The sequence below is a fragment of the Struthio camelus genome, chromosome 3 (assembly GCF_040807025.1).
Source record: "Struthio camelus isolate bStrCam1 chromosome 3, bStrCam1.hap1, whole genome shotgun sequence".
Classification (NCBI taxonomy): domain Eukaryota; kingdom Metazoa; phylum Chordata; class Aves; order Struthioniformes; family Struthionidae; genus Struthio; species Struthio camelus.
This window is the reverse complement of record NC_090944.1, coordinates 17,636,471-17,708,559: the sequence shown is the minus strand read 5'-3', so window position 1 is coordinate 17,708,559 and position 72,089 is coordinate 17,636,471. Positions and strand designations below refer to the sequence as shown.

The 72,089-nt window shown below is 38.1% G+C and overlaps 1 protein-coding gene across 1 annotated transcript; it reads right to left on the bottom strand.

Annotated features, from left to right (window-relative positions):
• Window positions 1-17,165: 17,165 nt before the first annotated feature.
• On the bottom strand, window positions 17,166-55,432 carry APOB (apolipoprotein B). The gene is made up of 29 exons (XM_068937068.1): window positions 55,132-55,432; window positions 53,357-53,395; window positions 50,904-51,019; window positions 49,937-50,082; window positions 48,733-48,886; window positions 48,392-48,547; window positions 46,812-46,936; window positions 46,544-46,629; window positions 45,588-45,807; window positions 44,307-44,534; window positions 44,007-44,124; window positions 43,738-43,884; window positions 42,430-42,641; window positions 41,792-42,029; window positions 41,066-41,242; window positions 40,567-40,758; window positions 39,587-39,754; window positions 37,629-37,840; window positions 36,887-37,069; window positions 36,552-36,673; window positions 35,718-35,928; window positions 34,260-34,435; window positions 33,934-34,121; window positions 33,470-33,615; window positions 30,633-31,009; window positions 22,214-29,794; window positions 21,284-21,398; window positions 20,269-20,452; window positions 17,166-19,173 (listed from the first exon to the last, which is right to left on the bottom strand). The coding sequence occupies exons 1-29, from the start codon at window positions 55,187-55,189 to the stop codon at window positions 17,350-17,352; spliced, it is 13,899 nt and encodes a 4,632-aa protein (XP_068793169.1). The 5' UTR covers window positions 55,190-55,432; the 3' UTR covers window positions 17,166-17,349.
• Between the last annotated feature and the right edge of the window lie 16,657 nt (window positions 55,433-72,089).

Here is a 72,089-nt window from a genome sequence, read left to right as displayed (position 1 = left end):
CTTGTTTTGGAAACCATTTTAGGGCCAACGTGAAGGCTCTGCACAAAAATATTTGGTGGGACCACCCACTAAAAGGTGCAGTATATAACTTGCCCTTTGGTTAGTTTGTACAACAACTTTCACACCTGCCCTAGACTCCTTGACCTTTTGAAGAGGGAAAAGTAAATCTGTCTGGAAGTGATGAATCATTTTACGCAGTGAAGGACAGTCCTCATTATCAAGTTATTACTTCATGTTTCTCTTCACCTTATATTCAACACTATAACACTGGGATATGAGCAATAATATAGCAGTAACATGGCAGCTTGCTTCTGGAGATAAACTGATGGCAAGTGCAGGCTCTTCAGAAAGCTACAATGAACTGTCATGTATTCTGCAGCTTACTGAGTGCTCTGCAAATACGCAAAAGCACTCGTTCGTCGTGTGCTGCGTGCACAGTGGGGATGAGCACATGAAACAAATCTCTGATAAGCAGGGAGGTAGAAAGTGCTGTTGAAACTACACACAGAAAAGGATAATGCTCCGGACTGCAAAAGCACTTCCATGCTGTAGGGCACTGGTGCCAAAAGCTCTTGTTCTGGTGGCTCCACTGACTGCTCTGGAGGTTCTTGGAGATGATCCACTTCCAGCCCTCTGTCATCATGCAGCTAGGGATATGCACACGTGTGCAATGAAGCTGACATTGATCTGAGTTTGTGCAGTTGATCCAACCTAACTGGGATGTATTGCTCTTTACGCATATGAACTATACAGCACATGCACCTTCCTACCAGGTAAACCTCTGGCAGTGTCTAGGAAATCCTTGAAAATAGGATGTTGCTGCAATAAAAATTCAGACAGCTCACCTCCCCTGAGCTCTGTAAGTTGCAGGAGTGGGAATCAGAGTGCAAGTAGGATGAACTGCTCTGGCTGGGGCAGCCTGCTTCAGTTGCCCTCTTTATGGGGCCCTGTTAGCCCTTCAGCTGCCATGTGTTGGATACCAGCACTCCCATGATGTGCTATGAGATATGAGACAGCCAGGAAGATGCCAGCTGGGAGTGGATGGATAGTGACAGAGCCATTGGCCTGGTTAACAGCCAATTCCTTGCAAAAATGTCTGGGGAACACTAAGAAAAAAGGGTGCCTGGGGTCAGACACCCGGCAGGACGGGTGAAATAGGATGGACACGGCCTGAGGTCTTGGTGTAGGCATTACTGGAATGCAACCTCTCTAACATGAAAGTAAAAATCAAGTAAAGACAAAAACAAGCAATCACAATACTGGGAATGCTCCCTAGAAGATAAAATTGGCTTTTAGTGGCTGGAAATCTGTTAGCAAGACAGCACTGTTTGGATTGGCGGCTGTTCACAGTATGGATTTTGGTACAATCACTAATCATGTGGTTTTCCTGGTTATGTCTATACTGGCAAATTAAATGGAGCCAGAGCAAAGATGCAGGCATTGGGACTCAATTGTCTCTAACGTTACATTTTTAGAATGTTCTCTGGCATGTTTTTGGCTTTAGTCAATGAGCACTCTCGCAAACAATTTCTGTGGACTATTCTAAAGTTAATGCAGTCTGAGGACCATTCCCAATAAGCAGTTTAGGGCTGTGGTTGTCGTATTTCGGAGTTCAAGGAAGTCTGATAACATTAATGTAGACAGATGGTGTCAGCTGCAGGTCAGTCATTTAGCCCTGGCTAAAGTTCCGGAGATGAGGTGCAACAACTAAGAAAAGGCTGCCTCATAATGTACAATTTTGCCTCTAAACAGCAGCACTGAGCTCAAGTGAATAAAAAAATTTCTGCAGTATTGTAGTATTGTGCAAGTTTTCCTTTAGAGAGAAACACATCGATTGTGACTATGTCACTTTTCTTGCAGCTGCATTTAATTATTGACTTTGAGACCATCCCTGATCTAGCTATGTTCCTGGTTTTAGACAGAAAGTTTGATTAAGATATGATGCAAAGAGGTCTGTAAATGCTTGTTTGTGGAAAATTCCCCTTATTTTTTCAATATCATGAGTTTAGGAGGGAATGGAAAGGTTGGGTTTGCTCAGTGTTTGTGGAGGGAGTATCAGTTGTGGAAAGATATATCTTTCTTCAGTGATAAAGTTATATTTTCTGGAAGAAAACACTTCTCTGCCATTAGGAAAAGTAAAAGCAAAGCACAGATTCGGTAAGCTCCAAAATGAAACAAGTCAGGATGGACAAACTAGATTTCCCAGGTCTTTAGTCACGGGCTTTCTCTTCCCCCACTACCCCTTCACCAGCTTGTTCTGTCTCTCATGGAGGTAACCTTATCTTTGACAGAGACAACTGAGCAGAGAGAGCCTGCCTAGGTTCTAGGAGCAGACAACAATATGCTGATTTCCCTAGAATATGCATTTGGGTGGCAAAAAAATTGCTCAGGAAACTGAAATTAAAAGGATAATATATGCCTTGGACCATATACTGGGTTTCTCAGCTTCTGAGTGGTTTTGAGCCACCTAGTTCATTTTCACCTGTTCATACCTGAGTTTTTGACCTCTAAAATTAAGCTCTATGTCTCTCCTTCATAAAGTGTCTTGATATGGACTGAAGAAAACGTTACGTGAGAATGACGTACATCATTTTTTATTATAGGGTGTCACATGATCAGAAATCATGTGGTCAAGCGAGTCTATCTGTTAGATAACTTATGAAGATTTAATTCTAGCCATTGATTATGTTGACAAGCTAAGGACTTCCCTTTTCCAAATGGGTAAGGAAACATACACTCTAGTTGCTCAGGTTCATTGCAGTAATTTCTGTATATTTCGCTGGAAAGTGCTTTCTCCCAGCCAGGTTTCCCATGATACCAATATGGAGTGTACACTATAGTCTTTCCATGCTTCCTCCAGAGCTTAATATATCCTTTGCAGCACTTTCAGCTTTAAATAAAGTGTATGACTTAAAGTCTCTAGAATAAAATGAATCACTGGACAATATTTATAGGGTCACCTCATAACGACTATTGAGCATAACATAACCCTGTTTCTTGGAACATATATAGGAAAAAAATTATATTTAAAGTTTTTCTTGTTCAGCCAAGCCAACACTGCTCTGAATGGATTTACTGACAACATATTAAAAATAATCACTGTCAAAACAACTGGGAAGAAAATTTTTGAAAATGGTAGAATCTTCCTGCTCCTGGAACTTGTATACAGGAAGGATAGGGAGCCATCACTAGCTTGTGGCTTTTCTACAAAAGGTGAATTTTTTCATATATAAAGAACTGAGATCTGCTTAGGGATGAGCAATAAGAATGAACTGGACAGATGTTAACAGAACGTGTTGTACGTTGATGTTCCAGAAAAACATGCTGTATTTGGAAAGAAAGAAAGAAAGCAGGTGTTAAAGAAAAGAAGAAGTCAACAACTTAAAGGGAGAAAGTTTTGCTTTGGGCTTGTTCGGTAGATTCTCAGATTTCCACATTTACTGCCCTTAAGTTAGAAGCCCCTCCGTCTTCTTCTTGAGAAAGATAAAAACACTGGACTGTAGAACCAGCAGTGTTGTAAAAGCAGTGGTCAAACCAATCTTTGAGTAAAACATTTTTTCTGTGTTATTTTGATTGTTTGGCAAACTTTGAGGATTTGAGGATGACTTGAGGATGAATTTTCTTTTTTGTAATTGTATGTGATTTTTAGGGCCATCAAGAGCTCCCTTGAGTCCTGAGAAGACTTAATCCTAGTATTCCCTCCCTCAGTACTTCTAGTATTCAGGCTGAGAAGGACGAATTTTAATAGCCACAAAATTTTCCAGTGCTCACGACTGTCCATGGCATGCAATCCAAACTGTCCCTCTCCCACCCTACATCTGACTCAAAGCTCCCAGTTCTGTTAATTGCTGGCAAGGAGAAACATGGACATGCCACTGGCTGGGGCACAGAGAATGAGAAACATGCTGGGGGCGGGAGAGGATGTGGGGACCCATTGCCATTTTTGCCTGGGCAACAGCTGCAGTTACAGTAGGGACTATGGTGAATATGACCTTGTGTGTTACTAAAGAGCTACAGTAGCAGGCTGAAATGTCTGACTGGTGTCTGAGTAGGACTGTGCATGCACAGCCTACCTGGGGAACACATTTTTGGAGGTCTTTAAGAATAACTCTGCATGTAGGACTGTTGAAGAAAAGACCTTGCTTTTCTCAAAGTGTGGTGCAAGACGTCTGTCTTTGGCATATGTTTGTGGGACCACAACTACAGCCATTACTGAATTCTACCAAGACTGGACAGGTTAAAAGCACCCAAACATTACTTCACATCAGAGTAGTGACCTTAGAGGACTGTCAACTGGACAAAATCAAAGCCGGGGCAACAAATATAGTAAGTGTCATGCTTCAAAAGCCCAACTTGTTCCTCTTCTGGTATTCAGGCTCTCTTTACACCGTTGCACATTCCAAATGTGCATTCCAGACTGCTCAAGTTCTGCAAGTATGCTTGGCTTGACCAAACGTGGGGGGTTTTATTCCAAGTAGAGATGTATTCATTTGCAGTCATCAAAAAATGTATATTTATGGAGGAAAGCTTGGGCGCAGCATGCCAACACACCGATTAGGAGTGTGTGTAGTAAAGAGGTACTGTCAGGCTGCATATGTTTTAAATATCTAAATGCAGAGACCAAATTATTTAAGGACAGCAAATAGATTAGCGACACACTCAGAAAATTACTGGTACATCTATCCTAGTACATTAAACAGTGTCAAGGCATGGGCACAGGCACTGGAACTTATTTGTCTACACTATTCAATTGTCAGAACAGTCATTGGAGTGGTTTTGGCCCAGATCAACTCGTAATCTCCCAAACAATTCCTAGGTATGGTTTGTGAGTTAGTACGGGCCAGGGATCATTGCCAGTAGGCAACATGCAAGCGGCTGCCCTGTTCTAGAGGTTAAGAGAGTTCGATGTTACGGATGTGATTAGATTGTTCCAGATGGTTTGATGGTCCTGACACTGTTTAGTTTACTAATATACATATAACCTTTATGGTTTTTATACTCGTCCACTTAGGCCTGTGACTTGCATACGTCAAACAAGCAGCTGCGGTGATTTAAGATGTTATTGCACCTGAGATCTTTGTTACTGGCTCTTGCTGGAGGTTGCTGACCCCACTGTATAGCTGCCAAAAGTAACGTGCTTCAAGTGTGTTAGACCAGTGAAGGTCAAGCCATGATGCGAGGTCTGTGCATTTCCTGAATATGGGGAAAAGGCAGGTTTAAGAAAACGCTTCCTCCTCCCAATATATCCATGCGTTCATAAGGCCTTAGCTAAGGCTAGAGCATTCATTGGAGCTGTAGCTATCTCTTTCTTTAGCACAGAATGCTCTTGATGGTGAGTGACCTTTTGGATAATACCCCCTTTCCAAAGCTACTCTTTGGCTTTTATGGACTGCTTTTCTTTTTATCTGTGCTTTTCTGACTATGTATATTCCATTAAGAGTTTTGTACCTTAAAATCTATATAATGCTGATATTTCCCCCATCTGCAGTCATAGGTGCTTTTTGATACAAGTTAGCTTTAAACAGTTCAATGTCTATTCAGTTATGCCAGGCAGATTTATTGCTAAAAGAGCCTTAAGGCTAAGCATACAGAACAATTCCATGGCACACTTAATCCTTTAGGTGCCTAAGTCCAAAATTTAACTATCACAGAGATAAAAAAACCCCAAACCTTCTACTCAGCTGCTGTTTAATGATAGAAGGCATGAGGTCTTAACAGTATGTCAAGTTCTACTGATAACCCCTCAGTATGCGTAATTATTCCTGCTACCAAAAGAATTTAGGTCATCTATGAGTCTAAATTTCATTGGCTTTCAGTAGATTTCTAAGTCACTCCTGACTGGTCTGAATATTTTAGCTAATTTAGGATATTTATTTTAAAACTGTCTTTTTTGTTCAGACTTCTTGCTATAGAAACATACTAGGAACATTCAAAATGTTACAAAAGTAACTTCTCTTTTCTTCACACGTTAACAGCCAGAGGTTGGATGTGCAGACTAAAGTTTGTTCCAGACCGTAAAGCAGAGGAGACTGGCTCTCTCTTTCTAGTTCTCCCACTGACCATTGTGCAAACTTGAACTTGTCCTCTCTATCTCTTTCTCTTCCTGTCTCATTGTCATGCCCAGATAAAGTTTTGGGGCAGGTTTCACAGTCAGGCTGCGGTACAGAAGGAAGCATTTCTGTCTGAAGGCTGAGTTCCGTGTGCCACTTGTAATTGGCCTTTCTAGGGACTGAAAATCTGACAAGTCTCACACATGATGTACGAAACGCACATTTTCAATCTGTACTTAATGCCCCCTTGCCCAGCCTCTCTCCCATGCTTGGCAGCCTTGTGCAACAGGTAGAACTGGTTGATATGTTTGCAGGAGGACTTCTGGGGCTGGGAGAGATACTGCTGGGACAAAGTGCCCTTAGAAACACTATGGAAACAACGTAGTGTCGAAAGCCTTCTCTGTGGGATAAACCTCCACTTTGAGATGTCTAATTTTCAAAGTCGCCTATAGCCCTAGTGTGACAAGGGCTCCTAGCTTAGGCAAGGTGGATGTAAAACACAGAGATCCCCTAGCATTAGAGATATATGGTGGTACTCTAGAAAGGGGAACACAGAGTGGAACAAAGGACATGCTTTGTTTTATTCAGGTATGTATGTATATATATATGTATATGTGTATATATGTGTGTGTGTGTGTGTGTGTGTGTGTGTGTGTGTGTGTGTGTGTGTGTATACATACAAACATACATACATACATACATATGTATACACACACTCACACACACACACACAAAACCTCTTTTAGGAAGGAATGGAAAAAGAAATCGTAAAAAGGGAGGCTTGCCGTAAGATCAGCCTATGAAATCAATTAAATGTGCATCTCCTAGTTGCATCCAACCCAGTTACCTAGCAGAGTAGCAGGGTTACATGCTGGAAAGAAGAGACTTGAACTGTGAAAACAAACGAACAAAAAAAACCCAAACCATAGCATTCAGAAGAACACGCTTGGAGAAAGAATTTTACAATCAGGGGCATGGTCTGACAGTCGCTCACTGCACCTTTTGGCAGCCAGATCAATGGCTTAGTCAAAGGGTAGAAGATGGAAACATTCTCACTGGCTTTGTAACAGAGACTTCAAGGGCAGTGTCTGGAGGGATGTGAAGAGGACACAGCCAGCTTCAAATGCAAAAGATTCCCAAACAGTGGTATGCATATTGCACTTGGGATGCCTGGTGCAGTGCTACAGACACTCCTTGAAAAAGGTGCAGGAATGCAGGAATGCCCTCTTTTTAATGTGTTTTTTTCCCCCTCCCTCAAAGGGCACTGTCTAAAGCAAACTGTTTCATACCCTGATCTTAGAAGATAAGCTCTGAGTTAAAATTAATTGGACATATGCTGCTTGTCTTGCTCAGAGTTTCTTTGCTTTCTTACAGTGCCTGTTCGGTCGGAGAAACATAGAGCAGTAAATGTAATTTAAAAGGCATCCTCAACATTTCCAACATCCTTAGCATCATAGCACATGCCATTCTTGTCCTTCAGTATATGTGGGGAAAGTGTGGTCATCACAGACAGAGTAAAAGGACAGCTGCTGGTTAATGGTTCTGCTAATCACAAGTGCATTCTAATAACAAACAAATTCTACTACTTCTTATTTTAAGCCAAGTTTATGTGTTTATTTTAAGAACACAGACCCAATTGCATAAAGTATTGGTGTTACTCTAGCCAAACAAAACTGTAGACATCTCAGCCCTCCCTTCCCCAGAAGAAAAAAAGATGTCTTATCTGGTTGACTGAAAGAGCAACATTCTTAGATTAATCTCAAAAAGGCATCTAATGAGTAAGAGGAATGCATTACGTCAAAACAAAAGATCACATTTATTGGCCTATCTTTTCTCGAAAACAGTTCTTACATGTGTTCAAGATAAACATGAGCAGCAAAACAGCCAGTCTATGACCATAAAATATCATCTAGGGTCATTTTCTGTGACTTCCAATGTGAGCGGGGAACACACAAGCTTCCTCCACTTATGCTATGCTAAATAGTGTATGAGCACAGGAAGTAGTGAAGCTAGGTTTCACAAAACTTGTGTTGCATGGTAGATTATGAGTTGCATTAGAAGATTTTTGTGTGGCTGGGGCATTCATATGCTTTCCTCTGGGGAATCTATTGCATCAAGTAGGTGTGAACTCACAGTCTTTCACTTTTTTGGGGGGTGATTAGAGGGTCTAGGTCTTATGACAGAATTGAGCAATTCAGGGAGGAAGGACCTCTGCAGACCATCTGATCCAACCCTCTACTCAAAGCAGGACTGACCTGGAAGTTAAATTCAGCTCTGAAGTTAGATCAGGTTCCTCAGGGCCTTATCTGCCTGGGTTCTGAATACCTCTGAGGAGGGAGATTCCACAGTCTGTCCTCTCTATAACCACTGAATATGTAGTAGAAGAGAGCAATAGCGTCTCCCTTTAGTCTTCCCTTCTTAAGACTGAACAGACCAATTTCCTTCTTGTTCGTACACACTGTACTCCAGCCCCCCTCAGCAGTTTGGTGGCTTCTGCTGCCGCCAGTATGGACTCCAGTACATGGACTTTATGGACTCCGAATCTCTCTTGTACCTGGGAGCCCCAGCCTGGACACAGTAAGCAAGATGTGGTCTCACAAATGCCAAACAGAGGGGAAGGATCACTTTGACCTCTAGCCATGACTGCTACCATAGCCCCATGTGCAGCTGGCCTTCCTGGGCAAAAGAGCACACTACTGACTCGTGTTCAACTTCTTGTCTACCAGGACAACACAGATAGGTAGATACATAAAAATTATATACTATATATTGCATACTGCATATTATATGTATATATGTATATCCAAACTTTTAGCTTCCCCAATGGAAAAAGTGTTTCTGAAAAAGTTCTGATGCAACCTCATCCACAGCGAAACAAATGATGCTATCTGCTAACTACATTACGGTGGACATCAGTAATAGCTATGGGAGTACTTAAGTTCAGAAATATAGGCTGGCTGCACACCAGATACAAAGCAGAAGCGGAGACGGGGGTGAAGAAGCAGCTGAGCTTAGCATCAGACTTTCCAGTATATGCTGACTTTCTGGTGTCAATCATTGCAGGCTATGCTCTTCTACTTTAAACACTTTTTGTTGCAAGCATTTTGTTTTTTAATGGGGAAAAGTAATGTAATTTTATTAAATAAATCATCTTCTCCCTGTAATATCTACTAGTTTGCATGCCTTGCTAAACATTAAACCAGATGAAATGGGGCTTAGTTACACACGGTTAAGTGGCATGCTTTTTGTGAACTGTAAATGAGATAACTATTTGTTATTTTTAAAACAAATGTTCACCCGTAAAAAGAAACATCTCTATTAGACAGAAAAGTGACTTCACAAAGGTGCATTATGTGGCAGCCAAAAACTGAAACGGGTGGCAGATTATTTCCAAAGTTAAAAGTTTATGGCGAAACCACGATATAAATTAACTGCTAGCAGCCGTTGAGTCCATTCCTCGGATCATTTATCTGTATGAGAGTGTTATATGTTTGATGCCTGGTATGTATGATGGTTTTGGGGTGGACTGGAGTGTTTCTGAGTGATTTAGCACGTGGAACCTACTCCAAGTTTCTAAAACAATAAACATAATGATGGGAGAGAGAAATCAATACATGTATCTTGATTTCTTGTTGCCTTTATAATGTGTCTACCTACTTCACAGCCTTCAGCACCACTAGAGTTATTAGATTATCTCCAAGTCATGAATTCATTTTATCCTGACAACTCTATTGAAAAGTAGAGAAGTATAATTCCCATTTTTCTGTTGGGAAACTAATGCATGAGATGTAAAATGATGTGACCAAATCGTGCAGTGGATCCAAAGCTGGCCTGAGAACTGAACTCCAATCCAGAATGTTAGCTAATGAAACTAGATCCTGTCTCCGTCTTGGATAATATGTTGTAAGGGTAGTCAGAGATGAGGCATACATTAATAAGATTTGCAAAAACCAGAAAGATGGTGACATTCAATGGAAACCTTAAAAGGAAGGACACAGAGACCCAGACGACACATGGCCACGTGACCACAAAGAAGTCTCTGGCTCCTGAGATCGTCCCCTGCCAGTAAAATATCAGTGCTCATTTTTAAAACAAAAGTATACTTCTAAGAGGCCTGGAAAACTTTCATTTCAAATCTTTTGGAGGAGGAACTGGCAAATGTTGAATCAGATCAACCATATCATTTCAAAATACTGTACATCAAATTCATCAGGTTATTTGAGCTAAACGAGGAGAAAAAAATTAAGTCAAGCTGTTTCACTGTAACGTTTTTTAAATGAAACCTTCTGGTTTTTTGTTTAAACAAAAATTGAAGCTTTAGATGATGAACTTGGTGGAATGCCACTGAGGAAGCTACTGAACTATTGGGAGCTGAGTGGGGAGACTTACCTCAGCTATCTGTTGACAGTCATGTTTGGAAGACTTGGCTCGCTCCATGTGCTGAAACAAAGGGGATGACCTAAGGACTAAGGATTAGCTTTAGGCTTCTAACTTGACATTAATGAGCACTCTGCGTGTGTGTGTGTGTTTGCATGGATGTATACAGATACAGACAGATGTGTCTGAGAGAGACACAAGGTGGGGTTTGTACTGCTGTAATACATTTGATTTCACAGCTCTCTTTAGATGGACTTTGTGTGAGGGATGCATGTTCTTTCAATTTGGCTGATTTTCTGTTCTTCAACCTTAAAATGAGACATTTTTGCATAACTTTCCATATTGTTTGTAAGTAGTCATAAGCCAGTCATTACCACACAGCAAAACAAAAACTTCTTAAAGAAACAAATATAATGAAAGCAGAAAAAGAACATTTTAGACAGACAAACAGCCTGTTAACAATGTGAAAAGTCTGGAGTGTCACAGAACACAAGTGTGGTAGGTGTTTGGGAGGTTTTTTTTTTTGTTATTAATGACTCTTTGAGAACATTCAAAGGTAGTGATCCGGAAGTAAATTAGATGCAGGAAAGCATAATTAACACCTGTTTTCAACCTCAGAGACAGGAATACTAGGTGACCCCTTTTTTTCCTTTTTTACAACGAGTGTGTGAAGTGAAGGGCACAGTGAGCATGCATCTGAAGAGTGGGAATTTTTGGGCTAAATGTAGAAGCTTGATTCAGTTGCCTAAACATAAGGGTCTAATAGCATCCTTTTACTGGCTATGGGTTTTAACTGCCTTTCAGGCTGGCTGCCAGCTGAAAACTTGAGTATTAAAGGCTTCAAAAGATAAAAATGAAATGGCATTTCGGAGTCACTGGTGAGTTCCGTGGTGGGGGGCATGCTTAGGAGCCTAGTGACAAAAAAGCATATTAGCAGAGAGAAAAAAAGCAGGGCTGGGGACTAGGAGGTTTCACAGAGGGTGCAGTTTATCTGGTTTCACTGAAACCATTCCTTTCCACTGGAGAAAAGGAGGGAGAACATTGATAAGACACTGAACTAGGCAATGGATGAGTGATATCTGCAGAGAGGTTTTTTTGGATATCTGCCTTCCCATTGTTTGAGCAGGACAATTAGCTCAAAATCTGAAGCCTAGTGATTGTACTGTTCAATTAATCATGATCTTATATGCCCAAGACATTTTAACCCTATGATATGGAGGGATATTACAGGTGATATCTGTTTCCTGTATCTTACAGTTAAGATTTTGAGAGTATAATATCCAATGTGAGTCAGTTCTTTTCTCTAATGTATCTCCTATTGATGGACATAACAGGGAGCTCAGGGGATGGAAGGACTTCTGGAAGTTCCAGCACAGAAAACTTTTTTACCCTAAAATGGCTGATAGAGCTATAATTACCAGTGCAACAGAGCAATGGTATAGTTGAATAGAAGGACATCTGTGCAACGCTTTCTACAGAAAGTAGTTCAGAATAAAAACTCAAACACTCAAGCTTGTTAGAAATAGAGTCCTATAATCATGGTAAATACTGGAAAAAGGTACTACTGCAAAATAACTAGTAGGTATATGGAAAGATGCAGTACCGAGTAGGAAGATTTCAATTGCTAGAATGGTTCAGGGGCATACATACAGGATACTTGCAAAGTGAGAATATAATAGGTAAAGATTTGAAGATACAGTTGCAGGGAATGATAGCAGTAACCATGAATAATTTGTCTGATATCATCACTTACACTACTCGATTGATTTTTCAAGCTTATCCTGTAGGTATACATCCAGTATGACAGGAGTGACTGGTTATGGACACACCTACGTATCCAAATACCTGGCAAGTCTGACATACTTTATGGAAGGTGAAGACAATGGCAGGCCTGGCCCTACCATGTTGCAGATATATTCTCACTAGTAAGAGAAACATTGAGGTGATCCCTCTTGCTTCATATGTGAGATCGGACAAAAGAAAAGGTTTTCAGTGCTGTATGTTAAAGCGTGGCTGAAACTACCTGGAATCACAAATTCTGGTAGGCCTCTATCCCAGAAATAGTAAAGAAAAAATTAAGGAGCATCTCTGCAAAAGTTGATCCAGGTTGATACAAGCAAGTATCACGGGCACTGACAGTCAAAGGAAATGATGTATCACGCCAAAGAAAAATATTGTCTAGCTCTCAGATGATATAGCCCAAGAACTGTGCAGATTCCTAGAAGTTTTGTGTGTTTTACAAAGATGAAGCTATTCTCTAGAGTGAAGACTGTTTGAATAGAAACATGGTGGAAGATCCATTAGAATAGCTTACTATCAGTCGAAAAACAGAAGTTCAAGCCTCCTTGGACACGTGAGCTGAAAGCCACCTCCATTTAACTTATCCATAACTGGGTAGCAGGTTGTATGAACTGGAGAAATAAGGCTGAATGGACATGGTCCTGTTTGCCTTAATCATACTGTTTCAATAGCTTGGTATTGAAATGTGCTTTAATCATACTAGTTCAATAGTCTTCCGAAGTTCTGACAGTCCTTTGACTTGCTTGTTCAGTGGTGAGTATAAAGGTTTCGTCAGGAATATACTCCTATGTGTATGTGTGTTGCTGGGTGAGGGCAAACAGTGGTATGCTAGTGACAGAAACCATTCAGATTGGTGGTAGCATTTGAATTTGGTACTGGGGCCTATGGCTCACAGCTGCAATTAGAATGACAATGCATTTATACACAGTGATATGGTACAACTTCTCTTTCTTTCTATAACTATATACTAGAATTATGATTAAATCAGTTTCTCATAACCCATGTACCAAAGGCTAAGTATAGTGTTAAGTATGGTGCCCTAAAGGCATGCCACTTTACTCACAGAGAAACACAGAATAATTCAGGTTGGAAGGGACCTTAGGCAGTGTCTTGTCCCACTTTCTGCCCAGAGCAGGGACAGCCTTCAACTCAGACCAGGTTGCTCAGGGCTTTGCCCAGTCAGGTCTTGCAGACCTCTAACATGCTTTCACAGGCTGTTGTTCTACAGGAACCCAGTTTCATTCAGTGCCTCGGATGGATAGTGAAATGAGGGAAGGGTGGTGAGAGGAATGATACTTCTATATTTGAGGCATAGGACCAGAACACAGGATCCTTGGCTCTGACACACTTTCTCTGTGATCCTAAGTAAACTGGATAACAGTATGTATGTATAAAGCAGCTCCAGTTAATGCTGCACAGACAACCTTAGTTCATACTGCGCAGGCAACCTGCATTCTGTTATTTCTTAAATTTGCTAGGGATCAGTTTTCCAGTCTGTATTTTTTTTTTTATAATAATATATCTTTTTGTCCTCTAGGATCCCAAAGTGCTTCTCAAGTTATGCATATAACTGGCCAAAGCCTGCTCCTATTGAGGCCAATACACATTTTGCCATTGATTTCATTTGGGCTAGGATTTGGCTGTGTAGAAATACAAGCAATTCTGTATGTCCGTAGGCCTTTAATAAATTCTGGTTTCCCACCTAAGCAATAAATCTGCCAGCAGGAGAGGAGTAAAAACTTTGGTGTCACTTACTGAACAACTAAAAGTTTCAATTTAAACTTCATAAGATATCAGTAGGCATAGTGACAGTTGCTGTACAAATTTCAATAGCATAATTTAGAGCTGGGAGAAGGATAACACACTATATGGTGTGTGTGGGTGTGAGTGTGTATGTATAATCCATGTGCACACAGCAACTGCATACATACATTTTTAAATCCCTTAACAGAAGGTCAGCTCTAGTTAGTTGCATCATCTAAAATTCTGGAACTTTTTTGCTGTCCTACGTTTGCAAAAGTTTTTCATTTAGGAACACACACGTTTGTTGTCAATGTTATTTCTACAGTCACTTAGCTGAGAGCAGGGCATATTGTTCTCTGAATTTCTTGTTAAAATATTTCACTTAATTAAACTTTTACAACCAGTTCTGCTCTATGTCTGATACTTGCTGTAAATTACAAAGAAAAGCCCCTCTGGCATTTATGAGAATTCAGACGATGAAGACTATAGAAAAAAAAATGAAACAATGTCATTGAGTCCCAGATAGCTGCTCATTCCCCGTTATCTCCCACACAATTCAATTTAATGAAATATATTATTTCTTATTCGATAAACTAGACTGAAAAAGAGGCCAAAACCGAACTACCAATATTTTAAATAATTATGTTGCTGAAGTTTCACAAATGAATTGCAGCATAATTTGACTAACTGTGGTTTAGTCTACATGTCTGTAACACATTACATGGAAAAATTTGGTTAAAATTTGGTAGAATCTTAAAGAAAATCAGGAAAAGACATGGAATTTAAAGTTACACTGAGTTGTACGCTTTTGTGGGGCACACATATTGTACATGTGCAAAATATACCCCTTCCTATGTCAAAACATTACAAGATTTTCCAAAGGGTGCTTGAGATGACATCTCTGACGTGGGGATTTAACAGCAGTAAAATTACAGCAAATTTATTTTTTTGAGAGCAATGTTGTGCTTCCAGGCGCTCCCCAAACCAGCTCTGGAATGACTGCAAAATGGCTGTCACATCGATTACATAATTGAGAATTTTAATCCAATTGGCGGCAATGCTGTTACGAGACTTGGAAATTTCCTCTAACCACAGTTTAGTGTGCAAACTATTGTGTTCGCTCTCGGGAAGCTTCACTTTTGCCAAGGAGAGCCAGTATTTATGCTACTTGGCATATTTATTATTCAGTTAACCCATTCCTTCTTCAGAATTTATAACCCTCCCAAGAGTTATGGATGATGGACAGAAAAAAAATAGCCATGAGGGGGAAAACAAAAGAAAACAAAACTTTAAATCTCTTTCTTCTCCCATAACTTTTATAATTTTTTCTATTGTCCTTTGTTTCACAGGGCTATTTGTCACGATGGAGAGAAGCAAGACCCGGACCGTATCTGAGAAATCTGGTTATGTTTAAACATTTGTGAAGTTCATGGAAATGAGCTGTGCAATCTGACATCAAATAAAGATCAGATGAGCCATAGGCTTGAGTCCCCTTGTGAATGAAAGTGAAAGGGCTCTGCAGCCAACGTCTTAATTTACTCAGATACTCAGTAGAACATGTAAAAAGGGATTTTTATATCTCTGGTTCCTGGGCAGGGTGACACATGCAGATTAGTTCTTTCAGAATGAAAAAAAAAAAAAAAACAACAACTTCTTTTTTACAGTTCACAGGGGACTAATCCATCTCTTTATCTGAGAACTATTGCTCTACTGAAAGCCCTGACAACTCTGGATCTAAAGAGAGAACTGATTTTACTGTACTCTCTAAGAGATGCCCACTCCCTCCCAACAGCTAGACAGATGTGGGAATATTACTGTGCTTGACTGATACTGGGTTTTGGGGTTAATTTTGTTTATCAGAAAAAAATCATTCATGGCAGACTTTCTCCAGTAATAATACTATCTGACAATAGGCATGTCAAAGTTGTATAGCCCAACTTGCGCCAAGTTCTTGCTAGAATCAAAACAAGTTTGCTCTGGAATTGGGAGCATTATTGCTGCATAAGCTTAATGTAGCATTGGGGTCTCCTGCTTCCAGGAGCTGAGCCAGTGTCTTTGTATGGTGCCGCTCTGTGCTTGAATAGGTATCTGCTTCCACAAAATTTACTCAGGTATTTGTAAACTGATGCTCCATTGCTTCACATAGCTAGTCATACAGTCATGAGAAGAAAACAGACTCTAAAAGGTCATGTTTGCACACAAACAGATGAGAGGATAATCACTGTTTACCCATTAACGAACAAGCAAAAATCATATTCCAGAGTGAACTGATTGTATCAAAACAGACGGGTACACAAAATTTCTTGTGTTGTTTGTTAAAGAGTTTATTGTAAAAGAGGCAACATTATTTCAGCCTCACCAGGCCTTTTTCAAGGAATATCTATATAGTATTCCAGCAGCTGAAAACAAACGTGAACAGGTCCCCACATTTTACGCTCAAAAGGAGTCCTATTTTGTGAGTGAATTCTGAAATATTATTTAAATTAAGCTTTAAATTTGAGAATTCATTTAAATGAGGTCTAGGCTGTAGCCTAGGGGACTGAGGGGAAAACTCATTTTGACTCCCATCATATTCAATGGTGTCAGTGAACCTTTGACAATTAACTAAACCTGTGATAATTAAAAGTCAGACAATTTGATGTGAAACCAGAAATATCACTGAAAAACAGTTGAGAAAATCCTCTATTTCAGAATCATAAATTAGCCAGGAGGAAACAAAGAGTCCATCTAAAATTCTTGGCACAGTTTTCTGAAAACTGAGGCATGTGTAGATTTTTCAGTTTTTAACAGAACATTGTTATTATTATCTGTAATTTTCCAGGAGTTGTATTTCCATACAGTGATATTCTTTTTCACTTTTTGAGTTATTTCCAGAATTCTTTCTTCTATCTTCATTTTTTGTGCACTTTCTTCTCTTCTTTTTCTCCCAAACTTATCTATGAAGGTACTTCTATCCGGGGAAATAGCTGTGTTTCCAAGTTACTCTTCACCTGGCTTATGAATGTGACCTTTATCTAAAAACCTGCTTATACTGTGTATTCCATAGCTTTGGTGACTATTTACAATATGTATTGCACGTTATTCGCTTGATCCAACAAACAGTGAAATCAATGCAAAGACTTCCCTTGACCTTAACAATTGTTGGATTAAGCTGTACGGTCCAAGTAAAACTACCTGTAATGAATGACACAAAAATGTAATAAAGAATTCATTTATTGGCTTATTAAGCTTATTAAAATAACCTACTGTAGATTATTCAGTTTTCATTTACAAACTCAGATTCAAACAGTATCTACCTGAAGTTCCAATATGTTGATTGCTGTTATCTTTAAATACATTGTGGTACAAACTCATTATTTCTCCTCTTCTCCATGTCCGTTCAGGTCTTCATGTGCTTCTGTATTTTTTCCACAATCTGCTGAAGACTCATTTGCTCAGTGGCAAGTTGTTCATCAATAAATCTTTGCATTTCTTCCCATTTCCTGGAGCCTTGCTCAATGCCTTGCTGAATCAGTGCGCGTGTTAGTTCCACTTTTTTTCTGAGTTCCTCTTTGCTTTTTTGGGGCACTTGATAAATGGACTCCAGATCAAATGGTTTTGGCACATCTATTCTAAGCTCTCCTTGACGAACCGCTATATATGGTTTTACGCTGTTGGCTGTTATTTGCTCCAACCAACGAAGAAGCTCTGAGATATATTGCAGGACTGCAGAGTAATTTTCTATAGTTAGATCAATTAATTTTTTGGCCTCACTAATTAGCTTTTCTTGGGAATGACTAAGTTGCACATAGATCTCCTGAAGTTTTGCTTTGACTTGCCTGTTATGTTCGTCAATTTTCCTTTTAGCAGCTGTAGACCAATATCGGATTTTTTCCTGGGCAGCAGATGAGAGCTCCATGATCTTCTGTTTTCCTTTTCCTTCAGCATCAGTAATAAGGTCGTAATATTCCTGACTGTAGTTTTCCACTACTTCTCTTACTTGGTCTGTCAGGTGTGTAACTGAGTCAGCAAGATCTCCAACATACTTCTGCCAACCCACCAGTGTATCTATTAGATTCTTTAGCCATCCTAGTACTTTGTCTTCCACTTCATAGTATTTAATTGACCATCCAAGTGTAGTTGGATCAAAATATTCCTCCCGCAGTGCCTTTATGTAGAGGAGCAGCTGCTGCAACTTTTCTGAAAGCTCCTGGAATGTCTTCTGGCTAAAAACTTTCAACTGAGAAATGTATTTTTTAACATCTTCAGCCAAAGATCTCAGTTTTTGTGCATAGTCTGAAGCCATGGCGTCTTTGTACAGCTGTTGTGTTTGGACTTTGAGGTCTTCAAAATTTTTGGATTGCAAGCTTCTAATCATGTCTTCTGCCTTCTGGAAAATTTGTTGCACTCTTTGTTTCAGTTGCTTAAGCTTTCCTGCAAAGCCAGCTTCCTGGAGAGTAGCAAATGTCTGCCTGATTTTTTCCTGCAGATGTTTCAACATTTCTTTAATTTGATCAAGTACATTACGGCCTTTGAGGATTATTTCAGAAGAAGGAACTTTGACTTGCAGCTCATTGATAGCTGCAATTAAGGCATCAAAGTACTCCTGAAGTTTTGAAAGGCATAAATCAACAGTTTTCGCCACCTTCTCTGTAGTCATAAGGTATAATTCTTCACCAGTGTACTTTTCAGACAGCCCAGGGACCTGGAATTTTGTAATCTTCAGGAATTCAATGGCTGAGTCAATTAAGTGTTTTATCCTTTTGTGGTATTCTTCTATTATGTCAATTGTAGCATCCAAAAGCTTTGTTTTTATTCTTTGATAGTCAAACTGCTCAGCTTGATCTGCTGCTTTTTGATATAACTGTTTAGCTTTGACCTTCATCTCTTGATACTTGTCAGAGGCCTCACTGGCAGCTGTGCGAAGCTGAGCATCTATTGCATCTATTTGTTTTACAGCGAATGTGTATGCTTTGTCAGCATTATTCTGCATGATATTCTTCATCTTTAAGGTGGCAGCACTGATTTCCAGTCCCATATGCTCCTTATGGTACCGATTAACACAGCTATAGACTGCACTTGTCATTCTAGGTACCTTTTCTTTTAGACCCAAGAGCAAGTCTCTGGCAGCATCCTCTTTCCAGTTGAATTTGATCTGAATCAGGTCAGGTTTCTTGAAGGATATCTCACTTTTTAATATGTCAATGTCCTTTTGAGGGGCAGACTGAAAATATAAAATGGGATAATCAAATTCAGCATTATCTGTAACGCGTGTATTTCAATATTTGTATTTTGCATTCCCTTAATTTTATTATACACTCTGACATATACCCTATGAATCACTTTTGTCTACTTGCATATTTGCTCCCATACTGAAAGGTTATTTTGGAATAAATACTATTGTATCAAGCTGTTTTGTACCTTTTTGAACAGTAGGATCAGTACATAACTTAGTCTGTTCTTTTTTTTTGTTTGAATGCAAAGATTTTTTCCTCCTTTGCATTAAAGGCCTATGATGTCTGATAAGGTACGTGAATTACTTGGGGAAATGACCCTTCCCCTTTCATTCTTGAAATTATTTAATAAGATTTCAATTTAAAAAGCATTTCTTAATATGAGAAATATTACAACATTTAATTTAGTAATCGTTTAAATGAATGAGAATTTAGTGTGAGAGTAATTAAGGTTCCTAAAATTAGAACCTATTTACATACATGAATGTTCCAGTTTTTAATTGTAAACAATGGATTATGAGTTATTCGTGACACCTAAATTAGTATATCATCTTGGAAGGTAAAGCTTTTAATTCTGAAATTATTGCAGCATGCCAATAATAAGAATATCTTCGCCAATAATAAGATTAGCAAATCTAATAAAGGTTTTTCTTATACTGTGCTGTGATATACTAATGGGTCCAAAAAAAGGCAGTTTGTAGATGGTTTGACCTCTTCCAGTGGCTTGATTCCTATAAGGGCCATTTTTATAGTAACTGTAATTATCCTGATGCGTGTATAGTGGCTTATTCAAAACTAGTTTTGTACCGGTTGTTCACTTTCAGTGGGTGTGTTTTCCTTATCATAGGAGAGGGCAAAATTAACTGCATGGAGAAGATGAAATTGCCTCTTCACGGAGATGCTACTTTTAGTACTGACAAGGCCAGTTTAGGAAACAAAAACTGCAATTACTCATAATATACTTTTTCTTTGGACAACAGGTGCTTAAATTATCTCTTAACATAAACATACGTACACTTTGAAAGGGAACCTATCCTCTGCCCATTCCCAACCTTTTTGCTTTTTATTGTTCATATCAGGCTCACCCGAGTTCGGTAGTAAAGTTTTGCGTTGAAAATGTCAGTGTCCATTTCAACGAGATAGCCTAAGGTCCCAGCAGAGGGTGAAGATACTGAGGAGGATATCCTGCTGTCAGTGCCTTTATAACGCACATGAACATCAGTAAATGTTGGGCTGGTGATGTCTAGTGATGCAGTGTTGTCCACAATTCTAAAATAACAACAAATACACAGCTATTAGGATTTGTGCTACCTTTGTGCATTCCTTAAAGAAGTACAAAATGCAATATGCCTAAATACAATACAAGTTGTGATTTTTAACATATATATGTAATCAAACAATGCCTTCGTCATCAAAAGAAAATGTAGGGTTTTACTATCCACATTTCTGAGGATCTAGCCTAACCTATTCAAAACTTCAGGTCACTGCAATTTTCCTTTTTAAAGTAAAATTATATTGAGAGCTGTTGAGAATTTTCATTAAATTAGGTTAACAAAATCAAACCTGCAGCTACACCACTGTCAGCTTTCTATGGACTTCTACAAACTGATCTCCATCTCTTCCACCAACAAAAGCATGGGCAGTAACTTGCATCTGCGTTTGCCCTTACTTTCACTGACTTCTGTCCCTTGGATATGTTAATATGACACTTGTAGACCAAAACAGCCCCTCTCTGTAACCTCTAGTACCAGCATTTCTGAAAAAAAATTATTCCTTAATGGCCTGTGCTGATAGAGAGCTCCAGTGAAAACTATGTTGACGGTCAAATCTAGAATCACTCTGACTATAACATTTTTTGTTTATATCTCATCAGTTTTTTGAAATAAGGCTGCTGAGAAAAGTTTTTCTGAAAATGCTGAGGCTAAATGGTTTTCCAGCCTCCACCTGAGGAGAGAAGAAGTCCCAGCTAATAATGACAGGGTAGCTACATAGGTTCTTGTTAATTACAGCAAAGCACTCTGGGGCATTAGAGTTCAAAGAAACAATATAGCATTTGCAATTTTGTCCATGATAAATGATATTATAATCACAAATCTTTACCTAATTCCCTGAGCAGTAAGATCTTCCTTGTAGTTCACACTCATGTCACGATGTGAAAAGCTGCCAACTGTCTTCATAACAAGCATGCCTCCTTCATATTTGTAGTTTGAAACAACTAGAAAAAAGATTTCAGTTGTGCATATTTACAGAATTTATCAGCAAACAATGTTAAATACATGTCCAGCTTTATGTTAGCTGGCCAGTTATGAGATGTTTCAGTGGTACATAAAATTATGCATCAAGAAACTAGATTCCCATAATGCACAAAATAAAAAGACATAGAAATGTTTGTTCAGTCAGAGTATTTTAGTATTCAGTTTTGCACTACATTTAGAGTAACATGGATATAACGTTTTGCATGCAACCATAAATGGATATTCTGATTTCTTGAGAGTTTATAACTTTAGTCTGACATATACTTTTACCGCAATTCTAAAGTCTAGAACTGAATATCATATGCTGCTGTGGGACTCCTGAGTTTTCTGTGTTCAAATAATTTTCAAAATGAAATATACTTAGCTTATAAGGAAAAAGATGGGTATTTCTTTACCTCCAAACTGAATCTAGTGCCAGTCAGTCTGCTTTCTCTCCCTCACATGTACCATCAGAAGTAATGAGGGAGTATTATGATTTCTGTGCAATTTAAAGAAAGAAATAGGTAGACAGAAAAGGGATTTCTTCCATTTTTTTTAGACTATGCTATTAACTATACATATACCTTGCCATTAACCTTCAGGGTGACTAACTGAGACTCTGATTATAACTTTCAAAATAATGCCATTGATTATAAAAGGAAGTTCAATTTAATGTCTGTGCTAAAGAAAGAAAAGCACCTTCATAAGCAAAGTAAGTCCTAGAAAAAAATTCTGAACAAAACACTATACAGTATTTCTCCTAAAATTTGTGTCATTAGAATTTAAGTTGTCTTACCACTCAAATCATATTCCAGGAACTGTAATGTTGAGCTGCAGGTAGAGTCAAGGGATTGTTGAAAGGAGTCCTTTTTATTTGTTAAGCCTGTTCTCCAGGTGACATTGTACAATGGTGAAGCAACTTTGAAAGATCCAGTTAAGGCACCAAATGATGGAATGTAAATTCCAGCAGGCAAGGATATTTTGAGAGAGGGGATCTCAATTTTCTGTTCAGGAATTGTAATTGTAGGCAGATCAAAATCTGCAATCTTATTAGCTACTTCATCCAGATTTATATGTAGATTGCCAAGCGAAATACTTTTTGGAAGAGTGAATTGAGACACAGTTATTTGGTATTCAGGTACTGTCACCTCAAAATATGGGATTTTATATTCTTCTAATGTAACATAATTAGCTCCTACATTCACTCTGGGGAATCTTAGTCTTGGTAGCATGGGTAAATTCACATCAAATGGCATTGTGTTTAGTGTCTGCGGAATTTTTATGTTGCGCAAGTCCATAGTATATGCTGGGACCTGGAGAGTGGTGAAAGGTACTCTAAATTCTGGAGTGCTGAGAACAGGACTTAAAGGCTTTAGGTTTAACTCAGGAATACTGAAAGAAATGCCATCTGTCAGCTTATTCACAGGTATGGGGATAAAGTAGCCATCTTCACTCTTTGTGTACACCAGGGATGCTGAAGCATTTAAGTACTGTCTTCTGTCAGCGCTGGTAGTGACATCCAACTTCAAGATATCCCATAAGCTCTTCTCAGCAATGGGACACTGTAAGTTTTTGAGGAAGTCTAAGTATCCTTCCAAAGACCCAGAAATATCAAACTTTGCTTTTGATTTTTCATTTGATAATTGCATATCATGACTGAGAGATAATGACTGAATTTGGCCTTCACCCTTCCAGCCAACTTTCTGGTTTTCAGTACTGATTTTCATTAAGGCAACTTGATTAAATGAAGCTGTGTCCAGGAAGGAATTTGGCTGAGTAGCTTGTATCTGAAGGTCTGCTGACACACTCCAGGGAGACAGTTCTAAGGTTGCTTTGCACTTCTGAGTCCCTGTAGTTGTGAAAAGAGGTGTATATCGCGCATAGTTTTTCCCACTGTGCTCCCAGACTGCATAGACACGATGGGTAGATGCTTCAATTGCAAGTATTTCTTTCATTTCATTGTTCCAGAGTCCATCTGCTTTGGAGTTGGCTTCAAGCTTGAGAGTTGACCGAGCTCCATTAGCATTCAGATAGGTGTTTGCTTCATGGTCTACATTTCCAGAAAATGAAACTCCAGTGTAGAATACTCCATCGGTATTCCCCTTTGTTGATGTTTCTACTGATATGTAAGATGTAAGGCTTTCTAAAGTAAGTTTGTGAGCAATTCCTCCCTTAGCACTGGTGCCATATTTAGGACTATTAAAATCATACATTAATTTTAGGCCTGATGAAAGAGTGGGTTTGGATTTAGTATTTCCAGAAAGCTCCTGGCTAAAATTCATTTTTAAAATGGGTGTGTTGATATCTGCGTTTGTTGTCAATGAAGCTTCCATGTTCCTTTTTGTGAGACTAATAGTGCTGTCATGATTTCCTCCTAGAAATTTGTTATTACTCAGGGACAATGCTGTGGCCAGTTTCAAACCCCTTTTTCTTGTCAAACTTGTTGAACCATCTAGCTTAAATTGCAGTGCATCAATGACAGAAGAAGATGAGACACTGAGTCGCCCAGCAATATCTGACTGATTGAACAGTCCAGCATTTGCAGTCAAAGTGATCACACTGGATTTAAACGAGAAGTCATAAGTAATGTTTCCCATGGCAGGAATTAATATGTGATTTGATGGGCTGTTGATTCTGAATCTAGGAAGCTTAAGAGTACGTAGATCCTGTGGGACATGAAGGACTGGAAGCTCCAGAGAAGGTAAGACTAGTGTGTAAGATGGTACTGAAAAGCCAATGAATGGGACAGTGAATCCTGTTGTGCTTATTTCTTTGGGGAGCATGTAACCAAAGGCTGGCATCTCAGCAGTAAAAGGAGAAACCTCAATATTCACAATTGGAATGGTGTATCCTGGAATCCTGAAGACCCGAGGTAGTTTGTTCAGTGATGTCTGTACTTTGTATTTGTCAAATTTTGTTTTGGCTTCGTTATACGATTTTGTGAGAAAATCTAAAGCAGCGTTTCTTCCTTTCTCAAAATGCTTGTTGAAGAAAATGATGTATTTATTAAGTACTTCATGCACTGTTGCCAAAGGAAGTGGGATCAAGTGCCTATCTTTGTTTTTCTCATATTGAGCATTCAAATTTAAATCAAATGATTGTTTTGTAGTCTTCAATAAATCCTTCAGGCCTACCTGTTCCCACAGGGAATAATCTTTTAGCTGAGGAGTTTTGATTCCAGTATACGGAACATGAAACTGAGGAATGCTTAAAGGAATATTTAGGAAGTCAAGGTTGGCATCTCCACTCATTTCAATGTGAGCTTCAATTCGGTCATCATTATTGCCAGCAGACATGTTATGGGAATATCTGTACTGATTGAACCTGCCAGTAGCTTGCCAGCTGACCTGCTGAACAGAGGAACTGAGTGCAAGACCATAGTTATTCAGGAAGTCAATTTTGCCAGTCAGTTTCATTGGGAAGCTTATTTTCACATTTCCATCATTGTTTGTGAATAGACGAATTTCAAAAGGCTGGACCAAGAAGGAAATCTCATTATTCACAGTTCCAGTAATCCGTCCATTGAGCCGAGCTTTGTGAGAGCCCGTTAATTCTACTTTCATGCCTCCAAGCTGTCCTGTGCCTTTTACGTTTAGAACGCTACGTCCCACAGGCTGTGACTCAATTTCAGATTGAATCTGAAATGTTGCATAATTTAGGAAACCACACTCATATCTCATAGCTTGATTGACTTTCAAGTACTTATCATTTATTCTGTTGTCAGCAGAAAATATAATAATGGGGCCCTCAACCCTGAAAGTGGCATGTGAATCATGAGTTCCTTCATCAGAGAAATTAGGGTAAGCCCATTTCCAGTTTCCTTTACCAACGGAGGTAAACGATACGTGTCCTGCTTCTAACTCTGTTGTCATGTTATTGATCAAATCAGCCTGACTGGAGAAGGCAACTTGTGGAATATTTAGTCTGTGGGAATATGTTGTTCCACTCTGCATCCAAATTTTTCTTTTTAGCTTGACTATTAAACTATTCTGTACTTCTATTGAATTTTTTGTTGTATATAAGTTTGTTCTTGTGTCAGCTTTACCTTCTACAGAAGTCCCTAAAAACATCACTTCATTGGTGTGATCAACTTTAAGGAATCTGTGGTTGATCTTCATAGAATTTTTAAGGTTCAGCTGCTTCATCTCAGGGGCTGAGAGACGTGAGTCTGCAATAACACTAAAAATTAGGAAATCTAATTTGGACGTTGCTTGAGCTGAAACAGAGGTCACAAATTCTGGGCTGTTTGCAGAAGTTGTAGTGTTATGAACTTCAGCTTGAGTAGACAGTGTAAAGAATGGAGAGGCAACCCTAAAAGCACCAGACAATTTGCCAAATGTAGGGACTGTTACAGTATGTGGGATACGTGGAAGCTGGAACTCTGGTATCTTCATGTCAGGAATCTGAAGCTCATATAGATTTAGCTTAGGAATGAATAATTCTGGTATTTCAAACTGAGGCATTTGTAGTTCTGAGAAAGAAATGTTAGGAAAAGGCATATCTCTCATCTTCAGATCTTTAAAATACACATCAGTTGCTGGCAGCTGAAATTCACCAGACAGGAGTTGGTCTATTATTCTCACAACCTGAAGTTTAATCTCATACAGGTCAATTGTATAGGAAGGAACTTCAAAGGTATTCAGAATAGTAAATGTTGGGGTAGTAAAAGTCGTTGGGATTTTTATGTCCTTTAGTTTCTTAATATTGATCTCATAGGAGGGGATATGCAGATCAGTGAGTGGGACAATGAAATCTGGTGTTTGAAATGTTGCTTCCCGCAGAGTTCGGAGACTAACCTCAAAGGCTGGTATAGTGACTATAGCAGTTCTGATTTCAGGGACTTTAAATCCTGATTCAACAAACTGGTTTAAAATTTCAGCCCAATTTTTGATATCATACTCTTCAGCCAAAGCAACAATCTTCTTAAAAGCAGTGTTCCACTGTTCAGAAATGTATATGACAACAGAATTGTAGAACTGGCTTATCTTCTGAAGATACCACTGGAATTCCTTGGAAATATCAATTTCAGAAATCCTGTCTCGCAGATCTTCCAGGTCTTCATTTATCTTAGCTTTCAGATTAGCAAATGTTGTTGAGTTTATGAGATCCTTGAACCAGTTAATTATCACAGCAAGCTTGGTGTCCCTGAGTTGTTCTATGTATTTTGAAATCACAGCACTAACATCTCTCATATACTGTTTCAGTGCTTCAGCTTTCTGTGGAAATTCTAGATTTCTGAGCTCCTCATTGATTTTCTGGGTCACTTCTCGGATTTTATTATTTGTGTCATCGACAAACTGGTTATAGTCAAAAGACTTAAGATTTTTTATAAGCATGTCAAGGAATTTGTTGACTTCCTTTATCATCATTTCATAATCAAATGTTTGCACTTTCTTGACAGCATCATCAATAAAAGTAACAATTCTATCAAAGCAGGATTTCACATCAATTTTTTTCAGGTAGGTGATTAGTTTCTGGACAGTTTCTTTTATTTTGTACTGGTTAAGCAGTTCTACCATCCTGTCCATTAAAAAATATACTTGCTTATCAATTTCATATTTTACAATCAGTTTGTGCATGTGACCTCGGAAAGCACTAATCTTCTCAGATACTTCATACTCCTCCATCCAGTTTAGAATAAAGTCTTTGATTTGTTCAATAACTTCATTCAGTTTTTTAATTGGTAATGAACGTTTCAATTTTTCTAAAACTGCTTTAACATCAATCATTTTAATCTGCTGTTTCAAGTTTTCCACACTGCGTCTGACATCTATATTCTGAATTTGAATCTTCAGTTGTTCTAGGTTCTCCTGCATCCAAGCTGTGATCTTGTACTTATCATCTACATTTTTAATCCAAGCCAGAGTGCTGCCTCCAATTTCATTAGGATAATACTGATGAAAAAGAGCCTGTAATTTCTGAATAGTATCAATTACAGTCATTCTTATCTTATACTTGTTATCTAGAGCTGTCACTTTTTCAACTATTTGGTCAAGAAGCTGTGCAATAAGTGCTTTAATGTCATACTGCTCATAATTATCTTTGATATATTGCTCAATCTGTATCAGATAGGCCTGCAGCTGAGACAGTATTTCTTGAATGTTTACCATGGCTTTTTCCAGTGTAATTTGGAGATCATCAGCAGTTATGCTATAGTCCCTTGTGAAAGCAATTAAATTATTTTTCATGCTGCTAACTCTGCCCTTCATATCCAGTTTGTCCATGTAGTCATTAACGTGCTGCGGGAGCTTATCCAAAGTTGTCTTGTATTTTCTAATATGTTGATCTATGTTAATGTTTTTCAGGTAACTTTGTATGGCCTGCAGTGTTGATAAAATGGTGCCTCTGATTTGTTCAAAGTAAACTGGCAAGTGTTCCAAGAATGGCAGGTTGATAACATGCATGTCTTTATTTTTGTCATACTTCACAGAGCCAGAGATACTGAATTCTTGAGGCTCTGACAAACTGCCCCTGAGGCCTAACAGATCAATTAAATTAATTGCTTCAGACGTGAATGGTACTGTGACTGATGAATCCATTACAGAGAGATCTGCTACAGCTCTTCCACTAAGCTCCACACCAGTCTTTTCTGCATTGTTGTAAGCATTGAGATCCTGTGAATACACGTTATTGTTCAGCTGACTTTTCAATTTCCAAGCACTTGACTGCTCTGATGGAGTAAAAAGCATATGAACTTTATTATCAAGCAGTGTAGTGTATCTTTCTCTAGACTTCAAGCTATGACTGGTAGATCCTCTGTAATCATGGGAGAAAGTGAAAGCAAGAGGCTCTGCTTTGAACAGGAATTTGCTGTAAAGGTCTCCAGTGTGTTCACCCATAGCAATCAGCTTCCCATTACCATTGGTATGTACATCAGCAGTGATAGTAAATGGGGCCATGGTGGAACGTACAGCATTGCTGAAACGGAGAGATTTGGAATCACAGTTTGTGTTGATAGTAATTGAGGAAGCAAGTCCTGCCACGTTCAGATTAACTCTATGACTTACTGCTGTACCTTGAACATTTGCAACCGTATCTGTTTTAAAGTTTGCAGCTAGATCAGCATATGTAATGGTGTAGGTATGCCTTATTTCATCTGCTCCATAGGCTCCTCTCACATTGCCACCCAAATTCAGTTTCAGAGGTTCAAGGAGTAATTCTGCTTTGTTGGTAACTTCAGTTCTAGTGTATTTAATATTATTGCTCAGCTTAGCTGTAAGTGATGTAGGCTGCATTTGTAGGTCAAAAACATGCTTGTGGAACTTGTCAAAGCTGAAGCTGTTGTCTAATTTTGAAGTAAATGTTAAGGATAAGCCAGGAATATTCAAGTCATTTGTGTACTCCAGCTTTATTTCTTTGAACGATCCTTGCAAGTTATTTGAAAACTTGAGTCCTTCTGTATTAACTCTGAAGTTTAAAACATGTTTGTTGTCCATACCCAGAACTGTACTCTGATATTCACTTCCCAGTGTTATTTCCATTAAGCTCACTCTTCCACCTAGATTGAATTTTGCATTGTTTTTACCATAGCGTCCAGAAGAGGATAGTGACATGGAGCCTCCAGAAGTATCAAGTTTGGCATTCATTTCACTCTGCATTGTCAGTGGACTAAACTGCACATTTGTGGTTGCACTGCTGGCTACACCATATTGATTAACATTCAGTGATGACTTATGGGCAGCTCGATTCCTTTGATCAGTCATAGAAATATCAGTGTTGAGAACAAGATCCTGGGAATTGACAGAACCTGCAAACAAGGCATAATATTGGGTTTGCTTGTAAGTGGCTTGGTACTCAGAGCGAAGGGCAGCTGTCTTCTTTGACAAAATTAACTCAAGCTTATTGACACCTGCAAGGTGTCGATACCTCCCATTTGTTTCAGATATCATTTTCAGCTGGCTGTTTTCATACCTCAGTGAAGCTGTGTTCTTTAATAGTCCGCTCTGTACATCAGAAACTGAAGTAATGGAAAATGTGCCATCACTGTATCTACCAGATACCTGGTTGGTAGCCTGAAGGTAAGAAGAATCCAACTTCAGATTTGATTTCCCTTCTAGAACTTGCCTCTTTTCATTGTATGAGCTTGATAGAGTGTAAATACTTCTTGCAAAGACAGAAGCCACTTCCAGTTGTCCTTCCATCTTGACATTATTGATATTCACATTATTTGTCTTCTCAGAAACAATATCAGCGGAGAATGAAAGCTGAGGACCCAGAGTACTGGATGCCATAAGTGATACAGTGTAGTTTGCAATTGGACTAGGTTCGTAACTCTTTGTCCTGGCCAGCTTAAATACTGACGTTAAGAGTCTGTGTTTCAGGTGATTTTCATAGGCATAGATAAAGCCATTCCTATTATAAGATGCTTCTCCAGAACCTGAAAGAGGGAAAAAGAGACAAAGATAAATATATACCTTTGTCTTTAAGACCCTCTGATGCCACTAAACTCTTATTTTACTGTTTGAATTGTTATTACTGTTACTATATCATTTTGCTTTAAGGAAGAAAAGTGTTTTGGTAAATCTAGAATATTTCTATTAAAGTTGTTATCATTTTGATCTTTGGGTCTAAACTTTCAAACTATTTTTAAATTAAATCTCTACATTTCTGTATTAAGTATTATTATGTGAGATGATGCAAAATTATGCTGTTATTTAAACTTAATTTAACAAGATGGATTCTCAAGAATGCCCCAACTAAAGCATAATTAACATTCCTTTCTTTAACTGTTGTCTTTATTATGTCTTTATTAACTCCATTTATGGTGTTATACCTCAAAAATACCCATTTTAAGATCTACCTAGTCTGAGTCTGGGATAACTACTTCATAGTTACGGCAGTATATAGCCACATAAATGATAAACAAATATGTATTCATATGTACAGAGAGAAATAAATTGATTTTGAAAACACTTGACTTGTCAGGTACACAACTGTGTACAGGATTAGGCCTGAAAAACCTTCTCCTCAGTAGAGAATATCTTGGAAAATATGGACCTTAAAAGTCTTTATGGAGTCATTTGATTTTTTGTCTTTAGTGCCTAAATAAACTGATTCACAAAATATCTTTAAAAACAAAGAGAGAGCAACTTCAGATTATAAGACTCTGTTCTTTAAATAAGCAATATGAAAATGGATGTGCTGTATCTGATGAATGTAAAATAAAATCATTAAAATAGTTTTGTCAGCATTACAGTATCAACACACATTCTTACCTTTTACATTGTATGAAAGCAGCTCAAAAACTGAATCAGCATTCATGGTATAAGTACTTCTTATGCTGGATGCTTTCTCTGTGGTGCTGTTAGCCAAGGTGTATGCTGCTGTCCAGTTGTAATAGTTGCTGTATATATTAGTAGAGATGTCTAAAGTGCCAAGTAAAGGCACACGAAGTGGATAGGATTCTGGAACAGTAAACGGAGGGATTCTGTATTCCTGTGATGGTACGTTTATTCCCATTGACTCCATTACCAGAGGAGGTGTTTTAATGCTCTGTGGCACCTTTATATCACGGGATGATCTTCCACCAAACGGTAATGGGATATTAATTAAAAAACTGCTTTTATTCCAAGTGTATCTGATCTGGCCATCACTAGAAAATAAAAGTCACTCCATTAAACAGTCTATAATATAAAGTTCATAATGCATACAAAGAAATTCCCACTATTCCCATGAAACTGAGCTTATTTACCTTGCATCAATGTCCTGACTTTAGAGACAAATGTAAAGATGATTTATCCTTATCTCAGCATTTTTGAAGCATTAATCTATCAGAATTTACTGAAAGCACTTTGGATATTGGTGAATACTGTCAATGTTTTTTCTCCTTATTTCACAGTCAGGAAGACTGAGAGGACAAATAATCCAGAAATGGACTAGTTCAGTTAGACCTTGCAATAGAATTCAAAGCTTCTTGATTCTTGGTCTAGAGTAACTAACCACGACTCACTAGTGGAGGGAGAGTGTCATTAGTGTTCTGCAAGGGGCTAAACGCAAGACTCCCATGAATCTCGTGCTTGATTTTTCTACCCTGAGAGTCTAAATCTGCTTTATGAACATTCATGAAGAGATGCATTGGCATGAAAATGGTCCTCTAAATTAAGGAAATTAAATGAAAATAGCTGACACATAGGAAAGAATAATTCCTCTGAAAGCACCGCCACAATTCTGCAATATGTTATGCTGAATACCAGAGAAAGGCAATTCTTATTAATATTAGTATTAGGATAAATATTACTATTGTTATACAATATAACACATTATATGTGACTTATAATATATATAACTATTATATATTATACATATATTAATATCAATAATTATTAAGATATTAATGTTCTTTAAAAGTATTGTATTTTTATAGAAGTGCATGAAAAGTCTCAGTAATATTAGATGTTGTAAGAACCTAAATTATCAAGAATTCCTCCTTCTGATGATGTATAAGTATTTCAAAAGTTTCATGCAAATATTCAGCAGTTAATTTATTCTGAATAAAAATAAATAAAAAACTAACTATTCAATTAGAAGCTAGGATTGGAAAAAATGGGTTGCTAGCTGAAATGTTTGTGTGGAAAAAGTGTAATTATGAAAAGACAAAACAGGAGGAAATTCTGTCTTAATTTGTGCAAGAACAATAGGCTGGCAAGATGCTTTTGCTGTTTGCCTAACTGGTCTTTCATAGTACAAAATCTTTTTTACATGGAGAGTTACATTTTAAGATGAAAATTAAGTAAACAGATTTTAAAAAATCTGTTCCATTCCATCAAAAGGTTTTAAAAAAAACCCAGAATATACAGAACACTAGAAGTTCTTCTTACTATTCTAATATGCATTGTTGATAAGAACACAGGAGGAAAAAAACCAGCTGTTTCCCCACTTATACATCGCTTAGGAACACTACAAAAGTAAATGAGATATGTGTTATTGACATACTATTTCATATTACCACAGAGAAAGACAGTATGTGGAAAAACAGTGCTAGGAGAGAGAAAATGCCAGGTTCTTTTCCATCTGTTTTTGTAATTCAGTCTTTACAAGCTTCTTTACTCCTTTCATTTGCATTCATTTCAGTCACCAATGCTCCCCTAGTCCAAGGGAAAAGTATACAGATACACTTCTGTATGCTACAGTGGTAGCTGGGGTGTACTCTGAAATATTAACGAGCAATAGTTTTCCTTGAATCCGTATGCATAGGCAGAGCAACAATGAGATAAGAACACTAAGCTAGGATCTGTAACGAGAACAACTTCTTGGCAGGCGCAAAAGCATTTTGAACTAGAGATCCACTTCGGCTGATTGATAGCCTTATTTCCTAGAGGCAGAAGGAATATGCTGTTTATCTGCTTCTGTCGCTCTTTTTGTTGCTCAAACCTTACTCTTTATAGCTTTTTAACATATTAGATGATTTCTACCAAATTTGACAGAATGGTAAGAGTCTCAAAGGTAATTACACTCATACAAGCTGTGAAGCTTTGTAGAGGGGATTGACTCAAACTAGTACAAGCGTCTGGTCTATACGCATACAACTTGTGAGCCAAGCATGGCATGTACTGCCTCTGATAGCTGGAGAAGGAAGAGAATGGAGTACTGAAAGTCTACTGTATTGGTGAGGTTAACCAGTGCATGTAGGGAAACGGGAAGAACTGTCCAGTAGGACTGTGCAAGAAAAAGTGGAAAAGAGGTTAGGTTTATTGCCGAAGAAAAAGGGGGTCTGTATAGATGCAGTACACAAATCTAGGGGAAATCAGGCTTCATTAGTTCTGTGGCTCATGGAAAAATTGTTGAGCGCTGTATTTTATTCACTTCTCATTGTATAACGCAGGAGTGATTGCTGCAGAATCAGTTCTTTCTTATCTAGTATCATAAATAATTTCTTCTACATAATTTCCTCTCTCTGCTCTTAACATTCTTTGCTATGATTCTAATTTTATGCTACTGTTTATGACAGCTCTAGACCATTTAAAAAAACCCTAAGTCAAATAAAATAATACAAACATACAAACAAATATCTATTTTCAGTTCCCTGTGTCACTGCGTTCATATCTCTCCCCACCTTTTCAGGAAAAGTTCTTCAGGAATGGTGATAACAGGCAGGTTCATTTTCTGAATGTTCAATTCTTGCAGTCCACTTAGTCTGTCTTGTAGAGTCTGAGCATAGGGGACATCTTTTGATGCTTTTTGCAGCCAGGTATTGGTTGCCTGCAATGAAGAGACAAGTTTTTCAAAGTAAAAGGACAAATAACAACAAGCAAAACTTAAATGACAAGTTTTAGGACTTTCCAATGGTTTTTCAGTTATGTAGCAGTTATCCGAAAGCTAGTGCAACTACCCATTTACAGAGCACTGGGCATCTGATAAAGTGGCTGGCTGCATCCAAGTTGAAAATTTAAACCATATTCGATCTGACTGCTTTCACACATCGTTCCCATAAGGTTCATTTTAGTGTCCTGGGGGGAGACAAGAATTCATCAGGGCTATGTGGTCAAGCTGTAATATCTACTGTAAGTTGAAACATACCATGATAAATTGTGATACAATATGTCGCACTGTCATATCAGTATGAGCTACTTTCTGATCCAGCAGTTCATTGGCATGCTTCTCTAAAGTTTTTGGGTAGTCTGAAAAATCAACTGTGAAGCCAGAAGACATTTTTTTCACGGCAGCACTTGTTCCTGAATTCCACTCTAGCTCAACTTTCTCAGAATCTGAAAATTATTAATTTAAAAGAAGAAAATGGTAAAAATCAGAAATATTCTTGTTCTACTTAGACATATAATATAAACGAATGTAACAAGCTGTTTAAATTTATAGGTTTAACACACGGATCATGTTTTTGTCCCTACCATATCTGAAAACAACTCTTCCTGAAATTGAGTTCCCATGAGATGTTGCAGCTGAGCTCATTTGAAGATATCCCTTGGTCGGTGAATAATTAACCAGTGCTTCAGTTCTAAGTTCGGTTTGCAGGCGAGGAATAGAAATGGTGCCTCTTAGCATTGACTCTTCTATTCCAGCGTATCTGTGAAAGTGAAAAGTCAATGTGCATGTAAAGCATTTCACTTTATTCTTTTATTTATGTTTCAGGAGTAATTTCAGCATTTAAAGCCAAAGGAATGGCATAATAGGTGGTATAAAAAAAAAATGTAATGAATCAAACTTGTAGGATTCCTTCTGATTCAATCAATGTTTTCAAATCCTGCTGGTTACTTTGGGAAATCTAAGGTAAATTATTATAATGCTGCTGTGCCAGAAGCACACAGTAACAACCTAATATTAATCCTATAACACTGAAACAGATGGAAATATCTACTTATCTTGGTACAGTTGTACCTGAACCAAATCCTGATCTCCTTACTCGAGCTGTATTCTCTACTAAGAATACAGAATATGGGCATGAATCAAATAGAAACAAGACACTTGACAAAACATATTATGCCATTGGGCCTCATTTTCCTTTATTCACATTTATTTTATATCTCTGTAACTTTGACTTGAGCAAAATTCTAATATTATGTTAGTGTAAATTAAAGGGAATTGAGGTCCCTGACATCTGTCCAAAGCTCCCACTGATATCAGAGGCAATTCTGCATGAACAGCAAAGACAAAGACTCCCTGGGGCACCATCAGGATCACAGAATTCCATGGAAGACTGAGGTTTATTAAAGAATGTGATCAGCTCATTTCACCATGAGCTTGTGAGGCAGACAATTTTAGAAACCCTGGCAGGCTGAACTTTTTTTTAGCTCCCCTGTAGATGTTCCCGGAAATATTCTCATCATGAAGCGTGGGAACTTTTACAGGAAGCTCGCAGTTATTTTTCGTTTTGTTGTTTATTGAGTGTCACCAGATTTCTTCATGGGGAGATGTAATAACTTTTTTTAGAGCTGAATATATCCAATAAATGATAATACCTCCCTGAACAAATCGTGCCTTGTTTATATCCTTGGACTATCACACCTGCAATAACACTACCTCAATATAATTCTTGCAGTCATCTGTGTACAAACATGGAAGAACTACCTCAAGGAACTTGTAATACAAATTAGACATACACATACAGTAGGAAAGCTCAATTGTTATATATTTATTTTATATATTTTGTATATCCTTGGCAGATTACAAATAGAATGCTTCAAGTGTTTTTGAAAGAGAATTTGAATGACAAGTTTGTATGTGTATGTATACTAACTAACTTCTCCAAAACAGGATATTATTCCCCTAAATCTTCTACCTTTAAAAAAAAACCTTCAGCTATCTTATTCTATGTTATCTGGAAAAGTTTAAGTGATTTTCTGGGTTACCTTATTTGGCCAGTAAGAGTAATTTCAGAAATCTTCTTGTTGTTAAAGTCTAAGATTAAGGTATATGCTTTCTTCCCAGAAACAGATTCATCAGTAATTCTGAAGTTTGTACCAAAGTCAACATCAATATCTGGAACGTGGACATTGCTGGTCAAAATTTTCCTGTCTCTGTTGTACCTGAAGGTCAATGTGGCCTCGCGCTGCTTCACACCTGGAAAAAAAAAAAAAAAAAAAAGGGGGGAAAAAAATTTTCTAAAACTTTTCTAAAAAGGAAAATAAAAAAAGACTAACTGGAAATTATATCACCTTGAAGACATAAAGTAGCCTGTGATGAGTCTGAATCAGGAACTGTTTTACCTTTTTTCCTCCTCATTGCCTAAATTATCATGGACTGATCCACTAATTCTCTCACTACTCTTGTTATATAAACTTGGTCTCCCACAGATTCTCCCTTTGAAAACCTTGCTGTTGATGCCATTCTTCTCTGTTGGTATGCAGTATTACCATATTTTATGAGAAATGTGATTTTTTTTTTTTCTTGCTTATATAGAACCCATTAATTTCTCCTTTTTATTGCTTTCATTCACCGACATCCATGTTTTGCTCAAAACATGGGAAAGCATTTTTGGCATACAAAATCTGCATCTGGTCATGAAGAGCTTGCACTGGAATTACATACGTGAAATGAGTGAAAGTGTTGGCAGATTTGGGTGAAAAGGTATTCTATTTTATATTAGAAATAATTATATTATGATTTATTCACAAAAATCTTTTTCCACTTCAGTGTCATAATTCAAAATGGAGCTAAATCGTATTGCCTCTTCAGATTCTTACCTTCTGCCTGGACAGCAAACTTTAAGGTGTCTATCAGATCATTTCCCTCTCTCTGCAGGTCATAGTTAGCACTTGCAGAGTATTCCTTCACTTCCCCTGTGGAAACTATTTCAATTTCAAATCTAGAGAAGGAGTAAACAAATCTCTTGTAAATAATTAATTTGCTTATGACCACAAACAGGAGAAATCATACAGTTCTCAACAGCGCTCTTTCTGAGCTGTTCCTGCTAATCTATTATTAAAGTACGTGAGAGGGTACCTTAGATAATAAGCCTTAAAGGGATTAGTAGGTTTCTTAACGCAAAATAGATATGGTCAGAGCTGGTATGACTTACTTTGTTTCTCCAGTCAAGGGATAGTATGGAGCTGACTCTGTGGCACTGGCATTAGAGTACAATACGTTGGTGCAGACATTTAGACCAGTAATGAAAGGCTTGCAAGAAGTCCGTGACTCTCTGTTCTCAATCAGAGGTGGAATCTCTTCAGTTTTTGCTGGAGATACCAAATGTAGTGTGTTGCTGGAATACGAAAGTGAACCTATTATTCCCAGGACAGGTATTTAGATATTACACAGAAGTTGGTAAGTCCTATTAATGAGGTTACTTTCTGAATAAAAATCATTTAGTCAGGTAGGGGCTTAATAAAATAACCTTTAGGGCTTACTATTGTGCATTACTATTGTAAGTATTATTATAGATAATTATAATTCTGTGTATTGAGACACTCATCCTCTCTGAAATTAATGTAAGCAGATCATTTATATTCAATCTAAAATATGTATTGCTATGACAATCATTTTATGTAAGAGAAAATAAAGATGCACAAATGGTAAGTGTCTTGATGAAAATTACAGGAATGAACGATAAATTAAAGAATCTGTAAACCCTGACTCTCAGTCGCTCCTGTCTGGGCCATTCACTTATCCTACAAAAGAAGCTATCCCAGTTTTACAACGTCTGGGATTTTTCTGAACTGAAAATCTCTCCACGCCTGCCCCCACCCCTCAATTCCACCACAATAAAACCAAGAGGAAAAGGGGAGGACAGAAGCTTGAAAATTCGCATTCAGATCCATTACCTGATACTGAGGAGCTTTGTTGGAGTCTTTGGAGCAGGAATGCTGAACTTCAGCTGTCCAGCTTTCATACTAACATGTGCTTCAATTCCAGACTCATGGAAAATATTGGAATTCATCTCCACGCCACTTCTAGCAAATTCTGGCATGTTTATTCCCAGGTGAGTTACAAACTCAATTGCTACTGAAGGTTTAGCAATGAGTTCTGCTTGCATCTGTTTGATAAAAACAAAATGATATATTTTATTTAGTTGCCTAACGCATTTCTCATTAATTTTATAACAAATATAAAAACAATGTTCTCATTCTTCTTGAGAATGGGGCTTCTCCTAGAGGTGGATTTTGTATAATCACAGAATGGCCAAGGTTGGAAAGGACCTCTGGAGATCATCTAGTCCAACCCCCCTGCTCAGCCAGGGTCCTCTAGAGCATATTGCACAGGATCACATCCAGACGGCTTTTGAATATCTCCAGCGAAGGAGACTCCACAGCTTCTCTGGGCAACCCGCTCCAGTGCTCTGTCACCCCCATAGGAAAAAAGGTTTTTCCTCAGGTTCAGATGGAACTTCCTGTGGTTCAGTTTCTGCCCGTTGCCTCTTGTCCTGTCACTGGGCACCATGGAGAAGAGTCTGGCCCCATCCTCTTGACACCCTCCCTTCAGATACTTGTAGACATTGATGAGATCCCCTCTCAATCTTCTCTTCTCCAGACTGAACAGGCCCAGCTCCCTCAGCCTTTCCTCATAGGAGAGGTGCTCCAGTCCCCTCATCATCTTTGTAGCCCTCCGCTGGACTCTCTCCAGTAGCGCCATGTCTCTCTTGTACTGGGGATCTCACAATTGAACACAGTTCTCCAGATGTGGCCTCACTAGGGCTGAGTAGAGGATAATTGATACTGCTATTCAATATATTTGATTCCTAAGTCACATAATATAAAATAAGGGGACACAAAAGCGGTAACTGTAATGTAGCAAATACATCAACCTGATAATCCTGAGAAACATTACTTACTTTACTGTAGAAGTACAGCTGCTGAATGATTTTGTACATGGAACTATTTGCACATATTTTTTAATCTGAAGACAAGAGCCAGCTTTCCATTGTAGAAAAAAGATAGTAATTTTCAAAAACAATGACTAAGCTATGTGACAAAACAGAAATAGATCCAAGATTTAAACTTCCCTAAACAGAAAACTGCTTGTTTTCAAGCTTTTGGTTTGTACATTTTAGAAAGAGAGGACAGAATGCTAAACTCTGGACAAGATTCCAAAACAGTTAAAAGGCAATCAAAACTCAATTACGGCATACATTTTTTATTTTTACTTAAATAGCACATCTAGTGGAAAATAAAAGGTTAGGTCAACTGAAGCTATTGAGAAATTTATGTTAAATATTGAATAGGTCAAAACAGTCATTAATAATATAAAAAATAAATGAAAACATTTTATTTATAAATGTTTTTTAACACATTTTAACCTGTGAATTCTTTTGCTTTCACAAACTCTTTACTTTTTGAATTTTAAAATGAAGATGTTTCATTTCAGATCCAAAAATTTTTCATTTAATTTAATTTTCAATGTCTCTTTTAACTGAAAATTAGTATTTTTCATTTTGAGTCACTCACATCAAAACTTTGTATTAGATGGTTTGAATGGTAAATTCACATGCTGTAGCTCTTGCACTATTTTCATTTCAGGGTAATGAAAGTGAGAAATACACAAAGATTATTTTTAAAAAGTCATTAAGTTACATTTATTTCATAAATTTAATAGCCTCATGCTTAATATATGCATTACTTCTTACCTTAACGTAAATGCCATCCACAAATTATCTGCTGATGTCTAATAACTGTTTTTTTTTTCATTTCAAAGGTATTTCACAGTCTTTAAAAATCTGCTGGTGTTACAGTTTTATTCCTAAATAAGTCTGTAGATCGTTAGCGGGAGCTCTATTGATACTTACGCTTTTTTGATGAAGCTTCACAGCTACTTTGGCTCCAGGTGTCACTATTCCGGACAAAGCAAACTTCATTTGCAAACCTGCTCCAGTTGGGAGCTCAAACTCATTGTCCATAAACATGTAGTGTACAAATAAGTCCCTGTCAGCACCTTTTGAGATGGCTTGTGCAATCTGTGAATCAAAAAAGAAAAGGAGTACTAACAAATCTACGCATTGAAATATGTACATTTTGTACTTTAAAAGTTGATCATGGAACTTGATACGAAGAATTTTTTTTGGAAATTTTCTTTCAGTTCTAATTGTATATAATCCAATAATTAATTGTATGCAGAGTATAGAAGCTAAGTTCTACAGATTTTTTTTACTTAAAAAGTGCAGTAAAAGCAAGTTATTAAATACTTTATCACAATCTCAGCATTAAATGAATACTACACTTTATCATCTGCTTTGGAATATTGTTATATGTATGTATCAAAGTGAATTGAATTAGATGAGATGTGACCTTCTGGCTTCTTCAAAGTCAATGGCAAAACACTTTTTGACTTCAGTGGAAGTAAGGTTTTTCCAAATGCTCCTAAAGAGTATTGCATCTCCTTTTCTTTTTACCATGATAAATTATTGCTTAATATTATTATATGATAATTCCATATTTAAAATTATAGTAACATAACGCACTGGCAAACACTGACATTTAGGGGATTGTTCCAGTATATATCTCAATCAGGCAACAGGATGCATGACTTTCTTTTTCTCTTTCCCTCACCCATGTTCTGGAAGGATTCCACTCGATTATGCAGGAGTCTTAATGGGTTTCTTACAGTCTTCAGACTAATTTTGATATTTCATTTAAAATAATTTTATTTTCATGTGACCAGCACCACCATCAAATATTCACTCTTTAAATAGTAGGTAAATGCAACCTAAACTTTAAAAAAATCTGGTAGAAAACAAAACAAATACTCATTGGTACATCAGAGACATACCATTTCTGGAATACCCTGCACAGTTTTAATGCTCTTCAAAATCATGCTTCCCAGCAATTTGAAATCATTGAGTTTCATGTAGCCAAGCTCTTCTCCGAGGATTCTCAGATACGCTCTTCCTTCAGGAACTTCCTTGTTTCCCAATTCTTTTATCAGTTTTTCAAGGTTAAGCATTATTCCTTTCGTGATATCCTGAAAATCCAGTCAAAAAGTAGCGTAAAATGAAAGAGATTTATGAGAAATCTATGAGATCATATGCCAAGAACTGTCACTTAGTGAATATAAGCTAATCCACACATGCATTTCTTGCAGACTTGGCTCCCTCAGACAAAGGCCCTTCCCAAACATGGTTAAAAAACATTATTAAATATGATTAAGAATTTCTGTTTTAGCTTCCTAGAAGAGGAGAAGGTTCAGATACAATAAACATTGTAAGTGCTGCAATTAGTGTGTACAGACAATAATGCAGTGCTGTGCAGAGAGTATTTTCAAGCTGTACCTGATCCTGTTTGCCATCTTTGGAATAACCAAAATAGTCAAAGAGTGCCTTGGAAACCTGTTCTGGAACTCTGCCATCAACCCAGTACAAAGCCTTGCTTGCAGTGTCTGGGAAAAATCCCTTCTCTCCAAATAAAGCATCCAGTGTTGGTTCAAAACCCTTTCCATCCAAGCCAAGCTGAAATGTAAAGAGCAATGTCACACCTCAGACAGCTTCTCCACTTTTTTAGGACTTTACAACAGAGACTTGCTGGGGAACAAACAATGTGTTTAAAGTGTCTACTACAGTTGTATGATTCTTGAGGGAAGATATGCAACAGAACAGAATGCTAGGTTTTATGATTAATTTTATCTCTGTGGTGGGGTCCAACACAAAACCTAAATATAGGCTGGATCTCACTTAGAACCTACTATGAGTACTTTAGTGGGTCAGTAATAATTCATTAGCATAAAGTCAATTTGTCACAAATGGGTTTAGCCCTACCCTAGCTCAGGTCTTTAGTGACTCCAGCAAGGTGGTCCATCCAGCCAGCGGCAACTGACATCATATAATGGATGGCTTGCTCTAAATCCCATTGAGATCAAATGAAAGCCTCCTTGTAAGTACAGTGATCACTAGATTTTTCTCCAAAGTTTGTGAAAATAATACATTATTCACAGAAAGTTGTTAAAAGCGAACAGCAATGAGAAAGGCAAGAGCTGAATAATAGCAAATTTTTTTTTATACCTCAAAGATATCACTTTCGTGAAATCCATACATATTCAGGGTGGTTTTTAGCATAGTCTCCTTAGGAACATAAGTGTTTGGATCAAATATCACATTTCCTTCTACTTTGGCAGAGATGGGATCAACTCCAGGTAAAGAAACTTTTTTGGAAATCTGATAATTCTGTGAGAATTTTCTGAAATCGCTGGCTGTTGGAACCTGGTTTCCTTTCAGGGCTTCTTCCACTCTGCTCTTCAGACTAGGAAATAGAACAGTAAAGCAAATGTGATTAGTATATGTACCAAAAAGCACTTAGCCCTGGTTCTGAGATATCCTGTGTTGTCCGTAGACATTTATACAACTGAGGTGATCGCAAATGGCTAGCTCTCCACACATTTTAACAGTGAAAATAAGACTAAGGGTAAGACTTAAGTGGTCACTGCTCTGACAAAGCCACAGATTCACCCAGCTGATGTTCTTGTTCTTTTTTGTAGCCAGGTTACGTCAGTTAATTTTTTTTCAAACAATGGAAATAAACATGGAAACAAACAAAAAATAGCAAAAAATGCACTGCCAGGCAAAAAAATGCACTACCACTGCAATTAGGACCGGAACTTTGTTATTCCTATGTGAGCAGTATATCATTTAATTTTACTTACTCTTCAATGCCTACTTCTTCAGAGTCTAGGATGTTGGCAATGTGTGAGGCAACAAAGCTTTTCACTTGTTCATTCTTCTCCTTTGTGAGGACTCTCACAATCTTGGTGAGATCACTTTGAGAAGGACTTTTCATCAGTATGAGATAAGCTGCCAGACGTTTGTCAGTAGGTGCATCCCCTTCATGGAATGCTTTCAGAAGTGCTGAACGGTCCTGTATTAAACAGAGGAAGGTACATTTTGCACTGACGAGTTGGCTAGTAGACGATATTGCCAAAATCTTTTTGGACTATATTGAGTCAAATGATTTCCAGAATGATATTGATGCATTTTTTTTTCAGGATTACATAACCACAAAGGCCTTCATTTCTGTAACTGACCAAAAGTGTTTTGTTGATATTATTTTGATAAAGTTTGATATAAATTTTTACAGAAATTATGGTTTTATTGAAACTGATTTTTTTATCCTGTATCTGGCAGGTTAATTTTTTGTTTAAAATGCTGAATTTTGATTGCTGGAAATAAGATGCTCTGTGTTATGCTCTGCAAAAAATTCTCAAATTTTGGAAAAAAATAAGATCATTCAATTTATGAAAAGAAACAGATCAAATTTTTCTGCTGAAGAAAAATGAAAAGCACAGACTGAAAATAATAAAAGTATTTAATTTTAAAATGCTTTGAATGAAACCTAACCTGATAACCTGAGCTCCAAGTGTTTCAAGGCTCCCAGGTTCCCCAAGCCTCCCTTGTATTGTCTTTTACAGTAGGAACTTTTTGATGTTGAAACTACCTTTTGCCATACTAAGCTGAATTGTTCTGTGTAATGGCACTCATTCTCTACAAGGTGTTTTCATATCACTATAATATAAACCTAAATCTAAGTAGTACAGTAACAATGACAATCAACTGCCAATCTAAAATAGGGAACTGCTTTTTTTTCTCTCTATTTATTTAAATCTATATAAATCTGGAGTAATTCCTTAGTTAATACAACCTTTCAATAAGCAGAACTCCATTTAAGGCACTATTTGACAGATCTAAACTTTCCATTTAAATGGAAGCTATGTAAAGCAGCTACATCTCAAAGGAGCACTAACCACTAAGTCACAAGCCTGCAGAACTTCTCAGATATATGGACGGAAACTAAGTAAACTCATTAAAGGCGTTCTAGAAAAGCTGAGGATAGCTAAACAGGAGATAGTAAAAATATAAATTAATGGGAACATCTTGGTTTATTCACTTTTTTAGGTGAACAGTTAAGTTAAAGTGAACTGAAAACAGTTTCTGCCAGTTTTTGTGATCCAATTTACCTCTTCAGTAATAGTCATTTTCCTGAATGCCTGGATGGCTGCTTTCTGAACTGAAGGTGATGCAGCTTCATTTCTGATACATGTCTTAAGGAAAGATTTCAGGTTGGGTTTAGCTTTCTCCAGTACTGTGCCCATGTTTCCAATAGCCTGTCAATGATGAAAACACAGGAAAATGATATACATTTTTTCTCCACCAACAGGAACACAGTAATACATGTGCAATAATCTAAAATAATAGCATGCATAGGGAAAGAAGCAAACAAAAATACCCGAAGTGTGAGATATGTGAGCTCATCATCCCCAGAGCAATCAGTGCCAAGTAGTGATACCATGAAGTCTGCAACGTCTGTTATTTCCTCTGTCACAGTTATCTTCTCATTGTAGAATCTAAGGGAAGAGAGAAACACTTTGGAAACAAAAGAAGGAAATGCTTTTTTATTAATTCCAAAAGAACAAACTCATGAGAACGACAAAAAATCTCCAGAGAGCAACTACTCTTGGTGTTTATTCTAGGCATTTTAATGCCTTGTTGAGATTATTTTGTAAAATTAGGCACTGTCATTACTCACTTAGTAACAGAATGACTCAAGCTATAAAAAGAAGCTCTGCTTGGCCGATACTGGGCCATGTTAAGAATTTCTCGTATTCTTCTAGCAGTTGGAGAAGGCAATAGTCCAAGGGTGTATGTGACCAGGTCTACCACAAAAGGATTCACATCTCCAGCTCTCAGTATCTGAAGGACCGCACTATAGCACTCTGGAGTCCCACACTGAGTCAGGGCCTGGACTGTGATGGAACTGAAAGGAAAAGAAATGGCTTAGATTAATCCCCAGTTTGCAGCTAACCCTACATGCTGCATGTTTGAAGGAAGCTGAATGTTTGAAAGACATATTCAATGCATTTATTAAGGTGTGTTAATGTAAGTGATGTATACTTATGTGTGCTTCGAAGCAAATTACACCTGCTTATCAAAAAGAAGCTTCTTAGTTTTACAAGCTATGCTAAAAACATGACTAGCTGTGCACAACAAGGAAGTATTAACAACACTATCACTACACAGACATCTTTTTTCTCCAACTACCTCACACTTTCCCACATCCTTAACTATTATAACATATTGAATCAGACTGAGGCTTTAGTGTCTCTACAGACTGAGGATACAAATTATGTGTAAACTGAAATAAGTTCAACTAGGACAGGAACAGCAAGTGTTGGTAGGTGGAGGACTGGGGAAGATGAAAGACTTGTGCCCTCTCATATCTCCAAAAATCTCACTTTCACAGCTGCATTCTTCAGTATAAGTCGGACTTGGAGTCTGGAATTACCATCATTGTCCTTCAGAAAAACCGGACGAATTTTCCGCAGATATTTGGTTGTAATAACTTCTCAGGATTGTATTAGGCATACACCCTCGATGAGGGTGGGGGAAGAAAAAGCCAGTAACGTCTTGGGTTTTAAGCCTATGCTATATTCAACTTCATTTACTTTTATGCTTCAGCTTCTCCAACTAGATAAAGATTTGAGTAGTTAATGATCAAAAAAGACTAGATCTTTATGGAAGGCTAGAACTTTCAGACCTATTGAAATTCTTTTATTACTTCCATATATTTAATGTTCATGTTGTTATTACCATCTGAGTGTTTATGATGGAAAAATACTAAATTCAGATTTTTTTCTCGTCCTTTCCTTGTTTCTGTCTAAATAATTACTATGATATTTACCTTTCCGGAAAGTCAATGTTTACATCTAATTACCCTAATTAAAACCATTTGCAGCAAATCATCAGCTTCAGAATTGATTTGCCATGACACTGACACACTGTATTTGCACAATGCAGTGCTGTAGCATACCTTGAAGTTTCCATCAACTTTGGTACAAGAGAGCCAAGGGTGGCATTGTGTAAACTTCTAAGTCCAGAAACAAATTTGTAAAAGAGTCTTGCTCTCTGCTGGTTCTGCTGGGAGGCTGAAAGTTTTTGCAGTTCCTGGAGAGTTTTCAGAACAGCATCAGCCTGCCTGGGAAATTTTGCATCTGTACTTTCCAAAGCAAGTCCTTTCTCTTCCAGTTCATCTAGCAATCAGAAAAATTACATTTGATACGTCTTTATCAAGAAGGTATGCTCATATTTACCTTCTGACATACACTTAATATAAATATAAACTCTGTAGACTACTTTATACGATAATTGTTAAAAAGTTTAACAGCTGAACAGTTTCTAAAAATAAGAAAATGGAATTTAAATGTAATTCTCCCAAAAGTAGAACAATGACACCTATTTGCATAAATGCTATTTAATTTTTATGAAGATGATTCGCTGACACTTTTTATATTAGCAGGGTTTGATTTTCTAACTTTTAATGAGCATATCTTATGAGAAACGTATCCTATGACTAGGAGTAACATTTGCACACCAAAGAAAGTTATTTCAGAACCAAAGGTGTAGTAATCATGGATCATTTAGATTTGGTAGCTGAAACCAAAAATTGCAGAAAAAGTTATGGCTAACTAAGAATGTATTATTAAACCAATTTCCAAAAAGATTAAAGTTAATTTTCAAGATACACAAAATATTGTAATTAGAAAGATTAAAAAATTAATATGGAAAGATTAATTTAATGAAAATATGAACTATTTTTAAAATGTTATTTTTTCCCCTATTTCCCTCGAATGTTTTCTGACTAAATTTATCAAATTTCATTAAAAATATGAATTGTTTTTTTCTCCTCATATGCATTTTAATGAATTAATTGTTCAAAAAAATGTCCCTGTATTTTTATTTGGCATTTATTCAGAACTGCAGGTGTACCTCCATCAAAATTTCTATTATTGATCTTAGGGGTATCTTCAAGCCTCAGTGTCTGGTTGACTTCCGTCATCACACCATAGCGATTTCTAGTAAACAAAGAAAAATACAGTGCTTTAGTTGAGTCTAAATAGTTTTTAGGGATTATGCCATGCCTGTTGCCTCCTTAAGAACAAAGGGAATACTTGGAGACTAAGTCAGAAATTGAGAGATTACTATTCAAAATGATTATTTACAAAGAAAAGGTAGTGACAAATAGCGTGCAACCTACTTGTATGAGGAAGGCAAAAACAGGTGTTTTTCACTGCAGACAGCATCTCTTACATGCCTTTTCTTTGCATCAATATTGTAATGACAGAATTGAGTGCTCCTCAGAAGGGTAGATAATGGGATGTTCTATAAAATAAATAGTATAACAGTCATTTTGCTGAGTATATGAAACAAACACGTTTTTAAAAGCTGTCATAGTTTTACTTTAATATTAACAATTATAGCATCTTGGAAATGATGGTGCATAACTGGAATCATTCTCATACCCAGAGAAAATTGTGCCAGTGTCAGTTTTTATTCTTAACTCTCTTCACAGGCAAAAATCCCACTGAAATTTTCACTCAGACTTCAGTGAGGTGTTTGCCGTAGTAGTGATTTTATGATTGATCCCCTGCTGCCTGCAGGAAAGGACTCACTCATTTAAACTAATCTGTAATTTTTAGTAGTTCAGGCCCCTTAAAATAGCTGATGTTCTTTACAGTTTCACTGTCTGTAATGTCTGATTACAGACATTCTAAAGATTTCTACAACAAGTTGTAAAAGCAGTAGAAATTACAAAGCGTGGTTTCCAATGGACTTGTATCTTGTGATTCACTGACTTTGAACTGAGGTGAACCAAGGCCGCAGCTCGTGCTTAGCTCTTACTCCATATTAGAGATCCACATGGAAGACGCACGTGCTTTAACTGTAGCAAAAGCACCATCTGAAACAGACCTTACCAGACGCCAGAGATCGATTGACTTATGGAATCAATGTTCTTCTCTGCGAGTTCTTTGGTGTACAATAAAAGCAAAGCACATTGCCTCTGACCTCCATTTAGCTGCCTATTTTCATAAAACTTGCATCAAATAAATATTTTCAAGACTTCTAGAAATGTGGCTGAAAAAGGCCTGTGCATTCAAAAGTTACAGAGTGGAGGTGAATTTCATGCATGCCATTCACAACAGCCCACCTACAGGCCTGGGCACATAACTACAGCGTGATTTGAAATCTTGATTTTTTTTTTCAGGGAAAACACTCAAAAAGCACACATGCCATGATACCAGGAACAAACATGCAAACATTAGTGCAAGCTACCGCGTGTGATCAGTGCAGACACACAAGTGGCCTGAACATGCCTCAGAAACTGGGGCTTGTCAAACCATTCATTTTAGGGCATGTAGAGCCTCTTCCTGTACATTGCGTACACATCAGGGTTCTAGTAGACTACATGGTTTACATAAAATCGGAATATTTTTAAATTTTTGACTCACAAAGCAAAAAATGTGTATGTCATCTGATACATTATTGCACAATCAGTAGTATCAACTGTGATATAGAAAACTGTCTATGAAAAGGTCTCCTCCAAAAATAATTTGTCAAAATTCAAGAGATGAATATGACAGAAGGTCAGTATACTCTTTTTCTCTGCATCTGTTTTTGTCTACTGACTGGCACCAAGACTACACTCTCCTCTAGCGTAAGGGTGCACAAAACCTATTGAAGTTTTTACAAGATAAACATAAAATTAGTAATTTTTTATCATTTTAAGAGGAAGCTGTAAAGAATGGTATATCATAGAATTTTTACAGATATACTTACTAGTCCCTTCACAATGGCGATGGGGCTGACATAATCTCTGATGGGACTGAAGTTGTCACAGGCTTTCAGGTCCCTGTTAATTGAAATATCTTCTGCAACATTTCCTTTTCTAGATTTGAATTCAACTTCACTATCACACTTTCCATATACAGTGTCCTGGAAAGAAGGAAGAAATAAGTATCTTTGTTCATGCTATCCAGCATTTTTTGATCTAGCTGAAGTGCACCTTCTCTCATTTGAATTTTTAAGTCTTCTGAATATGATGTTCAGGAGTAAGGCTACTAGGTGAGGTTCGTTCCATTTGTTAAGGAAAGAAGGTGAATGCTTCTAAAAACGCTTACCATGGATATTGTTTTTACATTTTCTACTGTTTCTGTTGGCACAAGGAGAGCTGAAATGATCCCCCTCTTGAGGTTCAGGACATTCAGAGGTTCATCCTTCTCGGGGTATAGCTTGACTTTGGTTCCTTCCTGAACACTAAATTTTAGCTCATGCCTGTCCAAAAAAAAAGCCTCAACATTAGCATGAAACTATGGTAAAGTCACTAGTGAAAAATATGATATCAGTAAACTCCTGGGCTATAGCTAAAGCATCGTATTTATCTTGGTCTGTCATTGTTTACTATCCATTGTTATTATTAAGTATCAATCATTACTATAAAGCAGGTCTTTCCCTGCAAAATCCTAGCCAAGGACATTCTGATACCACCAGGCTATGTCATCCAGGGCAAGTAAATATCAGGAGCAACGGCTGGAAGTTGGAGTTGCACAAATTCGGACAGGAGATAAGTAAATTTTTAGAAAGAGGTAATTATTAACTACTTCAATAGACCACAAAAGGATGGGAAGAGTCTTGTCTGGTTCAAATCTTTAAATAAAAACTTGATTGTTTTCTGAAAAAAACTTTTTAACACTGTCTCAAACTATGTTGAGATTCTACGTCTTGTGAAACACAAGAGGGAGTGGATTGGGAGGCACTGAAACAAGCATAAAAGTGCATGAGTAAAACACGCACAGACAAGGTGGGGGACTAGTCGGGTGGAGGGAGTAGTGGCAGTAAGTTACGAAAGCAGATAAGTAAGGAAAAGATAAGTTGTATAGGTCATTAAAGATCATGATAGGAAATCTGGACTTCAGTCCAAATGCCTTTCTATTGCACAGTCTTTGTACCATGTCAGCAATGGAAAATAATATTAAAGTGGCAGTAGGTAGTCATTTGAGCATTTGCTTACATGAGGGAACATTCCACATGCAATAGTCTTTCAGGGGACTATACATCAGTCTCTGGATACAAATGATGTAAATGATAAAGAAATTCCAGGTGAAAAGTCTGCATGGAAAAAATTTTACTTGGTAGTAATTGAGAGCTGTGCCAGGTCAGGCCTAAATTATATTACAGAGAGTTCTGCTGTGGAACCAACTTATAACCTGCTGTGTTGACATCAAAATGTGTTCTAAGTCTGGGACAACACAGGCAGAGCAGACTGTAACATTACAACCTGCTAAAAGTTAAGGCTTCGAGTATCAATGAAAGCTGTTTGCTTACCTGGACATGGCATTTGCAAAGTCCTCAGAGTTCTTTGACTTTTTGAGGATGGCCCTTCCCTCAGTGTCAACACCAAATGTCTCCCTCAGGGAGCAATGCATTGTCCTCAGGATGAAGTGGCACAGCTGTGGTACCTCCAGTTCAACCTGAAAATAGAAATATGATATCCTTTTCTCATTATCATGTTACCAAGATCATTCAGTTCCAGTCTTAAAAGCAGTCTTCCCTGATTTTGTTAAGTGTGAGAGCCACGCTGACACCAGTTCTTGGGAAAGATTCCAAAGTTCTCCAAGCAGCTTAAGGTAACTTGAGGGAGAAGGCAGCGAAGCAGTTACTTGCTTGGCTAATGGTATGGAGTAGACTGTATACATTGCAAACAAGCAACCTAGGTTTGGAACTTTATAGTACTACAAACCTTGTACGAAAACTTGAGTAATTACGCTGACTGATGTTTAGACTCTGTCAGAATAGTGTGTGCTAAATAAAAAAATAATTTCCCCAGTTACTCCATTTCAGAAAAAAATGGTGAAAGGAAATTGTGATAGGTATTAGGGCTTATGGGGCCCTTTACCCCTACAGCCCCAATTCTGGCTTGACTGTTACCACCAATGGGCCATCAAGCAGTCTTCATGAAATCATTGAGCTGACTCAGTTCAATCTCTAGATCTGTTTGATGGGCATCATTATTTGGTATACTCAGCCTGGGAGCAAAGTGAACCTGGAATACCAGGTCTTCCCCTCCTCTTTCCCTTAAAACCCACATAAGGACTGAAAAGCATTTGTGAAAGACTTCTGCCATCCTCAGTACATCCTGTCTACAAAACGAAGGACTTTTAGTCTTCAGGATTCTCAAAATTCGAAAGAATGGCCCTGCTGGGAAAAACACTGAAGAATGCTCCCTGGTTGCCATCTCCAACATTCTTAGGTAAACAGTCCCAATGTGTTGTATTTACTTCTCTTTCCTTACCTTGCAGGTGATCTTTGAACCACTTCGAGAATCTGCTGTTCCAGTGACCCCATTTGATGTTTCTGCTTCGTATAAGTATACATATTTCCTGAGGTGTTTAAATCTGGTTGTATCTTCTGCGAATAGAAAAATAAGTGTGTTTTTATGACTTCTGTAGGATATGCCTATGTGGATCCTCACAATACACACTTAGCTCATGTTGTGTGACTAAAATGAATGCCATATATAAGGGAAGTGTGAGAACCATCCCACTCTTTCTTTTTATATTTGCTATAGAAGAGTTTTCAGACAAAGAAGTAATGTCTTCATGTCAGGTGGATACTTCTGAAGTGTAACTTATAGCTCAGACAGAAGTTGTGGGCTGAACAGTTGGGTTTACTACTCTGTGTTACAAGAAGATCTGATAATACGACCCCATTTGGCCTTAAACTCACGCCTCATTAAAATCAGTGACAAAAATAAAGGAAATATAAGATGTGGATAATTAGTAAAACTGTTTTCAAATTGACCACACTGCATTTCAATTGGACCAAACAAATGGGTACTTTTTAAATTGCAAATAAAATGATTCACTTCAGCTCAGACTATTGCATCATAATTCAAATGAAAGGAGCTAATTTATCTGTCACATGGCTAAAACTGAAAGTAAATAAGCACAGAAAGGGAAAGAACAACAAAATTAGCATTCCTCTTTACCATTTCACCCAAATCTAGAGAATATCAACCCGCTCCTGACTGTTCCTGAAATATCATCTACTCTAATGAATTCACTCATTAGATCAGTGAATTTCAGTGGAGTTGAATTTTTAGTAGAGAGAAATTTTACATAGATAAAGAGCATTCAAAACAAAACAAAATCACTAAGTTCTTGAGTAAGAATGAGCAGCAGGCGGTATTTGTAGAGGTGTCTCTCTTTAGATCAAAAGAAGCCCTAAAACCCAAAATGGGTGTTCTCAAAGGGATGAATTTTACCCATGCTGAATCTGTCTCAGTTGCCCTAAGAGGCAATTCAGCTATAATAGTAAATCATACAAGCAAGAATAAATGAGTAACAGAGACATAAAGAAAAGACTATTTTGGCTCAATAGCAAATACAAAGACCTTCTTTTGGTGTCAGGAACATATAATGTAGGGCAAATAACGTCCTCAGGTACAATTCACTCCCATTATATATAGGCATCATTTTAAACAAAGAACAAGATCAGGCATTTTAAGTGATTGTGTTAGAGCAGCTTAGCTGTTGCTCTCTCTGTCCAGACTGGGCAACTCTCTGGGATTACGCTGCTACTGTGATGCTGAGTAAACAATCACTTTCTTAAGTTGCTCCTGTGCAGTTATTTGTGACTGTCTGAACATATTTCAATCCTGATCCACTTTTACAGAAAACAAAGATAAAACCATTTTAGTGTAAACCCACATGGCTACCATCAACTCTGTACAATTTTGCTTGCTCATATCTGCCATGAATGCAGCTTACTTGTTCTCTTAACTTCCTGCTGTCCTGGACTATACTATTATTTAACTGTACATTCTCAGAAATTTTTGCAACACCAGTGTCTACTATACTAAAACTAAAATGCTAATTATTGCTCAATTTCTTGCTTTTTAACAGAAATCAATGGGAAAGGAGTAGGGAAATGGTAAAATTACAAGTGCAAATACCAAAGAATTTATTATATTAAAAATATACAAGAAATTGGCAGAGAAGCCCAGAAAAGTCTTTGGAGTTGATTTAGATAGTTGAAATAAACTTGATTGCCTAGAGGTGGTGCTAAAGTATCCAACAAGGAAAAAAACCCTGAAGATCATAAGGGACAAAGAACAAAACAACTCATCTGATACTTTGACCCTATGGTGGAACATTATGTGTCTAACCAAGCAAGTCAGGGTCAGTTTATTATGAAGACAGGGTATAATGTCAGCATTTCCCGAGTCTCGACTTATTTTAATAAATTGCGGTTGAGTTGATGATTTATGCTACAGGCATTTAGTTAGATATCCAAGTGCAATTCTGTGGGTTTAGCAGCCACTGTGAAAGGTAATCAAAAGTGAGACTCAGCCCAAGTTAAAGTGAAATGTACATAACCTCATTACTCAAGCTTCATAACTGATAAATAGAGATTTCCACAGTAAGGAATTTGTACCTTCGAGAGCACATAAAGAAATCAATAAAGCAATGAAATGCAAAGTTTCTTAAAGAGAGCTTTTTAGACGTTTCCAGCACAGTCTCAACTTTTCAAATCTGAAAAAGTTCCTGAAATTCTGGGCCATGCCTTACGGATTATTACATTTCTAAAATAAATGGCAATAAAGACTTCAGAATACGGCCATCACTTTTGTTTTGGCTATTTCAGAGGAAGAGATTTATGGAATACGAAAAGTCAAGCTTTGAAACATGTATTCAGTTAATATATAAATATAGATAACGAAAGCATATGCAACAAATCACTTACTTGAACAGCCTAGGTTTCCACTTTCAGGTGTTTCTTCTTCTGCAAATAATAAAAACAAGAGTTAAAAGCTGGATAAACAGTTTATAGCTATAAGGCAAAGACTATGGAAATAAAAATGTGAATACTACACTTTCAGTGTAAGATCCTGCCAATTTGTACTAACTTTTGATGTAGTTTGGCACGTGGATGTACATTATTAACATTGATGGTACTGAGTCAAGATTAAAGGGAGTTACTCTAAGTGCCTTGATATTGTGAATTAATAGCTCAGAATAGGATCCTGAGATCATTAAATTAAACTACTTTGATTCAAATTGAGAAGGATCAGCTTCCGGGTTAACAAATATTTTTAAAAGCCCTGGGATGTGTGAAATAGAAAGTTCATAAACGAGAGGCCCAAAAACGTAGAGGTAGACAGATGGAATACACTGTACAACACAGCTGGCTTACTTTAAAGTTTTAGTCTATTTGAACGCCCAGAAACACTGCATAATGGATGAATGGCTATATTTTGCTTTCTATGCGTTTGTAAAATGACAACTGTGATGAGTAATAAGACAGTTCTCTGCTATTAAATCTTCTCTGAGATTTTTTTTTCAGGTAGACAAAATAGAAGAAATGGGAATTGGCAAGAGACAGATAAAAAACATTTATCAATGTTGATGATCAGGACAAATATTTATTTGTTGAATCTTTTGTTTAAAAAAATCAATTTCTGACAATTACTTCGAATATTGAGAGTTTATACTCCTAAGGAAAAGAACATTTATTGGAAGCTCATTCCAGTTAAGAGGGTCTTAAGTCCCATGTGATTTTCTATTTTAAATAAAATATAATAATAATCTACACAATTTATTGCATTCATTTGATGATATGTTACTCTTTGGAACATCACACACGAATGCTGGCACTTTTCAGACTGTTCCCTGTAGACTTTCTAAGTTCCCATACCGGGGATTTTAAGGCTGACCATTCAATATAACAGCACTAGTAATAAGTTAGAAATAAATGCATCCAGTAAAATAGGGTAACATCAGTTCACTCAGTAAAAGGACATTAGTTCAACAAAGGTGTATTTATGATGGATTTGATCTGCATATAAAATCAGACATTGGTTCAGACCTATATAATTGGCCCCTGAGCAACTTTCCTCCTTAAGGCTCCTTAAGTCTTACATAACACTGTAATGTTACATTCTAAAAAGACACTTTCTGGGAAGCAAGGAGATAGCTTACAATCCACTAAATCATATTGATCCAGGCTACATCCTTTCTGATCTTACAAGAAATCTCTACTGGCCTGCTACTTCTACTACTACTGATGACTGTCTCTCTTTAATACATAGTTGTATTTCAAATGTCAGTACCACCTTCCAAATACATTTTATTTTACCACTTCCAGTTTTTTACAGTTGCCACAAAATAGGTTAGCAACAGCTGGGGTAAGTCTGAACTGTAAGTCACAACATCTCCATGGAAGTGAAAAGGATAACTTTATGCAAAAACAAAAAAACAATTAGGCAAAAATAAATTACGAGAATGCCTTATAAATTGCAAAATACATTAAATCTAATCCAAAGTCACAGACAACACTTGCAACTTTTCCTGCATTGGGATCCTCCTATGATTGCCCAGTCCTATAAAGAGAAGAGATGACATCTTTCTCACACTTATCCTCTGTGATTCTATAGTCTATTGTCCTGCTGCATTGTTATAGTTTTAATGGGTTCATCAAACAAAGCATCAAAAAGCACTGATATAAAAGTTGGTACTTACGTGTGAGAACACCACTGCTGAGGAGCAACAAGAGCAGCAAGAGCTGCACAGGGCCCATGGTGAGCCCCGAACCCTCTTGCTCCTCTCCTCTCCTCTGCTTTTCCTTCCCTCCCCTCTTCACCTCTTTGCTAACGCCTCAGAGGCAGAATGAGACTTCTGACTTGGACCTCCACTTATATAGTCTACAGCAAGCAGCTGAGGCAAACGGTTTAGAAAGCTCAGAGCAAATTGCCAAAGGTCCAAAGGTGAGAGTCCTGGATCCTCACTGTGCTCCAGACTGTGCTCTGCTTTGGTTGCTGGGAGTCCCTGAAGGCAAAAGCCTGAACATATACCAGAGATAAGTTATTCTTCCAGTTCATTGTTTTTCTAATTTAACAGAGTTTTTAAAAACAAAATGCCTCAGAGTCTAGCAATCTATTCAAGTAAATTTCCCACGCTTCCATAGGAAAATTTACAATGTATAAATTATAAATTATGGCTGGAAGAAATGATCCCCGCAGCATGCTGTCAGTTTAGAGGTTCAGAGGCTTGAAGGGTATAAATACTTGAGAAAATGAAAGTATTGTGCAGTTGAGACATCTTCCCTTTACAAGGGTAGGATAATGACAGGTTAAGATTTTTTTCTTTTTTTGTACCAAAATTTGTCATGCACCTGCTAAAAAGAATTTTAGATGTCCTTGCAATATCCTGGGAAATCAGATCATGTCTGTGTTGAAACTGATACCTGTATAATTTGATTGTTTCCTTATTTTTAGATTCCATTTTCTTGTCCAATACATATTTGGCAATTTGGCAAAAAAACAACTGATTTTGTGCTTTTCTGTCATAAGAAATTCCAGTAGTTTGAATTCTCTCTCATACCTATCAATAGTAATTGCAGTAAAAACATTGACTATAGAAATAGTTAAGAACATTTTTTTCAATAAATTTAATTTTCACATATCTGATCAAAATGAAATGTTTTGACATTCCCAAATCAAAGCATTTCCACTTAGCTTGTTGAACCAAGCAGCAATATGTATTGCTTTGAGATGTCACCATGCTTGGAACTATATTTAAAAGGATCTTATTTCTTCATTATCCTTTCTCTCTTGGACTTCACGGCCAAGTTACACTTCCCAGGATGCACTAAGACCATGTAAATTCAAGCAGTACAGCATCATTTCAACCAAATGGAAAGCACTGATGTACCATGGAACATACCTTCCAATAAGGGTTATATCTCCTTCATTGTAGTTAAGATCTTGTCTGATGGCATTAATAAGAGTATACCACTTCAGAAGGATTTCTTATAGAAATTTCTTCTCTTTCCTGGATGCATCAACATTGGGGGCATTGTGAAAAAAGCATTTCTTGCCTTTTTCCATTTCTGTTTCTGTCCTTGGCTGATACCAATCACAGATACAATAAATCAATTTAATTAATAGGAGATTATTATTTTTTACTTTCAAAAAGCAATAGAGTTTTTAACATTTGTGTCCACAACTGCCTCAATATGTGTTGCAATACGTAACAGTGATTTTTACATTGTAATGTGATTCTACCTAAAAAGAGACCATACAATAATATTGTATTTTTGCTCAAGGCACTTGATCCCTCTCTGCATTCAGATTTCAAGAGGTTTTGAGTATTATTTAAAATCTATTTAGTCATTCATTTTAGCACTGCAGATATATAGAGCTCTGGAGTGCCCAGCATTCAGAGATTTGTCAGTTTGGTTTCTAAATTTTGCCTGTGTTACCTCACTACCTTCAGGTCGTTATCCAGGCTCAAGCTGAGGCTGACTGATTGTATTAATATGGCATTGCATAGAGATAAATAGATTATAGAAATCAGAATAATTTACAGAAATATATAAACGACTCAGACCAAAAGCATACAAGTAACATGGGTGCACTGTGTTATTGTGACAGATTTCTATTGCTGTATTACTTAGTCAAGGGCCAGTAGTTTTCTTCACATCTTCAGTAGTTTTGTGCCACAAAATATCACATACTGCTTTAACTATTTAATCACCAAGGAATTCCCATTCTCTCAGTTCACTGGAACAAGCCAGTGGTCACATGGAGCTAGACTATAAATATAAAGTCTATATTTCAGCTATTTCTGAGAAATTGTTGGTATTGACCTCAGAACACAATTCATCTTCCAGACTAATATGTTTTATATCATATCTCAGTGTCATTCTTTGTGTTTCTCCACTTACTTTTTGGCCAAGTCACTCCCTCCTCTGAGTCCATCTTTTGCAAATGAAACGAGTTTGGCAGTGGAAACCTTCTGAAGGCTGGTGACTGGGTGTGACATCTTTGTATCTTTTTTTCTCTACTTGCATCTTTTGCGCTCTATATGACAGAGAGGCAGAGGGATACTCATGCAGATTGGAAATGAGAAAGGATGACAGACACATCAAACTTAAGAAAAAAGAGTTTGATGACAACACAGATGTTACATCATCCCCAAAACGGAAATTATTCCCTAGTGCCCTACACTGAGATTAGCTCCAATCTTGGGTATATGCTGTATGTGACTACTGTGTACAAATCTGATCTGAAATTCACTTATCTCAATGGGAGTTTTCCAACTGTCTTTGGATTAAACCATCTTAGGTGAGTGCTGCGCTCACTGATTCTTTTCCATTAAGAAAATACCTTTTTTTCTTTAGTCCACAAGACTTGGAAGGAGGGCCAGTTTGGGCCTTGGTACCCACTACAGTAAGGTAGCATTAGGTACTGCTAGATACCGGAAAGTTTGTTCACTATTCCCTTCAAAAAGATTAAACTATTAAAAATGATCAAAAACCAATGATGAAATCATATTTAGAAAGGAAGCGGTCCTGCACATTTCCCTTTTTTTTCTCAGGTGAATCCAGTAGGAGAAGAATTCCCTAAAGGAGGTAAAAAAGTCATCAGCATCTGGTAATCAACCATTATTGAAATGAAGTCTCATGGCTCACTGTGGAACATGAAGGGCACTTATTAATGCTGACGAAATAAGAAAAAAATCACAGAATCACGGAATCACAGAATGGTTTAGGTTGGAAGGGACCTCTGGAGATCATCTAGTCCAACCCCCCTGCTCAGCCAGGGTCCTCTAGAGCATATTGCACAGGATCACATCCAGACGGGTTTTGAATATCTCCAGCGAAGGAGACTCCACAGCTTCTCTGGGCAACCCGCTCCAGTGCTGTCACCCCCATAGGAAAAAAGTTTTTCCTCAGGTTCAGATGGAACTTCCTGTGGTTCAGTTTCTGCCCGTTGCCTCTTGTCCTGTTGCTGGGCACCACGGAGAAGAGGCTGGCCTCATCCTCCTAACACCCTCCCTTCAGATACTTGTACGCATTGATGAGATCCCCCCTCAGTCTTCCCTTCTCCAGAATGAACAGGCCCAACTCCCTCAGCCTTTCCTCATAGGAGAGATGCTCCAGTCCCCTCATCATCTCTGTAGCCCTGCACTGGACTCTCTGCAGTAGGGCCATGTCTCTCTTGTACTGCGGAGCCCAGCACTGGACACAGTACTCCAGGTTGGGTCTCCCCAGGGCTGAGGGGCAGGATCACCTCCCTCCACCTGCTGCCAACACTCTGCCTAATGCACCCTAGGATCCCATTGGCCTTCTTGGCCACAAGGCCACACTGCTGGCTCATGTTTAACTTGTTGTCCACCAGCACTCCCAGGGCCTTCTCGGAAGAGCTACTTTCCAACAGGTCAGTCCCCAGCCTGTCCTGCTGCATGGGGTTATTCCTGCCTAGGTGCAGGACCCTGCACTTGCCTTTGTTGAACTTCATGAGGTTCCTCTCCGCCCACCTCTCCAGCCTGTCCAGGTCCCTCTGAATGGCAGCACAGCCTTCTGGTGTGTCAGCCTCTCCCCCCAGGTTAGTATCATCAGCAAACTTGCTGAGGGTGCACTCTGTGCCCTCCTCCAGGTCATTGATGAATACATTGAACAAGACTGGACCCAGGACTGACCCCTGGGGGACACCGCCTCCAGGCCTACAGGCCTCCAACTTGACTCCGCACCACTGACCACAACCCTCGGAGCTCGGCCATCCAGCCAGTTCTCAAGCCATCTCACTGTCCACTCATCCAACCCACACTTCCTGAGCTTACCTAGGAGGATGTGATGGGAGACAGTGTCCAAAGCCTTGCTGAAGTCCAGGGAGACAACATCCACTGCTCTGCCCTCATCTACCCAGCCACTCATTCCATCAGAGAAGGCTATCACATTGGTCAAGCATGATTTCCCTTTGGTGAATCCCTGCTGACTACTCCTGATCACCTTCTGGTCCTCCAGATGCTTAGTGAGGACCTCCAAGATGAACTGTTCCATCCCCTTTCCTGGGATGGAGGTGAGGCTGACAGGCCTGGAGTTTCCTGGCTCCTCCTTCTTGCCCTTTTTGAAGACTGGCGTGACATTGGCTTTCTTCCAGTCCTCAGGCACCTCTCCTGATCTCCAGGACCTTTCAAAGATGATGGAGAGAGGCCTAGCGATAACATCTGCCAGCTCCCTCAGCACTCGTGGGTGCATCCCATCAGGGCCCATGGATTTGTGGATGTCAGGTTTGGACAAAAGATCTCTAACCTGATCCTCCTCCACCAAGGGAGAGTCTTCCTTTCCCCAGACTTCCTCTCGTGTCCCCAGGGTCTGGAATTCCTGAGGAATGGCCTTAGTAGTCAAGACTGAAGCAAAGAAGGCATTCAATAACTCTGCCTTCTCTGTATCCTTCATCACCAGGGCACCCGCCCCATTCAGCAGCGGGCCCACGTTTTCCCTAGTCTTCCTTTTGCTCTTGATGTATCGGAAGAAGCCCTTCTTGTTGTCCTTGACATCCCTTGCCAGATTTCATTCCAACTGGGCCTTAGCCTTCCTTGTCGCATCCCTGCACACTCTGACAACGTCCCTATATTCCTCCCAAGTGGCCTGTCCCCTTTTCCACATTCTGTAGACTTCCTTCTTCTGTTGGAGTTTTGCCAGGAGTTCCTAGCTCATCCATGCAGGTCTCCTGCCCGCTTTGCCGGGTTTCTTACTCAGAGAGATGCACTGCTCTTCAGCCTGGAGGAGGTGATACTTGAATATTAACCAGCTTTCTTGGACTCTTGAATATTAAGCAGCTTTCTTGGACCCCTCTTCCTTCTAGGGCCCTACCCCACGAGATTCCCCTAAGTAGGTCCCTCAAGAGGCCAAAGTTAGCTCTCCTCAAGTCCAGCGTTGCAATCCTACTCATTGCCCTGCTCCCTCCTCGTAGGATCCTCAACTCCACCATCTCATGGTCACTGCAGCCAAGGCTGCCCCCAACCTTCACATCTCCAGCTAGACCTTCTCTGTTTGTTAGTACAAGCATTGCACCTCTCCTTGTTGGCGTCTCCACCACCTGAGCCAAGAAATTATCATCAATCCTCTGCAGGAACCTCTTTGACTGTTTGTGCCTAGCTGTGCTGCCTTCCCAGCAGATGTCAGGGTGGTTGAAGTCTCCCATGAGAACCAGGGCCTGTGATCGTGAGGCTACTTCCAGCTGTCTGTAGAAGGCCTCCACAACAACTTCCTCCTGATCAGGTGGCCTGTAGGACCCCCACAGCAGTGTCACCCATGTTACCCTGCCCTTTCATCCTTACCCATAGGCTTGCTCTTCATCCACCCCCCCCACCCCAGGCAGAGCGCCATACATTCTAGTTGCTCCCTCACATAAAGAGCAACTCCACCACCTCGCCTTCCTGGCCTGCCTTTCCTAAAAAGCACGTAGCCATCCATGACAGCATTCCAGTCATGTGAACTATCCCACCATGTCTCTGTAACCGCAATGAGATCATGGCCCTGCGACCGCACACAGATCTCTAACTCTTCCTGCTTATTCCCCATGCTGCATGCATTGGTATACAGGCATTTTCAGAGAGCCAGTCAAGCACGCAGGCTTCCCAGGAGAGGTGCAAGAGGATCCTCCATAGCCATGTCCCATGCTGTCTCCCCTGGCTGCATGCATCCGCTGGAGGCATCCTGACTGGAGCGGTGTTTTACTGACTATCTTGTCACTATGCCACTCCCCATCTTGCCTAGTTTAAAGCCCTCCTTACCAGGCTGGCCAATCTGTTGGCAAAGATGCGCGTGCCCCGCTTGGTAAGGTGGTTCCCATCGCTCCCCATCAGCTGTTGATCTTCAAACAGGGTCCCATGGTCATAGAAACCAAAGCCCTGCTGCCAACACCAGCGGCGCAGCCAGTTGTTAACTTGGAAAACTCGTCTACTCCTCCTCCCGTCCTTTCCCCTCACAGGCAAGATTGAGGAGAAAACGACGTGGGCTCCCAGACCCTTAACCACCATTTCCACAGCTCCCAGTTCTATCCAGTTAGTGCTTTCTGGAGGTGTCATATATATCATGCATTTTCACAGCTGCCACCTTTTTTTTTTTTTTGAAAATCTTGCCATTACTTTAGGATGTTCTGCATGTCCATACTTCAGTACCATCTAAAAATGTAAAACGTAGGACACTCACAGATTCCTTGTTTTGTATATAGAGTAAGTGCAGTAAGTGTAAGTGCAGTAAGTGTATATAGAGTAAGTGCAAGACTGAAAAACTGAAAGTGTCACATACACATGCATGGATCATGTACTCACACGGTCAAGTACTTCCTGCATTCATCAGAAATACTGTGTATGGACTGAATCAATGGTTTTATGAAATGTAGAAAGCATGAGAATGTTTCAGATATGCTGAATTAATTTTGTATGGACAGATAATTTGTGCATAGGTGTAGTGAATATGGAAAATCCTTGACACGATGCGGAAGCCTAAGCAATCATAGAATCACAGAATAATATAGGTTAGAAGGGACATCCAGAAGTCATCTTGTCCAACCACATGCTCAAAACAGATCTAATTCGATCAAGTCACTCAGGGCCTTGTCCAGTGGAGTCCAACCAAACGTGGAAGGCACGAGCCTTTTATGTTCTGTCCTTTACGGACTTCAGTCTAGCTGCAGTGTTAACAGGCTACAGCCTCCTCACGCATGCATGAACAAAATTATAGGTCCTTTACCCTAACAGTGGCTATCTTGTTTGACATGGCCTGTATTTATGGCATATATGGCAGGTCTTGATAGCCTCCACAGTATTACTAATCATTGATCCCCTTTTCTTGTCAGTATAAATCTCCTACGTATGTCTTAGTAATGTTCTTTCTGTTGCATTTAGGGATGGTCATTTGAGTACCTTTAAACAGAAAACCCCTTAACACCGAAACTTAAAATGAGCCTCTTTAACTGATAAAAGGATTTGGACCTGGAATTTGCTTGCTAGCCATACTGTGCATTAATATTTTATTTTTCATAAGGTCTTACTCTTTACAGTTCTACCAGCTTTCACAGTCTAGATTACGTCGTAGAATGAACATGTTATTTTATCAAATTGTAATCTGTCTTCAGACTTTGTTTCATTGTACTTTTGTCCAATGCCCGATGGAGGAAGTCTGCAACATTAGATCACACACCTTAAGCTGAACCTCCTCCCTCCTACACTGTTCACTTCCATAGAGGGAACTGGTTTTATCAGGCCTGTTTTGGTAATGCCAGCAATGGCTTATATTTGGTTTTGCTAATGCTGATACAAATATCGAGAAAAAAAAGAAGCTTTCTTTAATTATGTATTAATATTATGGCCTTTTATTCTATTTGATGATGATGACATTTTCTTTTTCTGTCACTGGAGACTGGTCAAATGTTTCCATAGTACTGTTAAGAGAGGGATGTGGTAAACCACTGGATACATCTACCAGCAATCTAGTCTTGTGCTTATTGTTGCAATGTTTCAGGAAAAGAGCCTCTTCCATTAACTCACTCAGATTCTTTATCGATAAAGTTTTACATCTCCTTTTCACTCGATGTCTTTTGCCATGTAGCAATATAGGCTGGTTATGAAAGCAATTAGACTAGGTACTACATTTTTTATATTCCAAAGAATCCTGTCAAACTCCCTTTACATTCCTCCCTTCTCTCTCTTCCTTTCTTCCTTCCTTATCTTTCTCTTTCTCTTTCTCCTCTCCCCCTCCTTGCCTTGTCTTGTCTTACCTTGCCTTCCCCTTCTTTTCTTTCAGAGCAAATATGCTGGGAATTGTCTCACTCTTATTGAGATCCTTCTGTATACCTTTATGTGCAAACTTCTTTTTTGAGAAGTACCCACTACATGGTGTTCACTTTTTAAAAAACTCACTCAGGTCAAGGCCAGTACTTCTGGTTCTTTGGGAGCTCCTTGGAAACATTGGTCTTACTCTTCTACTGTGTTTCCCAAATCACAGTGTCATCTGTTCAGGTCTTAGCATGTCCCTCATCAGAGAAAAATGGTTGTATTTTCTGGCAAAACACCTATGGTGCTAACTATAACCCAATGGCAACTGGAGGAAACCATGTCTCCCAAAGGAGGTGTTGGAGGTGCATAAACATCTACTCTGTTTGTCTAAGAATAGCTGCCAGAAGCCTGCTGAGGCATCAAGAGTAGAAAAATATTTGGCATAAGCCATCTCCTCCAGAATTTCTCTCTTTGTAGGTAGTGGAAAATGTTTCCGTTTTACATATTTATTTAGTTCTTTTGAGTAGATCCCTCAGCAAAGGGTCTGTCTTCTTTTTGCACTAACAAGAAAATGTACCAATTCTGTTAAATCTCTTATTCACACTTTCCTTTCAAAGAATTAAACCTCCCCAGTTCCTTCACTCTGTTTTTTTCCATGGGCAAAGAAATGTACTTTTGAACTGTGGGTTGGTTTGGCTCTCTAAATTCCGTTATGAATTCTGCTGACAGATGCCTTGAAAGATGTTGCAAACCTCTACTTTGTTCCATCTCACCAACAAGGCGACATGGTAAAGTGCTTAATGTATTTCTAAAACAGCTTTTTTTTCCACAGTTTTATTACATTCTTTCCCAATTTGTTCTCTATCTATAATTTCCATTTAAATACTTGCTTCCAAGCTCACCACGGGAAGCCTGACCTACTGGGAGTTTTAGTATTAACAGTGTTTCTGGAACAACTTGTTAGTGCATCTGCAAAAAAGTTAAAACTAGAAAATAACCCATTTACTTTTAACATGACAATCCAAGGATCTCCTGTAGCAAAACTACATACTGGTGCTGTAATAACTTCTTTCAACCAGTGGCACTATTTTCATCCTTTTTGTCCAAGTAGTAATATTCTAGTATTGCCAACTCTGCCTACATGTCATATTCCACTGCTGTGTCATGACATGCGTGGTTCGGTCAGTCAGGGTTTTCTGAGAACTCCAGCTTGAAGTTCTATGTACCTTTTTGGTTCACCTCTCTCATGGTCTCAATTCTCCATCATATTAATATTGTCAGAGTTCATGCTGTCTCCACAGGCTTTTACGTACACAAGATGACATCTCTGCTTTCAAAACTCTGTTTTCCCAAAATGAATTCAAACCATCACAGTGCCTCCTATGAAACTTTTGGCCACTTTTCCGACTCTAAATTTGTTCTCCAGAATTACAAGCTGAGTTAATCAATACAGAAACAGCTCCTTTACTTTTTTTTCTTTCAAATATTTATCTGTCAGATATGTCAGTTTTACAGAGTATCATGTCCTCAAATATGCACACTACAGTTTAATGCTTAGCCTTTGGTATTTGAATTAAATGAATGTTTTCAAATGTAAAAATTATCAGTTATAGAACTACTGCCTCGTTGTTTTTCTTTTTACTGGCTTCTGCTGCTCACAAATACACCGAGGAATAATGTCTAAATCTTTTCCAGTTGTCTTACACATTTCCAGAGAGTTTCTGCTCTCCTAGGAGTTTGTTTTTCCATGACTCTGAGCAGTTCATTTTTCTCTGTGCCCTGTGAGTAGCTCAATAATCACTCAGAATCAAAGAGTCTGACAGGCTGGCTTCATTCAGTGTCTGAGCTGATACATCAGTTTGGCTGTTTTAACTGATTGCTATTGTGCAACATGAATTTCTACAAAACACCACATTTAATTTTATGGAGACCATTGCAGAGCTTTTTCAAGGGACTGTTCTCCTCAGGTATGGAAAAAATTCTCTTTTCACAATTACAGATGGGGAATAGAAACCCAAAGGGACTAACTTGCCTAGGATTGCATAGGAGGCCATAACTACTACTTTTTTCCTAATGTTAGATAATTAATACTGCATAAGTTGCACCCTGTGGCATACTAGCTACTTGATAGCCACAAGGAAGGCTTTGTGGACTGAGCTCACACATGACAGGAAAAGAAGTAGCTAGGTTTAGCTAGGGTCTCATCTAAGGAGGTGTAAGAGAATTTTTTTTTTTTACTTTTGCTAAGGTGGTGATCCTATGCAAGGAATAAAAGAAAGTGAGTCTGTGCTTTCTGCATGATATTACCAGAAATGATAATAAAATTTATGAAACAATGAGAGTGACAGAAGATATGGCTGCCAGGTGAGGACTGAATTTTAAGCTATATATGGACCAGGTTATAAACGTCATTACTGGATGATGAACTGCACCTGCTAGGTTTGAGGCTCTGAAAACTTAGAAAGGAAGGGGACATGTCACTCAGCTCATTGGTACTGACATCAAAGGCTTTCCACTTTCTGATCACCTTTGTAAATACAGCTTTAATGAGCAGTGGGCTCAGTTTCCTTCCTAGGGTAAAAATGTTTTCAAAATTAGAAACCTTATTGTAGTGGTTGTGATTTTAAATTTTTGACAGACCAAAGGTCACAAAGATTTGAGAAAAAACCCTGCCTTTTACCCCTAAAGAGGCTTAGTACACATGTATTGTACTATGGAAATGGCTTAGGGTTACCTATACACTTAACCATTTTGCTGATTAAAGAGCACAGTTCTACACATGGTAACCAAAATTATTGATTTTTAAAAAAATGCTTTAAAAAGAAAGGTCTGCATGTGTTCCTTTCTAAACGTGATACAGCAACTTAGACAATATACAATTAGCTAGAACCACATCCATATTTTAATGATAGATATTGAGATATGTTTAAATATTACATTAAAATATTTATATCCTTTCTTATCTGGGCAACATTGTGGAGGATGAAATGCTGTACATTCACTTTTCACAGAGAAAATTTAATTAAAATGTACTGCCAAATCTTAGACATTTTCCACATTTTTTTTAAGTAAAGCATTTGTCTTCATTGATTTTTCAGTTTACCAGTCAATATTCTTTTCCGCTGTTCTGTAATCTCTTAATACTTGTCTTGTGTCCAGATAAATTGTGGTAAATGTTATCCTCTTTAGATATGGTTTTTCTTCCAGCAAAGCCTGGTTGAAGTAACTTTCTGGTCAGTTCTACTATATTGTCTTTTTAAGGACTTTAAGTCCCTATAGAAAACTTTCAGCTTATACATGAGCTCTTATTTCTTTCTGAGCTCTCCTTCATTCTTTTCATTCATTTAAGAATGCTACTATTCAATACTAGATACTTCTCTTTTTGGTAACAAGCCACTAATACAAATAATGACGGAAATACAGCATCAATAAGCAAAGCAAAGAAGAATGGAAGAAAGGAAGGAAGGCAGGAAGGAAGGAAAGAGGGAAAGAAGGAAGGAAGGCAGGCAGGCTATTATTTTTATCATCTACACTTTCTATTTTGGGTCTGTGGTGGGACAAGTCAAGCATGCATTCCTATATTCACCCTTGCCAGGGGCCTTAATCAAAACAAATTCATTGTTCTCAACAGAATGAGTTCAAATCCTGCATTGGATATATGGAAGAATCAGTTTGGATCAAAAAAACGGAAAAAGTAGCCATCCTCTAATTAAGATGAGCCGATTTTTTTCTTTTGGGGATGCAGAAGAAAGAAATGTGTCTCCTAAAATCAACATTAGTAGCAGTTATATCATTGCAATTGAAATTCAGTTTTGTATGAAATATGGCCTTGATGGACTATAAATCAGCATGAGAAAAGTATATTTACTCAGAATACTAAAACTTGTCCCTACTATTTCACATAGAAACCATTTCTGGAATTCTACTGTGCTCCACTCTGTTCTACTGTGTATATTCTACATCTTGCATCTGGAATTGTTATTTCCTCACTTGTCTGTAGGTACCTGCATGTACTTATGAATGTAGACTGGCACAAAAATCGAGGGGTTTCCAAATCTAAATTTTTGGTTGAAATCTATTTCCAATATTAGTACATTCTTACTAGTAAAAACATGATATTTTTATTAACTCCATCATATAGTCTGAAACAATGATGATGGAAATAACCGTGCTGTTCCCTACTGGCTTTGCCTACATATTTAATGGGCTAGATTGATAATAAATCATGATTACAATTTAAGGATCAAAGCATGTGGCCAGATTCCCACATTGAGCACTTGCGTATCGGCCCAGAAAGTCTTTGGAAAATGTGTCCCTTTCTGGATGACAACACATTGCAATCAGTTCCCAATTAAGCTAAAATTCCTTTACATAAAGGCTTCAGTGAATAAGCAGCATTATGTTTTACATTTGTGTATAACTTTATTCAATTCTCTCTGCTATCACCAACATAGTGATTCATTATGTTGATCATTCAAATGAACCAATCCTTATTTAACACTGAGATAAAGTGCAAAAATAGGTTAAAGTTCATCTTTTAATAGCAGCTGGGGCTCAAAAACGAAAAGGGAACATCCTGTTATTCAGATGTTACTTAGTTCAGATGTTATTTAGTAACAGGAGGAAAACTTCAAGAAGTTAATTTTTTTTAAGTTCTTTGAAAACATGTTTAATCAAGTTAAATAAAACATCTAAATATTTATTCAGCAGGCAAGAATGAAGATTTGTGAATTATGCTTTTTGGCATTTGAATTTTGGAAGAAAATCATATCAGTATATTTCACAGCAATTATGACATAATTTTTTGAAAAAGGAGAGTTTTTTAGAGGAATGTAACACTAGGATTCAGTTTATGTTCAGGAATGAATTGGCTGGCAATGATGGAGTTATGCTACTCTATCTGATAAAAGGATTTGGCTCCATTTGTAAACTGCCTCTTCAACCGTTCTTATTTGATCCTGTGGTCTCAGCAGCCCTTCCCTGCTGACAGCACCAAAATTTGCCTTTCTATTCCTTGACCTTTCACCATCTTCCCCATTCTATCTAGTATTTCTGATTTTTTCAGTGACATATTTGCATTGAAATTAAAGAGTTTTATCTTCTAATGTTATATTCTCTTTCTTTTTCTATTATTTTTTTTTTGTTTCAGTACCTCACCCATACCACATCCACCCTATCTCAGTGGCCCTTTTATTTTGCCCTGCTTGTAGTTTGCATTTTGCTAACTTTGCTTTGGTGTTAGATAGCCGAAATCTCTTCTTTATCTTCTTGTTTACTAAGCCCTTGCAATTCACTATCCTATCCAGAATTCCTCTGCGAGAACAGCCTAGCAGATAGTCATCACATACCACTTCAGCTCCTTAAAATGCCTACTTTTGTTCCATTAAAACTGGCATAACTTCAAAGTGTTTTACTGTGTGGCTTTCTGCTATAACCCTCTGCCCATTTTCTAAGCTCATGATGCAATGCTTGTGCAATGGCATTATATCCTGCAGGTATGTGCAGTGTTTTCTATTCTAGCACCATTTTGAGTGTCAGTGTAAACGTCAGGCCTACAGTGTTCAGATGGTAAGTCTGGGTGAGATGAATTCCATTACTAGGAGTCTGGGGAAAAAATATGCACACAGTTGTGAGCAGTTCAGAATTGTGGTTAACATGCAGAGGCAGGCAAAAAAGCAAAGCAGTAACATAACTAAGGAAGAAAATGGAAAACAGTGCAAAATATTTTAATAGTATTATAAAAATATATACTGCTTTGCAAAAATGTACACTGGCTTGTTCTCAACAGGAACAATAATACTAATAGAAGCAGAGAGCTATTATTCTGTTCCTGTGCTTCCAGTTCAAAGAGCATATAGCAGAAATTAAGAAGGATAAGAGATAAGTAGATCAGAGCCATAGAAAATACTCTGAATAGACTGAAGAGACTGTAATTGTTTGCTTTGAAGAGGAGATAAGAAGAGATAAGGGCACACAAAACAATTACAAAAATAGAGAAAGAGGAAAAGTACTGTGATTCTTCTCTTCTCATCGTACAAGATGACATTTAGAGTGAGTTTGGGAGGGTGGAATCAGTTATTAAAACATAGCCATCCAATTTTATTTTCTCTATGATATTCAGGACATCTGTATGATGCTTGGAGATATAACGCAGATCTTATAGGATTTTCACAGCCATCTCTGTTAGCAACTGAAGATCAGAGAGCAGATTCCACTGGGTCAAAAGTGGTACTAGATGCCCACAACCACTTAATTTTGCTTTCCGTGAATTTGAAAGTTGACAATAAATCTGACTGTAAAACCTAAATTAAATAAATAAAATCAACAACTAAACGCAATCCACAGGTAACTTTGGAAACCTCTGTCTTAAGTGTACTCATTTATGATCCCTTGGCTTAGCATAACTCCTGGATATTCTCTTGCGGCAAGACTGGTACCCTATCACAGTAGGTGTTTTACAAACATATAAAGGAATACTTCTTTCCTCCACTGAAATGGTGATCTAAACATAAACATAAGAAACAAAGACAGGCAGATAGGATAGTACAAGGATACATGAAGGATGTATTTGCTGTATTTGCCAAACTTGGTCTCTTTATACTGTAGAGTATCTTGTTTGGTCTTCAGCTGACTCTCCAAAAGGGCATGAACATCTTCTAGGTACTGTATCATACATGACGTTACTGGTGGGAGGTCTTCAGTAACATATGGGATCTCAGAAAGGACCAGATGTCCATGTTCAGACAACTCAATACAGTTATAAAAAAGTTGTAATCTCCACTGTCTGTAATGGGAGCTTTAACATTTAGGTTACCTGGAAACACCTACATTATAGACAACATAGTTTTGAAATGATTCTAATCTTTGTGTTTAAGCCTATGGGCATTACTAAGTATTTTCCTTCAGAAAAGAGTAACTCTGTAACTCCTCCTGATAGGTCCTAGCATTTCTCTGGGAATCATCTGACATTGCTGGGGACAGAGTATCCCTGCTTCTGTAGGCCTACTTTATATTTTATTAATATCCATCTTTCAGTCTGAATAACTAGTTCATGAGATATGACTCTAGTAGGGTTTGAGTTTTGTTGTTTGTTTACTGGAGTAAATAGAAAATAATCTTCAGTGATTCAATTATGTTGTCACATAAAATTTGCTCTAATCAGATACACTGTTACACCAGAGATTTGTTTTCCAGTGAAGGGCAATGATTCCTGATATATCCCAGTAAGAGTGCAGAATCAGATGCTTTGGCAATGGATAATAGAGTTGTAAACAGGTATAGCTGAGAATGTAAAATTTCTCCAATCCTTTGGAATAGCAGTTGTCCTTAAAAATTCAGTTGTTAGTATTTTAATTATGTATTTTCACAGGATTCATATTAAGCCTAATCTTGAATTTTAGTTATTTTAGATATATGTTGGGAAAGTGTTTGTTGAAGCTTCCCATGACTTTACAGTTTGGTAGAAAATTATTCCGAAATGAAACTACATATGGGCTTAACATTTTCACCTCTGCTTAGCTGAGCCTGTATTGGAAGCTTTCTGCCTTTGACCACTGCTGATGGACATTTAACTCACCCACAGCACAGAAGGAGGGTTTAATCAGGCAATAGATGGAAACACCGAACGGTCAGCAGTCAAATAGACCATAAACAGGAGACTTCGGATAGGATTTTTCCCTATTTCTTTAGTAGTTAGTGTCCAGAGACAGAAGATGATGATGTTTAATAGAGAGGATTACGTCCAGAAAACTAGAATGTATATTATCTTTGGATGGGGATCTGAATGAAGCTATACACTTAAAAAAATAAAATATATGGAAAAAAATCTCAGGACTAGGAAAGGCAGTGTTCAGATAGGGATGGAAGGGAGAAGTTATCAGAAAGAATAAGCAACTTAAATATTTAGACACCCACACAAGAGACCCAGGAATGCAGTTTGCAACTATCATCAAGAAAAAGGAAAGAAGAAACCCCTTACTAGAGAAAGACTGATTTGACAAACAGACTTGCTGTAGTGGAGAATAAGAAAGAGAAGCAGACAGAAAAGGTTTGGCAAAGAAGAACAGAAATGAAATTACTTCCAGGGGAAAAATATGTTTTAGACAATCAGGTTTGTTGATACTGATAATTTAAAATGGGCCAAGGATCACTCGTTGGCTCTAAGGCCAAGGGGCATGGTATACTCCATGTCCCTCGGGTTAAATTCTCTCATGTCCTGAAACACGGGGGAATGGTTACTGACTTGAGCTAAGTTTGAAGCTGTGTCTGGTCACTATCTGGGCTTATTGGGCTGAGCTAAAAATGTGTCATGAACTGTGCTTTTTAGCTGTAAGAAAAAGTAAGGCCCGTTGCCCTTGTTTTGTTTAGTTGACTAGCGTAGGTGTAGCCTGAGAGACTAGAGTCCAAGGAGATGTGAAGATAATACACAAAGAACTGCAAGATTAAATAGAATGCAAAGATCTGAGGATCGAAGAAAAGCGCAAAGAAAAAACCCTGGGATTCGTATTAAGTCCTGGAGAAGTCAGGTCTGAAAAACTGGGAAATATCTTACCAGGAAGAATGTGATAAGCCTGTCATCAAAGGAAAACCAGAGAACAGAAGGATGCAGTTGTTAGGTATGCTGGGAAGCAATGATACTGCTATTTTCCTACTGTAACAGATCCAGATTAGTCAGTTTGGGGAGAACACTCAAGGAAGTGGTGTTACTTCCAGTGATTCTTTGAGCAGAATTTCAGGTTTTTTCTTTTTTTTTCCCTAAAAAAAGAAGATGAAGATTTGACAAGAAAAGTGAAATAGGTAGATTAGTGATTAGTACTGTGAGGAAAATGTAGAAATGTTCAACCACTGACAAGTGTTTATGAAAAGAGAAGCGTTCTCAGAGGAGATGCTCAACCCAACAGCATAATCTT

Coding starts and splice junctions, on each gene's coding strand:
- APOB (XM_068937068.1), bottom strand. CDS start 55,189: ATGGGCCCTGTGCAGCTCTTGCTGCTCTTGTTGCTCCTCAGCAGTGGT. Junction 43,885..44,006: donor TCACATATCTCACACTTCGG/GTATTTTTGTTT, acceptor CATCATTGACAG/GCTATTGGAAACATGGGCAC. Junction 39,755..40,566: donor TGCAGGGTATTCCAGAAATG/GTATGTCTCTGA, acceptor TTTGATTCACAG/ATTGCACAAGCCATCTCAAA.